The sequence below is a fragment of the Mixophyes fleayi genome, chromosome 8 (assembly GCF_038048845.1).
Source record: "Mixophyes fleayi isolate aMixFle1 chromosome 8, aMixFle1.hap1, whole genome shotgun sequence".
Taxonomy (NCBI): Eukaryota; Metazoa; Chordata; class Amphibia; order Anura; family Limnodynastidae; genus Mixophyes; species Mixophyes fleayi.
In genome coordinates this window covers 55804370-55876458 of record NC_134409.1, presented here as the reverse complement: position 1 = coordinate 55876458, position 72089 = coordinate 55804370, and the positions used below count along the sequence as shown (strand labels likewise).

The following is a 72089-nucleotide window of genomic DNA, read 5'->3' as shown; positions in this document are numbered from 1 at the left end:
TTGTTTTCTCAGATTCTCTTTCACTAAACCTCATGTCTACACGATGACAAAGAGAAATCAAATCTTCTAATGACGTAGGAAGCTCTTGGGTAGTCAGTGCATCTTTAATTTTATCGGAGAGCCCCTGCCAGAAGGCTGCAATTAATGCTTCAGTATTCCACTGAAGTTCAGAGGCTAATATCCTAAATTGAATGACGTACTGGCCTACTGTACGAGAACCCTGACGTAAACGGAGAATGCTGGAAGCAGCGGAGGTCACACGACCTGGTTCATCGAATACACTTCGGAACATAGAAATGAATTTAGCACTATCTTGTAATACAGGATCGTTTCTCTCCCACAGAGGGGAAGCCCAAGCCAGAGCTTGTCCGGAAAACAATGAAATAAGATAGGCCACTCTGGAACGATGGGTAGAAAAATTTTGAGGTTGGAGCTCAAAATGAACTGAGCATTGATTGAGAAAACCCCTACAAGTTTTGGGGTCTCCATCGTATTTTGACGGACTAGGCAGGTGAAGCGTGGAAGCCGTAGACACCTGGGATGGCACTGGGGAAATGGAGGAAAGCTCAGGAGCTTCAACATTAGCTGTAACAGTCTGTCCAGATGTCCCTTGGGAGGTTAACGACTTGTAACATTGAAGTAACAGCTGTTGGCGAGCATCCTGTTGCTCCACACGGGTGACCAAATGCAGCAGCATCTCTTTGGCTGTAGGTTCTGTATCTGGGTCTGTCATGGCCTGATCTTACTGTCACGGGCACTAGGAGTCTTTACCCAGGGATCACCAGATGATGAGCTTACCAGAGCAGTATAGATGGTAATATGGTACTCTGGTAGCGGGGTGATCACGGAACAGGAGACAGCAGATGATAGGGATGCTCGTGAAAGTCTATGACTAGCAGCACTGGTAATATATATGTAGAAGTACACGAGGAACTGAATGGACAAAGGAACGTGAGGGTAGTCAGTGGTCTGCGGTAGCAAGTTGTACCACTGCTATAGTGAGGAGGAATGTCCAACAGCAACGAGGAGATGATGAGAGTCAGCGGTCTGCGTTTAGCAAGTTGTACCGCTGTCTGGGTGAAGGAATGGAATCCAAGTGGAGGTATCCGGGGAGTCAGTGGTCTGCGTTAGCAAGTTGTACCACTGCTATGTGAGAGGATACTGGAACAGGTGACACAGGAAACAGGGATCAGTGGTCTGCCTCTAGCAAGTTGTACCACTGAATATATATGTGAGGAGGAGCACGGGGAGAGGCTGCAATACAGAGGATACACGGACACCTTGAACTTGATCCACAATGACATGCACAATATAGTAATGACTGAACAGCACTGCAATAATACAAAGTCACAGAAACTATCTGGGCAAAAGATAACACAGTCAATGATGGCAATAGTCTCAGCGGATAGTAAACTCCAGAGGAGAACAACTCAGTCCAGCAAGATATGCAATACACCAACACAGTCAATGAGAAGTATGCATACCGTGGTTCAGGAGCAGGCTGTCAGACAGAAGTGCAGAGATACCTGAACGGTTGGAGACCGGCAGGATGCGAAGTCCCTGGAGGGTGAAGCGGTAATCAAGTAGGTGCAGCGCACAGGTAGGTAGACCAGCAGGGAAAGCAACAAATACTCAGGAAGCAGTAGTATGAGTAGCGATGGTCTAGCCGAGATGAAAGCAGCGAGGCGTAGATCCGATGCAGACTGGCGAGTAGACACCAGCAGGAACACTGAGAAGCACGGAGAGCGGATCAGCTGCTGCAGACAAGTAGAACTGAGGAATAGCAGCCAGCAGGACTCTGCAGGTACACGGAGGCAGCGGGTAGAAACCAGCAGGTGCAGTCACGATGAAACATGGGAGAGTAGAGCTGAGCTGGAACAGTTGAGCACGGAGAGCAGCGGATAGGAATCAGCTGTTGCAGTCTCGAGGAAACACGGGAGAGTTGAGGTGAGTTGAAGACTGTAGTGCACGGAGGCAGCGGATAGGAATCAGCTAAACAGTCACGATGAAACACAGGCGGTTTGAAGTGATCTGAGGACTGTAGTGCACGGAGGCAGCGGATAGGAATCAGCTAAACAGTCACGATGAAACACAGGAGGGTTGAAGTGGTCTGAAGACTGTAGTGCACGGAGGCAGCGGATAGGAATCAGCTAAACAGTCACGATGAAACACAGGAGGGTTGAAGTGGTTTGGAAACCACAGGAATCAGCAGCGCTGAATACACGAGGAAACACAGGAACACCTTCAGAGGCTCATGGGGGAATGAGACTCCAAGATCAGGCAACGAGGTATGGAACTCAGGTGCTTTAAATAGGGAGTGTTGCCTGATCAGCCAATTAACTAAAAGGAACAGGTACTGAAGGTTTGAAAGGGCTGCGCATGCGCAGACCCTCAGGATGGTGGACGGCCACGGTTCCTAAACACACGGGAAGAAGCACTCACAGTCTGGTGAGTGACAAGTCCAAGTAGCCAATCAGGGAAGAGCCCTTACAAGTATTCACAGGAGTAGCCTAATAGATAGTAGTGCTGGTGGCCAATAGTAATGCAGTGTTCAGCTGCATAATAATAATAAATGACCCACACACAAACTGCCTCCTAGACACCTGGATAGCCCTGATTGGCTATCAACTAACTAGCCCTGTGCGCGCGCGCCCGCCTATTAACCAGCTGACCGGGCGTGGCGACAGGGAGCCTGGAGCATCCCGGTTGTTGCCCAGGCAACCGGGTCGCAGAAACTGGAAGTGATGTCCCGGTCGCCATAGCGACGGCCGGGACGCCAGCATGGGAGCCCAGAGAGTCGCGACTGCTAACAATAAGGACAGGACACAGTCTACTTACTACAGGCAAACTAGCAGACAAAAACATGGTTCATAAGGGTCTCATGCACTTTGCTGCTCGCCAATGCTTTTTTTGCAAGAAAATACGTGTAGTGACATGAAGACATGTAAACTAAGCCAAAGTTGGACAAACCCAAACCAGACAAAAACAGAGTCCTGTCTCTGTGTGCCTTTGCTCAGCCTGTTTCTCCTGACATAAATGGTGGCTTCTGGCTTTGAGTGAGATGACTCACAGGTGAAAATGACAGATGCATCATGCAGATGGGGTAGCATATCTTCAACTGGTTCAGATCAGATGCCTGCAAACACGAGCACATCTGTCAGAAGCTTTGAGAAATGGGAAGGCTGCTGTTACACGCTAGAAATGCTACCCCTTTGGAGAAAATGGAAGATGTTACCATTCTATCAGACTTCCTGTATGTAGTAGCATTGAACCTGGTAGCTGACTATGATGTTGAAACCAGTACAGTCAAGACAACCTCGCTGGCATTGAAAGTCGGACATGGCTTGCAAAAGATATTTTATAAATGTTATTGAATGCTGAGCAATGATGAAGGGCTGCACTGCAGTGGTGGAAAATGCATGCAACTTCAGGAAGATCTTAACTCTGAAGGAGTTGAAGTGGAATATGCCTCAACCAGGGTTGCCAAGAGATATTTGGGGCCCTGGTACAGCAACTTTCTGAACCCCCACCCCAAACATAGTAGGAGTAGGGATGTGGTGCCGTCAAAGGGGCGTGGCTACATAGCGATGGGAGCATGGTCAACATGGACTGTAGCTGCGCCTCTTTAGACATGACATAATATGTATTGAAATGGTTCTGTTCTATCCTACCTGTTATTGCAGCTTTCACAACCTGGTACTGGATTCTTGTATGGATTCTGGAATGCTGGGACCTGTTTGGAAAATTTATAGGTACATTATATATGGAAAATATTAAATGAACACAACACAGATCACATAGTAAATAATTATATAACAAGCAACATATGTGTGATAAAAAATAATCACATATATCTATATGTTTGGAAATGGTCTGATAATGAAACATAATTGTAATTGTTTAAGAGAAATGGCTGCATCTAGGGGCTCTGCAATCACATACAAAAATATATTTACAATAAAAATTAAGAGGCGCGCAAAAACCCTTAAACATAAGTTCAATAATAAGAGAAAATTGCATAAAATTTTAAACTCCAAACTAATTTATTCATAAAGTAACAATATGGGGTAGATTCAATTGCCTGCGATGTGGCGCGCGAACATTGTGCAGCGCACATTGCTGGCAATTGCGGCAGTAATCTCCCCAGCAAGATGTCTCAGAACCGTTCCTGAGACACCTTGTGTCTAAATGAATCTCCCCTATGTCTTACAATAATTTTTTTTTATAAAATATGTATGTATATCTATCTCTATCATGTGTACACCATCAATAATAATATATATGTTTAAGGGTTTTTGAGCACCTCTTAATTTTTAGCACGCAGTATATTACATTTATCACGTCATCCTCCAGAGACACATTACGCCACCCCACAACCACATCATGCTACCCCCACGGACATATTACAAGCCCCCCATACACATCATAACCTCCCCCCCCCCCCAGGTACATCATAACATCCCCAGACAAATCACAACCCTCCCAGACACATCATGACCTCCCCAGCCCAGCATACTTAGCTGTGCTGGTACTCGGTGTGTCATTACTGCAGGCAGAGCTGGTACTCCTCCTCCTTGCTCTTCTTTTAAAACAATAGTCAGGCCCATGCCTCAGTAATTTGTATCTGTTTTCCCCACTTCTTGGTGCCCCTGGCCTCAACTCTTACTTTTCACTGATATGTTTAAGGGTTAATTTTTAGCACACATATTACATTTATCACACCATCCCACAGTCACATAAGCCACCAACCCCTAGAAACATCACGCCCCCATCCAGAAACATCACGCTATCCCCCCCACGACATATCCTGATCCCCCCTCCCCCAGGCACATCCTGACTCCCCTCCCCCAGACACATCATAATTCACCCCTCTCCCAGCCCAGTATACTTAACTAAGCTGTGCTGGTACTTGATAACTGTCATTACTGCAGGCTGAGCTGTAACTCCTCCTACTTGCTGGGATGTCAAACACTGTCTGGGGACTGGGAGCTGCTTAACACACCCCCCCCATTCGCAGGTGTGTGCGCGCTCAGCCTTGGACTGGCCTGCCGGTGAGCCGGACTAACCACCGGTAGGCCCTGCCGCATATAGCTCCGCCCCCTCCGTTGTTAGGGCTGAGCTTCCATGCAGCTGACTTCCGACGGCGACACTTGTGTTAAACACACTACCGCGCGGTAGTGTGTTTATTAGTTTCAGCAGGGGAATAAAGAGACAGCGCTGAGGATGTCCTGTTATACAGCTGCCCAGAGGACCAAGAATGTAGCACGTCAGAGCTTTGCACAGGTAAGTGCACGCCCAAGGCAGCAGGCATGTAGGAGGGAGAAGGGGGGCCAAGGCAGCAGACATGACAGGGAGAAGGGGGCCAAGGCAGCAGACATGTAGGAGGGAAAAGGGGGGCCAAGGCAGCAGACATGACAGAGGGAGAAGGGGGCAAAGGCAGCAGACATGTAGGAGGGAGAAGGGGGGCCAAGGCAGCAGACATGACAGTGGGAGAAGGGGGGTCAAGGCAGCAGACATGACAGCGGGAGAAGGGAGGCCAAGGCAGCAGACATGACAGGGAGAAGGGGGGCCAAGGCAGCAGACAGGACAGGGAGAAGGGGGGTCAAGGCAGCAGACATGACAGGGAGAATGGTCGCCAAGGCAGCAGACATGACAGGGAGAAGGGGGCAAAGGCAGCAGACATGACAGAGGGAGAAGGAGGGCCAAGGCAGCAGACATGACAGAGGGAGAAGGGGGGCCAAGGCAGCAGACATGACAGAGGGAGAAGGGGGGCCAAGGCAGCAGACATGACAGAGGGAGAAGGGGGGCCAAGGCAGCAGACATGACAGAGGGAGAAGGGGGGGCCAAGGCAGCAGACATGACAGAGGGAGAAGGGGGGCCAAGGCAGCAAACATGACAGAGGGAGAAGGGGGTCCAAGGCAGCATGGCATGAAAGAGGGAGAAGGGGGGCCAAGGCAGCAGACATGACAGAGGGAGAAGGGGGTCCAAGGCGGCAGACATGACAGAAGGAGAAGTGGGGGCCAAGCCAGCAGACATGACAGAGGGAGAAGGGGGGGCCAAGGCAGCAGAATGACAGAGGGAGAAGGGGGGTCAAAGCAGCATGGCATGAAAGAGGGAGATGGGGGGGTCAAAGCAGCATGGCATGAAAGAGGGAGAAGGGGGGGCCAAGGCAGCAGACATGACAGAGGGAGAAGGGGGGCCAAGGCAGGAGACATGACAGAGGGAGAAGGGGGGCCAAGGCAGGAGACATTACAGAGGGAGAAGGGGGGCCAAGGCAGCATGGCATGAAAGAGGGAGAAGGGGGGCCAAGGCAGGAGACATGACAGAGGGAGAAGGGGGGCCAAGGCAGGAGACATGACAGAGGGAGAAGGGGGGCCAAGGCAGCATGGCATGAAAGAGGGAGAAGGGGGGCCAAAGCAGCATGGCAGAGGGTGAAGGGGGCCAAAGCAGCATGGCAGAGTGTGATAAAGGGGGGCCAGGAGAAGGGGGGAGCAAAAGCAGCATGGAGGGCACAGTCTGTTCATAAGGAGGCACAGCATGATGATGAAGGGGCACAGTAATGTGTGTGTGTGTGTGTGTGTGTGTGATGGCACAGCGGACTTGTGGCAATGTAATGTATGTGAGGTGGGTGGTGGCTAACTAATGGGTTATTTGTTTGTGGGATGATATTGGGGCCATTTAATTTTATAGTGGGGACTATTCATTTTAGATGAGGTGGTTTGGGGACTATTAATTGAATGTGGGGCTGAGTTTGAGGAGCATGAGGTCTATTTATTAAATGTGAATATAAATTATTTAATGGCAGTGACGGTAGCGGGAAATAGGTATATTTATTATACGTAAATGCTATTAATTTAATGCTGGGCTTGTTTGGAGGAGGGAGATAGGTTTATTTATTAAATGTGAATACTATTATTTTAATGTTTGGGCTGGAGGAAGGCCTAAGTATTAATCGTGGCAAGCCTCAACTAAAGAAACTAGCAGCCACAGGTGGTGACAAGAACAGGTAGGACAGTCTGTCAAATGTTCTGATTCTAGTGGGACAATCCTGATTTTTGGTGACTGTTCTGCCCAATCTAAAGGGCAGGTCAAGACTGTGTACTCTTTATATACACAATGCATTCATTATATACTACACTATGGTGCTAGCTGTCCTTTGAGTGCTGGCCACTCCCCCTCTAGTGTCTGGTCTCGCCTCTATGATGGCAGGCCACACCCCCTCTGGTGGGCCCCTAGCATTGCAGTCTCCCGGTGGACCCTTCATGCCCCAGTCTGACACTGTGCGCGCTACCTGCAGGGGAAAGAGGAATTAAAAAAATGTATTTAATAAAATAGGCAGGCCCAGGCCCCAGTAATTTGTACCTGCTTTCCCCCCCTCTTGGCGCCCCCGGCCTCAACTCTTACTTTTCACTGAAGATTTGAACAAGAAGCACCTGTATCTCGATGAGAAACAGCAGGGGCACCAAGGCAATTTATCCATGAGCTATCACTTAAAAACTGGATAGTGCTTGTAAAGGTGACAGTGACACACGTGAGCTTATACAATTGATGAAGGGAAGTTTCTAAGATGCTGTTGTCTACCTTCTCTTTGAGAGATACTTCGGATCTCCATGAAGATGTTGCCTTAGCTGTTTTCGAGCTTGAGAAGAAGCCCTGCCGGCACTTTACACAGGTTGAAATCTGAGGAAAATGAGGGAGAAAAGTTCCAGTCCTGTTGACACTAGCAATGCAAAGCACAATGGAACTTGCAGAGAAGTGTGAGGAATGTGGAGTTGCCGCTGAAAATGTCTATATTTAGTGTAAAAACTTGATGTATTGTACCATATGTGCTATACTGTTTATATTATTTGTATGATTATTAATAAAGATTGTATTGTTAACAAGAATGTATATACCATCTTAAAAGAAAATACATCTGTGTACTCTTTCCTGATATAAATATATAATTGTGCCTATGATGTGCTTTGTATCTAAGTGTTAGGGCCCATGACCACCTAGATGAGCTTTTAGAACAATAGGTATAGATCTTCACCTTTAGCAGCCGCCTTTCCTGTAAAGCTTAATGTGCTCACAGGACTTAAGCTCAGAGTAGCAGAAGCTCATCAAAGATGACAATAGCGCAGATGAAAATGGGGGCGCTAGCCCAGACTGGAGCAGGTGGTCAGAGGCAGGCCGAGGTCAGGGGTCCGAAGCAAACAGGCAAATCGGTATCCAAGCAGAGGTCAGGGTCACAGGCGGAACAGCGAAGTCCGTAAAACAAGCCAAAAGATCAGGGAAACAGGCAAAGGTCCAAAGTGCAGGCGAGGGTCACAACAGTAGATCAGGCAAACAGGAATCCAACAGCAGTTCAGCACAGCACAAGACTGGAAAAGCTATAACCGGCAGGGAGGTTCAGTCCTCCCTGCCTTAAATACTCAGAGCAGCTAATGGAAACAAAGCAGCCCAGCCTAAACTAATCAGCCACAGGCTGATAATAAAGTCCCCATAATACGCTCTCGAACGCTTAATTTCCCTGCCGGGAGGCAGCGTTTGACAGCTCGGGGTCTAGCCATTGCCTTGACAACAGTCGGCCGAAAACCGGTCGTCAAGGAGACGAGCGGGACGCCAGGCACAGAGTAAAGCAAGTAACAGTACCCCCCTTGAGGAGGGGTTAAGAAACCCCGACACCCTGGCTTCCTGGGGAATTGTTTGAGAAAGTCTTTAATACTTCTATCTGCATGAAGATGCTTCCGTGGGACCCAGGCACGCTCCAGACCACGGCCCTTCCATTGGACCAAATAGTGAGTCTGCCCCTGGTCTCTCTTAGAATCAAGTATTTTTTCTATCAAATATTCCCGATGTCCTTCCACATTAACTGAATGTGGCCTCCAAAACTGAACACGTTTAAATTTACTAGAAAAAATGACAGGCTTGAGCAAAGAGCAATGAAAAGTGTTGGGAATTTTCAGAGAGTGAGAAAGCTTTAACCTAAAGGTTACAGGATTAACTTGCTTGATGATGGAAAAGGGGCCAATGAATCTAGGTCCAAGTTTTTTACAGGGTTGTTTGAGCCTGATATTACGGGTGGAGAGCCAAACCTTCTGACCCACTTTGAAGAGCAGCTTCTACGGTGTTGATCCACAAATTTTTTGGACTGAAACGAGGCTCGCTTTAAGGCAGAGTGGACTTTTTTCCAGATATTCTTAAGACTAGAAGCCGTGGAGCGTATGCCAGGGAGACCAGAAGGGTTAAGCGAAGCCAATGAGTTAGATCTAGGGTGGTAACCAATATTTCGATAGAATGGAGAGATACACGTGGAGAAATGGCAGAAGTTGTTGTATGCGCACCCTGCCCATGGTAACAGTGATGACCAGTTGTTGTGGAATTCAGAAGTGTATAAGCATAGAAATTGCTCCAGGGATTGATTAACCCTTTCAGTTTGTCCATTGGATTGAGGATGGTATGCTGAAGAGAGGCTAAAGTTTGTTCCAAGGAGTGCACAAAAAGACTTCCAGAAATGGGCAATAAATTGAGAGCCACGATCAGAAACAATATCTAAAGGTAGACCATGGAGTCGAAAAATGTGTTGGACAAAAAATGACGCTAAGGTCTGTGCTCTAGGAAGTCTGCTTAAAGGTATGAAGTGGGACATTTTACTGAAGCTGTCAACCACTACCCAAATAGGATTGTGGCCTGCCTGAAGGAGGGAGCTCCACAATAAATTCCATAGACAAATGTGTCCACGGTCTAGTAGAAACAGATAATGCGGTGGTAGTTAGCATATTGATGCTGACTACACCATGTACAATGTACAAAGTACATTGTACATGGCCCCATACTTACATTACCCCTTAAAAGCAGCAGAAACAGCGTCGGCGAGGTCAGTGACGTAATCCACTGCAGCCAGCGTCTTCATTGTTCTCGACTGTTTGAAGTCGTTAGGATACAACAGATACCGGGATGCTCAGCGGTTTTATTTTCGTGAGCTTCAATGAGGACAGCCATTCAAAGGTGAACTGGCAAAAATAAGCAGTTTGCGGGTATCTCAGAGGGAGACAATTTTTTAAATCTGAGAAGGGTTATACCCAAGTCATGGGCTAATCCTGCGTGAATAATTGAAGGTGGTATTATTGGCAGTGGTTTTGGAACTGATGCATGATGAGAGACAAAGCTTCTGGATAAAGCACCAGCCTTGGTGTTCTTCGATCCTGGTCTATAACTGATAACAAAACAGAAGCAGGTAAAGAACAATGACCAATGGACTTGTTTCTGCCGTTTTGCAGATTCAATGTATTGGAGGTTCTTATGGTCAGTGATGACTGAGATGACATGGATGGCTCCTTCCAGTAAATGACACCATTCCTCAAAAGCCCATTTGATGGCTAAGAATTCCCGATTACTAACAGCATAGTTGGCTTCTGCAGCAGAGAACTTACGGAGAAAAAGGCGCAAGGAAACAGTCTGTGATTACAGGATCCTTCTGAGAGAGAACAGCGCCAGCACCAATGTCAGAGACATCAACGTCCAGAATGAAAGGCAACTCAGGATTAAGATGTCTCAAGACAGGAGCGGAGATAAATGCTTATTCAGAGCCTCAAAGGAATTGATAGCTTCTGAGGACCAATTACCAGGATCTGCATCCTTTCGGGTAAAGGCAACAATGGGAGCCACAAAATCGAAAAAGTCTTGTAGAGATCTGCGGTAATAATTAGCGAACCCAGAAACCTTTGAACAGCTTTCAGATTAACGGGCTGCACCCAATTCACAATAGCTTGAACTTTACTTGGGTCCATGGAGAAACCGGTAGAGGATATTATATATCCTATGAACGACACACTCCGAACTTCAAACTCTCAGTTTTCAAGCTTGGCAAAAAGATGATGGTCCTGTAATTTATGGAGAATTTGCTGAACATGGAGCCGGTGCTGAGGCAAAGAGTGAGAGAATATTAATATGTCATCCAAGTACGCAACCATGAACTGAACAAGGAACTGCCGGAGCACATCATTAATGAGATCTTGGAAGACAGCTGGTGCATTACAGAGACCGAATGGCATAACCAAATACTCGTAGTGGCCGGAATAGGTATTGAAAGCAGTAATTCGGAAGCAGGCTGCAGAATCCGAAAAGGCAAGCTCAAACAAATCTGAGAACACAAGGAACTCCACTGGGTAATCTCCCCTTGTGCCCAATCAATTACAGGGTTGAAAAGGCGCAGCCACGGATGCCCCACTATTAACGGTACAGACGGACAATTGATAAGGTAGAAGGACAGTGTTTCTGAGTGAAGGGTTCCCACTGCCAAGTGTAACGGGAATGTTTCATACTGGACCTTGCCACCTGGGAGTGATCATCCATCTAGACCACATACAGTAATAACAGTACTTATATACTTGAAAGGTATTCCAGAAGATTTGGCGAATCCAGTGTCCAGAAAGTTTCCAGTGTCACCACCATCAATAAAGGCTGAGATATCAACAGAATGATGTGATGTTGCGGGAACCAAAACTGCATTATTAGAGGAGATAATCTGTAGACCTAGGTGAACCTTCTCCTTATGTCCTAGGAAAACTCTTTTCCCGAATTGTTAGGGCAGGAACGAGAAAAATGTCCTTTGATGCCTCAGTAAAAACACAGACCTTGGGTCCGTCTTCTTTTTTTTTTTTCTTCTGCAGAACGACAGTAGGCTTTTAATTGCATAGGCTCTTCAATGTCCATTGAAGCAGAAACAAACGCAGATGATGAACAGTAAAGTGCCTCTTTTTCCACCTTCCTCTCTTTGATCCGTCTGCCAATTTTGATGGCGAGCTGCATAAGATTCTCCAGCGATGTTGGAGAGGGGTACTGTACCAAAGCGTCTTTGATCTGCTCCGACAAACCTAAGCGAAATTGACTGCGCAATGCAGTACCGTTCCATTCGCTGTCAGTAGACCACTGCCTAAACTCAACACAGTATTCCTCAGCAAAGTGTCAACCTTCCTTTATGGCCTTAAGGTGATCCTCGGCTGAGGCCACCCGATCTGGGTCGTCATAAAGCAGGCCTAAAGCATTAAAGAATGCATCAACGGACTGTAATGAAGGACTTGCAGGAGCCAGTCTGAACTCCCAGGACTGAGGGTCACCTTGAAGAAAGGATATAATAATACCAACCCTTTGCTGCTCTGCATCTGAAGAATGGGGTCTTAGCCGGAAATAAAGCTTACAACTTTCTTTAATAAAGCTTACAACTTTCTTTAAAATTGCGGAATAAAGCTCTCTCCCCAGAGAAACGGTGGGGCAGATTCAATTTAGGTTCTACAGCAGGTGCCAGGAAAACTTGCTGGACTTGAGGCCTCCTCTTGTACACGATAAATGGTGTGATAGTTCTTGGACCAGCTGGGACAGGGTTTGGATCTGCCCTGCTAAGAGGGGTTCTTCCCGTTTTCATCCATGAACAATCCTCTCCAGTAATTTCACTGGCCGGTTATAATGTTAGCGCCCACGACCACCTAGATGAGCTTTTAGAACAATAGGTATAGATCTTAACCTTTAGCAGCCGCCTTTCCCGTAGAGCTTAATGTGCTCACAGGTAAGGTAAGCTCAGAGTAGTAGAAGCTCATCAAAGATGGCCGTAGCGCAGATGGAACCAGGGGCACTAGCCCAGACTGGAGCAGGTGGTCAGAGGCAGGCCGAGGTCAGGGGTCCGAAGCAAACAGCCAAATCTGTATCCAAGCAGAGGTCAGTTTCACAGGCAAAACAGCGAAGTCCAGAAAACAAGCCAAAAGGTCAGGGAAACAGGCAAACAGGCAAGGTCCTAGGTGCAGGCAAGGGTCACAACAGTAAATCAAGCATACAGTTATCCAATAGCAGGTCAGCACAGCACAAGACTGGAAGTGCTATAACCGGCAGGGAGGTTCAATCCTCCCTGCCTTAAATACACAGAGCAGCCAATGGAAACAAAATAGCCCAGCCTAAACTAATTAGCCACAGGAGGCTGATAGTAAATTCCCCTCTAATACGCACGTGTCCGGCTCATTTCCCCACCGGGATGCAGCGTTTGACAGCTAGGCATCTAGCCATTGCCTTGGCATTGGTCGGCCGGACGTCTTAAGTCAGTGGCGCATGCAGGGGGGGTTTCTGAGCCTCCAGAAGGGGGACACAGAGAGGCTGAAGGGGACAGAGAGATGCTGAAGGGGGGTACTGAGAGACACTGAAGGGGACAGAGAGAGACACTGAAGGGGACAGAGAGACACTGAAGGGAGACACAGAGGCTGAAGGGGACAGAGAGACGCTGAAGGGGGGCACTGAGAAACACTGAAGGGGACAGAGAGACACTGAAGGGGAGACAGAGAGGCTGAAGGGGGGCACTGAGAGACACTGAAGGGAGACACAGAGAGGCTGAAGGGGACAGAGAGACACTGAAGGGGGACACAGAGAGGCTGAAGGGGACAGAGAGACGCTGAAGGGGACAGAGAGACACTGAAGGGAGACACAGGGAGGCTGAAGGGGACAGAGAGACACTGAAGGGGGACACAGAGAGACTGAAGGGGACAGAGAGACACTGAAGTGGGACACAGAGAGGCTGAAGGGGGACACAGAGAGGCTGAAGGGGGACAGAGAGACGCTGAAGGGGGACACAGAGAGGCTGAAGGGGACAGAGAGACACTGAAGGGGGACACAGAGAGGCTGAAGGGGGACACAGAGAGGCTGAAGGGGGACAGAGAGACGCTGAAGGGGGACACAGAGAGGCTGAAGTGGGACACAGAGAGGGTGAAGGGGGACACAGAGAGGCTGAAGGGGACAGAGATACACTGAAGGGGGACACAGAGAGGCTGATGGGTGACAGAGAGACACTGAAGTGGGACACAGAGAGGCTGAAGGGGGACACAGAGAGGCTGAAGGGGGACACAGAGAGGCTGAAGGGGACAGAGATACACTGAAGGGGGACACAGAGAGGCTGAAGGGGGACAGAGAGACACTGAAGTGGGACACAGAGAGGCTGAGGGGGGACACAGAGATGCTGAAGGGGACAGAGAGATGCTGAAGGGGGACACAGAGAGGCTGAAGGGGGACACAGAGAGGCTGAAGGGGGACAGAGAGACACTGAAGGGGGACACAGAGAGGCTGAAGGGGGACAGAGAGACACTGAAGTGGGACACAGAGAGGCTGAAGGGGGACACAGAGAGGCTGAAGGGGACAGAGATACACTGAAGGGGGACACAGACAGGCTGAAAGGGGACAGAGAGACACTGAAGTGGGACACAGAGAGGCTGAGTGGGGACACAGAGATGCTGAAGGGGACAGAGAGATGCTGAAGGGGGACATAGAGAGGCTGAAGGGGGACACAGAGAGGCTGAAGGGGGACAGAGAGACACTGAAGGGGGACACCGAGAGGCTGAAGGGGACAGAGAGACACTGAAGGGGGACACAGAGAGGCTGAAGGGGAGTCAGAGTGTGAGCTGATGAAGAGGGACACAGAGTGTGAGATGGCGAAAAGGGGGACACAGGGTGTGAGATGGCAAAGAGGGGGACACAGGGTGTAAGATGGCAAAGAGGGGGACACAGGGTGTGAGATGGCGAAGAGGGGGACACAGGTTGTGAGATGGCGAAGAGGGGGACACAGAGTGTGAGATGACGAAGAGGGGGACACAGGGTGTAAGATGGCGAAGAGGGGGACACAGGGTGTGAGATGATGAAGAGGGGGACACAGGGTGTGAGATGGCAAAGGGGATACAGAGGGATATGATAAAGGGGCACAATGTGATGGTGAAGGGGTCTAAATACATTTTACGTCATTTTGACCCAACTACTTAAAAAACGGGACTACCTGGTAATTATTTTTGCTTAGGGGTGCCTTGGAAAAATTATGGTGACCCTAAGGGTGCCTCGAGCTGAGAAAGTTTGGGAACCACTGATGTACGGTGTATATGATTGTAAGTCCCATGTCTAGGATATGTGTTATGGTATGTGTCTGAATGACATATAGCGATACATATGTCTATGTCAGTTTAGAGGATTATAGTATTTTTGGATTAAACTGTAAACTACCTTTATGAGTGGCTAATTGATGAGTTTAGTTATTCAATGGTCATTGGTGTATTTGCCTCTTTATTATCCCCTCTGTGCTATCAGAATGTTCATTTACAATCACAAAATCATTAACCAAAAAGTTCATAGTGTGTATGTCGTTTGTTGCTTTACAACTTGTGCTTGTGTCATTGTATACTCACTTGGGTCATTTATGGCTGTCTAGCACTACACAAAAGCCAAGATGACATGTTCGCATGGCTTTGTATATCATTATTGCATACATAGACAAAAAAACAGCAATTTGTTTAAGTTCAGTATTCATCTAGGCAACAAGAGATAAGGATGGACAATGGGTCATGCACCTAGTAGAATGCTAAAGTGAAAAATCAAGGTACCCATGAGTCTGAATTTTATCAAATGTATTACAGGGCAAATTGGGGGTGTACCCTTCCTTTGAGTTGAGTCCCTAAGCATTTCAAAGATGCAATTTATGAGATGTCAATGTTGCTGTAAGTAATGTATTTATTTACAAATCTGACCATACACATTGAGCCTGCCTCATAATTATGTGAAATGAAGACAAATGCAATTAAAATGAGGTTAAACAAGTAATTAAAGACGTGTACTATTATCATATTTTGAGAAGAGAATAGGGACAACACAGTGTCTTAGTGGTTAGCACTTCTGCCTCACAGTACTGAGGTCATGAGTTTGATTCCTAACCATGGCCTTATCCGTGTGAAGTTTGTATGTTCCTCCTGTGTTTGCATGGGTTTCCTTTGGGTGCAACGGTTTTCTCCCACACTCCAAAAAACATACCACTAGGTTAATTGACTGCTATCAAATTGACCTTAGTCTCTGTGTGTGTGTGTGTGTGTGTGTGTTAGGGAGTTTAGACTGTAAGCTCCAATGGGGCAGGGACTGATGTGAGAGAGTACAGCGCTGCGGAATTAGTAACGCTATATATAAATAGCTGATGATGATGACACAAATAGGTAGTGATCAGACATGACAAAGGGACTATAATCCCCTCTCACTTCCAGATTCTCCTACTGAACTGTAGTGTCCCTGGCAATTAAAATGTATGTATACGTCTCTAATACCTTAATTATTTGATGCCCTGTGATGTTCCAGTCTGTACAGAAACATATTGCTCTATAAAATACTATAAGATATAAACAGATGAAACAGACTTTTTTGGAGCATTACTCTCATTTGGATCACCGACTATATTGGTGAGTATCCCACGTTTTCCGTTGAAATGAATAGTTAAAGCTGTGGCATGCTTTAAGTCTGCTGCATAATGCTCGCTAAAGCCTGCTTCAATGTATGTATACATTTATATATATATATATTTTTAGAGAGATTGAAGGAGTCAAGATTAACTGTGTAATTTTCAGACTTGATCTGTATGTTCAGACAAATAAAAGACTACTTTTATTACAAGGCACACAATAGGAGTGTCCCATATTAAAAAGTCTTTTTTTGTCTGTATTTGATTATGCTACTATGGGAGCAACCAGGTATATAACTATGAAATCTAATATATTTATTAACAATTAAATACATATATTTTAGTGTTGTTATAACAGTACGGATCTGTAGTGCAGAGGGTTTATCTATATTCTCTGAATCTGTATGTTTTTCTTGAACAATCCTACAATCCTACATTGCCATCTTGTGGATGTTGGAAGACAACACCATACATGACCTAATAAGCATCAAGATTAAATAGACGAAACTATCTGCATAAACCCAGTCATGTACTGAATAGGGGTCATTTGCAAACCAAAAAACAATGCAGACCACATTGTTTTTTATTATGTGTAAATGTGTCTATTTGTCCTGCCTACTTGCACTTTTTTGACCCCCCTTCTTCTATAATTGCAACTTTTACATTTTAATCCTAAACTATTCAATGAAGACTCATTTGTGTCTTAAATAAACCCTGAGGGTGAGTGACATTTAAACTTTTTTTTACATTGGTAGTATTGCACATATAAATGCATCATCATCATCATCATCACCATTTATTTATATAGCGCCACTGATTCCGTAGCGCTGTGCAGAGAACTCACTCACATCAGTCCCTGCCCCATTGGAGCTTACAGTCTAAATTCCCTAAAATACAGACATACAAACAGACTAGGGTCAATTTTGATAGCAGCCAATTAACCTACTAGTATGTTTTTGGAGTGTGGGAGGAAACCGGAGCACCCGGAGGAAACCCACGCAAACACGAGGAGAACATACAAACTCCACACAGATAAGACCATGGTTGGAAATTGAACTCGTGTTTATATGCTCGTGTTTATAGCTGTTTACTGAAACGTTCTTGTGTTTATAGCTGTTCTACTGAACCGCTCTTGTGTTTATAGCTGTTCTACTGAAACGCTCTTGTGTTTATAGCTGTTTACTGAAACGTTCTTGTGTTTATAGCTGTTCTACTGAAACGCTCTTGTGTTTATAGCTGTCTACTGAAACACTCTTGTGTTTATAGCTGTTCTACTGAAACGCTCTTGTGTTTATAGCTGTTCTACTGAAACATTCTCGTGTTTATAGCTGTTCTACTGAAACGCTCTTGTGTTTATAGCTGTTCTACTGAAACACTCTTGTGTTTATAGCTGTTCTACTGAAACGTTCTTGTGTTTATAGCTGTTCTACTGAAACGTTCTTGTGTTTATAGCTGTTCTACTGAAACGCTCTTGTGTTTATAGCTGTCTACTGAAACACTCTTGTGTTTATAGCTGTCTACTGAAACACTCTTGTGTTTATAGCTGTTCTACTGAACCGCTCTTGTGTTTATAGCTGTTCTACTGAAACGCTCTTGTGTTTATAGCTGTTTACTGAAACGTTCTTGTGTTTATAGCTGTTCTACTGAAACGCTCTTGTGTTTATAGCTGTCTACTGAAACACTCTTGTGTTTATAGCTGTTCTACTGAAACGCTCTTGTGTTTATAGCTGTTCTACTGAAACATTCTCGTGTTTATAGCTGTTCTACTGAAACGCTCTTGTGTTTATAGCTGTTCTACTGAAACACTCTTGTGTTTATAGCTGTTCTACTGAAACGTTCTTGTGTTTATAGCTGTTCTACTGAAACGCTCTTGTGTTTATAGCTGTCTACTGAAACACTCTTGTGTTTATAGCTGTCTACTGAAACACTCTTGTGTTTATAGCTGTTTACTGAAACGCTCTTGTGTTTATAGCTGTCTACTGAAACGCTCTTGTGTTTATAGCTGTTTACTGAAACACTCTACTTGTGTTTATAGCTGCCCTTCCATCCAAAGAGAAATTCATAACTTACATTATGTCTGCCTTTCATTTCAACCATGACATTGTGTTTCCAAACTTGCAACCCAATCCTCAAAACTCAGATAAGGTGTTATGGCATAAGCATGACATAATCTCCTGGTTATTGTTAAAAGAAGAGAACAAAGTATACTTCACTTCCAAAAGAGCAATATTTTGCACCATCACACAGTACATAAAACAATCTTCTACTTAGTCTCAAAGCTCATTCCACAAGGATTCTTTATGCCTAATGGGTTTACCAGACCTATGATACACCCTAGTACAGGCCTGGCCAATCAGTGGCTCTCCAGGTGTTGTGATACTACAAGCCCCAGCATGCTTTCTGCTTTGTGCTGGGCATCCTGGGACTTATAGTATCACATCACCTGAAAAGCCACAGGCCTGCCCTAGAAGTTATGTAATATGATAGTATGTTCCTCCTTTAACAGCTTTATTGATCATTTTAATGTCATTATGAGGTATAAAAGGATGGATTCCTTATAACTGCTGGATACTTTGCTGTCGAAACACATGGTAGGGCAGGGCTACCCAATTACTGTCCACTGCTTCAGTGCAGATAAAGAGAAGTATGATGTTTACGTTTTCCATACGATTATTTAGTGATGGCTACTGTTGCTTAAGTATTTTATTCTGTTTTACATTTGCTCAAATGTATCTATCATCTATAATTTAATTGACTTATTGCAGCAGTATCCACCAAGCATTACTTGTGCTGTTCTACTAGCGGAGATGCCTCTGGCTGGTTTGCTAGCAGCTCTGTGTTCTACTAAAGCTCAGATTCTACTGATGTCTTTTTGAGTGAGCCTATACTAATTGCTTTACACGTTTGGTTGTGTGTAATGACGTTTGTGTTTTTCTATTATCCATAAAACCTTTACAGTTTGTCCCTAGTCTCCACTGATATATGAACCTCTGCCTCTAATGACTAAAATAAATCATGCTGTTTTTAAATGTTTCCTACTATTGTCTTAGCTGTTGTGGTGTGCAACATGCTAGATTTTGGGAATCTCACAGGCCTGACCCTGAATCTTCCAAAGGGCTACATTTTTAAATATTTTCTGAATTCTTCATTAAAAATAAATAAATATGAACATCAAGAAAATATTTCAGATTTTATTCATATTTCACAAGGAATTCATTGGGGATTTCCACCATGAGTCCTCAGCGCTGACAATCTTCCCTAGGGCACATGTGAAGTAACAGACACTGCACTGTCAACAATAGCTGTAATACCCTGTAATATGTCAGCAATAGGCTTTTCTTGCACTTTCCAACTGGCACTTATCCTGGTCAGCATAAAGATAATAAGGCGTTTAAACACAACTAAACGGGTTGTATAAATAAGGATGGGATCATCTTGAATTTTTCGAAGAATCATAGAACACAACATATTGGCTGACAAAACACATGTATCACAGTGACTGAGGCTGGACATTAGGCAGCAGCAATACATTCATTGCCTTGATATGTCCCTGTGAGTAACTCATCAGTGAACCCACCTTTTCATTCTCATGATCATTCAGCTATTCAATAGGTGAAGCTTTCATCAATGTGGAAGTGAGGTGTATGGGGGTAGCCACTTCTTGTTAATCAGAAGGAAGAGTGACCATTATGACTATCTACTGTAATGTCAGCTGCAGCAATCGCTTATCTTTTCTGTCTACTTCCATCATCATCATCATCCTCCCCATTTATTTATATAGCACCACTAATTCCGCAGCGCTGTACAGAGAACTCGCTCACATCAGTCTAAATTCCCTAACACACACAAACACAGACAGACTAGGGTCAATTTGTTAGCAGCCAATTAACCTACAAGTATGTTTTTGGAGTGTAGGAGGAAACCGGAGCACCCGGAGGAAACCCACGCAAACACAGGGAGAACATACAAACTCTCACAGATAAGGCCATGGTCGGGAATTGAACTCATGACCCCAGTGCTGTAAGGCAGAAGTGGTAAACACTATGCCACTGTGCTGTCCATTTGAGTTTGATCATGGGCTACAGTAATTTTAACAAGTACGCCTTTATTTCTGACCAACTCAACAGTAGTATAAGCAATGTGAACTGTGCAGTGTTAAAATCCTGTGGTGGGATCCACTGTAGAGCTGGATAAACAACTGTGACCGAATCCCCACAGGCTAATGTCCGGCGCTGCACTGCCGAATGGATTAATTTGTGGAAAAGTGTGTCAAGTGTAAAACTGTATAAGTATGTTTTATAGTATATATGGTAATTAAAAGTTTGAACTTATTGTGTGATGCATCCGGCACCAGGCTTAGAAATAAATTAATGCATTTTAAATGTATTGATTTATAAGGTTTTGCCAATTTCGAGGCAACATATTGCTGTGTGACACAGACACGGGAATATTAAATAAGCATTTGTCTGCGGCCAGTGTTACCTTTGTTAGCAAGAGATCATCCTCATTTGAATTCTTTGGACCCTGACTCTGTGAATATAGAGATAGGAAATTGTCACAATATAGGTAACTGGTGTCAAGAAGGAACCCCAAGGCAAGTGGTAAATCCAAGAATAAAGGGTGTACAGAGAAAATACTGGTGGCAGAGAAAGTCCATCCAGTCACAGCATATACAGGGTGTTGAGCAGTGGGATAAAAAACAGGGTGACAGAGTAAGGCCATAATGTCAGAACCACCAACAACTTCTTTATCAAGAGTGTATAGATCCTCTGGGCTCCTGTAAGTTGTTTGAACTGGAAGTCTACTGGTATTGCTGGCCTTTAACCTCATTAGCCTGCCACAAGCTCTAGAAAATCACATTGAACATTTCCATAATGTCCAGTTGCAACAGAGGTTTCCTTTTTGGTCTTAGAGTGCTGAGTCCCTATGTAGTTTGAATCACTTTTGCCTCATATTTGCCCTGGGACCAGACCAAGCTATAGCCATAAATTTCCCCTCTGAATCAGGCTGCTCCAGTTTGTCCTTGTTCAGACTATTTTCTACTCTCCATGTAAGCAATCAGTTTAGGGATGACTTCTTTCACTTTGTGATCATGATGTCATCAAGATAATGGAACATCTAATACTGTTGATCAAACACACCATGATAACACAATGCACCCAATATTATTCTATGGAGATTTGCATATAAAAAAAACCAGTTGAGGCTTCATGTGGAAAGTATAACCCTATGTTATCACCCAACCTCATCCACCCTTCACTCCACAAATGCGTTTGGAAACTCCAAATCCCTGAAAGTCTTTTGATCTTAACTTATCTTTAGTTACAGTAATTACAGAAGGCATGCAAGGGATTATACGAAAGACATTTTTTGTGCATTTGGATAAACCAATTACAATGTTGAGTTGGGTATAGTAGTAAATAAAATTATAGGCACTCACTTTAGAGTAAACAATATTGTATATTATGTAGAACATCCCAGGATAATGCTCAATGGTGTAGTGTCAAGCTAAGTCCAAATCTAACAATACATTAGCAGATCTAGGGGGTAAATGTATCAAGCTGAGAGTTTTCCGGCTGGTTTGAAAAGTGGAAATGTTGCCTATAGCAACCAATCAGATTCTAGCTATCATTTTGTAGAATGCACTAAATAAATGATAGCTAGAATCTGATTGGTTTATCAAACCCGCCGGAAAACTCTCAGCTTGATACATTTACCCCCCAATGTCAGTCCACCTTTGCATGATAGTAGATTTGTGAAAAAGGACTAATTTCAGAGAAAATTCAAATACTGAAAAACAATACAAAATTAAATTTATTCAAAATCTCTCATCCATCATGAAAACTTTATATAACCCATCTTAAATAATTACAAATCTGTTACTATTACTCCATATTAAAGTATATATTCTTATTTCTGTTCTTCAGTAAAAATATTTAATTATACTTTTTTATTTATACTGTAGATCAAACACAGCATGATAGCACAATGCACCCAAAAAGTCCTATATTATTCAATGAATATTTGTATAAAAAAGGCCCATTTACAGATTGCAAAAATGCAGACAATGCTTCTTTATTTTTTGCCTATTTTTCTATTTTTTTTTTTTTTAAGTGTACACCCACTTTCAGGTCCTTGGAACTGCTCCAAAAAATTAATCTGCAGCTATCTTTGTGGATCCACTTGAAAATGTTCATGTTGGAAACAGTGAAACAACCTATTAACCATGTGCTTACCTGTAAAAATCAACATGAACAAAGTAGTAATTTAAGTATTTACTCTAAAAATTTGCAAAGTCATAAGTGAGCTTTAGCATGTTGTACTGCTTAAGTATTTACAAAGAAATTAATCAGCCTCTTGCTTCTTGCTACTCTCATGTTCCCTGCTTCAGGTCAAGATCATATGCAATCACTTATACCTTAGTATAGCAGAATAAACAGAGGTCAACATATTATTGTAAAAAAAGGTAGCTTTTAGTTTTAGCATGTTTTTAAGCATAAGCATACTCTGAATATGTTAATATGGGTGTCCACATGTATTCTTCAACGGTAGGGGCAAGTATATTTCCATGACATTTAGTGCTAATGCATACACCACATCTGAATAGGATATTAAATACCCCACTACTCCCAAATCTCCTCTGGTTTGGTTAACAAAAACAGAGCTAGAATGATTTAGCTAATGAGCACTTCAAGGTGATGAATAGCCAAACCAACCGTGCATTCGTAGAGGTGTGGACAAAACCCCCCCTTGTTATGTTCTTGGACACCCATAAGCATGACAGAATAGGTGCACAGTGTATCTCCCCCAATATATAATGTAGCTAATTCATATAGAAATGTTGTAGAACTTTGTGTATTATAGTGCAACCTTTGTTATATACCTCTCAAGGTGAGGAACTGAGATCTACGATACCTGTACCATACACTAATTTTTACATCAGGAAAAGTAACTAGTACATATGCCGCTACATGACAAAGGTTTCCCCCATTTTTCGAAATCTATTACCTCTATCTTTGCTTTGGAGTGAAATTCTCTAAAATAAAAACATTATTAAATATTTATAGTAAAAAAATTACTTTAGCTCTTGCTAGTGCTTGTTTTGTTCACTCAAAAGGTGTGACAAGATACTGAGAACAAATCTGGTAAATTTCAACAACTGAACCCAAATCACTTCATTAATATTAAGACTTTGAATTGGTAAGAGTCACCACATGCAATAACTGTTGTACATTATTCTGTAAGAATGCATGCTGGCCTTATCTGTGATTCTTTATTAAACTCACTAAGTCAGCTTTACATCTTACACATGAACATGAAACTAATACATCTGGGGCAGAAACATAAGCTCACAAGCAATATGACCAGTAACTGCACCTTGTATATAGTTTAAGCTTTTTGCTGCTTAGAAGCAAGTGTAGTTTTACCATAATATCTGATGACCTAAACATTTATTGGAATTGAAAACAAATAATTATGCTATATGGCAAATGGGGACAAACTATGACAGGTGCATAACTTAGCAGCTAGAGAACAGCAGACTGTCAATACCTGACATAGAGTGTGCACAAGATGCCATGATGTCTTGTTAAATGTGTGCAGCTCTACATATGCCGATCATTTGCTTCAAATAATGTGCACAAAATATACACCGCACAAAGGCCTATTCATATAAGATAAAGTACTGGTTTTGCTCATGAGATAGTTTCTCATTTGACCAAAAAGGCTCAAAGGATTAAACATGCCCCTAATTCTCTGTACTGTAGCTATTTTGGTTGTCATTCATCTATTCTCAGGGTCACTTCAGCACTGGGTCCATTAGAGATTGTTTCATCCTCCTTAGGCTTAGGTGAGTTATCCTCTTCAGAACTTGGTATGCTGGCTGCACCCTCTTTTACTTCTGGAATATTGTTTTCCAATTCATTCTGGATCTCTAGTTTGTCCTGCTGATGCATGGATGACTTGATCTGACCATTCTGAGCAGGCACAGTGCTGGCTAGGGTGTCATAAAGGAATTGATACTGTTCCTAAAAAAGAAAGAAATATATTTGCATAAAGCATTTAAATTGACCTCACTTACGTATACCACCAGGAAGAGTCAAATAAAGTTTGCAATATTACTTTGGCCAAATCTTGAATATTATAAAAAATATATATATTTTAACAGATGGAAATTTTAATCTAACTTTGGTATTTTATTAACCATGACATAACCGTACAACCTACATATGTAGAATAAAGTTCTATGGACTGTGGTGTGAGGGATCCATTGATAGCTGTAATTGTATGGGCCCATTTAAATTAGTATACACAAGCCTAGGTTAAATGATTAGTAAGGTGTCAAAAAGACACAGGTTAATCAAGTTTAACTTTTCATGAATTATATTTATGTGAATCCATAGGAAGGTAAATCATAACCCCCAGTGTGACTGTTGTGACTTTACCATCTTTGTGGTTAAGGATTTGTAAGGTTAAACAGAGAAGTTCCTATAATGTTTTCTAGCAATTGTAGCCACAGATGCCATTTCTTGTAAAGAAGGCATCCGATTCATTTTTAAATCTGTAAGTGCTGAGGTCTATGCTGGACCTATACATAACTAGATTTTATACTTATGTTAAATCCTTTTCTCTTACTTCATTGGGAAACCCCGGACATTGGTGTATTCAGAGTAGTATAGGAGCGAGGGCACTTTAAATTTCAAACTTTTTAGGTGTAGCTCCTCCCTTGTCTCCACTGCCAGAGCACTAATCAGTTATTTCCTAACTTAGCCCCGCAGAACAGAGTAGGAAAACACAAACCTAAAGAGAGGAGAACCAAAGTGTAACAGGGGGAGGGCATCCGGTGTCCTCAATGTAGTAAGAGAAAAGGATTTAGTGTAACTATAAAATCTAGTTTTCTCTGTCCTCCTATTGGGTGACCCCTGACATCCCCAAGCTACCTTTACTGGAGGGTTTTACGCTCCGAATAGCCAGTGTGCAGCACCTTCCTCCCGAAACTGGCATCCATAGATGCAAACACATTAAACCTATAAAATCTGGTGAATGTGTGAATTGAAGACCAGGTGGAAGCCCGACACAGCTGCTCAGCCGAGGCCCCATGCCGTGCCAACCAAGAGGCCCCCACCAACTAGGTAGAGTGCGCCCTGACTCCCTTGTAAGCCTGATGAATTACTGCCTTAATCCTTCTCGCAATAGATACTTTTGATGCTGGCCAACCCCTTCTATAGGCCTCATATAGGACCAAAAGACTTTCTGTCTTGTGAATATCGCGGACATAGGTCTTCAAAACTCTGATTACATCCAAATATTGAAGAGAGCCCCCTTCCTCTGGAGATCTACTGTGGACAAAAGCCAGAATAACTATGTCCTGATTAACAGGGAATTTAGAAATCACCTTAGGTTGGAATGAGGGTCTGGTCCGTAGGACTGCCCTGTCCTTATCGAAAATCAGAAAAGGAAATATGCAGGACAAAGCTGCCAATTCTGACAGTCTTTTCGCTGTTGCTATCGCTAGAAGAAACACAGTCTTCTAAGTAAGAAATCTTAACTCCACCTTATTCAATGGTTCAAATGGTAAATGCTGTAAAGCATCTAACACTAGATTTAGATCCCATGGAGCCACCGGAAAAACGTAAGAGGGATGCATGTGCAAGACCCCCCTGCAAGAACATCTTGATATCTGGGAAAAAGGCCAGTCTTCTCTGAAAAAGACAGACAGAGCATAAACCTGAACCTTTAGGAAACTAAGGCTTAGCCCTGCATCCAGCCCATCCTGTTAAAACATAAGGAGCCTGGGTGCCTTAAAGGTGGTAGTAGAAAACCCCTTCATCTCACACAAGGCAATATAAAGTTTACACACTTTGTGGTAATTCCTGACAGAAGTTGACTTCCTTGTCTTTAGCATGGTCTGGATTACCTTATCTGAGAACCCCTTTTTTCTCAAAATCAGGGCTTCGGCAGCCATGAGAGAGCTCACTTATCTTTAGCCGCTCTCCAGTGCATGGTGGTCCAGTAACTACTCCACAGTTACTGCACAGGACTCCTACTCACTACCTGCGGCGGCAGTAAAAGGATCTTTTCCCCCAGAAGCATCCCACATTGGGAGAAGGAATGCGGCATCGGAGGCACGACCCTGCACCTCCACTCCCCGCTCCATTGCACAGTCGTCCGTGCTCAACGATGCCTTCTACTTCCTCCCCCTGCAGCTTCTTACCACCCAGTCGGCTCTTTCTATGCCGGGCAGTGTTACAAACGGCTCTATGTGGCTAACAACCACGATTGTGGAGGGGGGGGATTTAATAATTTTTTTTAAAAAAGCAGAGCTGCTGTAGCAGCTTCAGAAAGTCCCCCACTCTAAGGGCACTTTGAAAACACTGATCAGTGCTCTGGCAGGCAGGGGTATAAAGGAGGAAGGGGAGCAGCTACACCTAAAAAGTTTGACATTTAAAGTGCCCTTTCTCTTATACTACTCTTAATACCCCAATATTTGGGGGTCACCCAATAGGAGGACAGAGAAATACATGTTAATAAATACATATATGGTTAAACTGTCTTTTTTCCATACACAACTGATATAGTATCTTCTCCATTCTTTAAATTACTATTTTGTACATATCATATACTTACAAAAGAAAACACCATTCCTGAGCGCTGTCTTCGTAGATTTTTCACAGTTTGGAAGACATCAACAACTTCTTCAACATGGGCACTTTCTACAAGATTCCACAGAGCACAGAATGTCCCCGTCAGCTGAGATCCATCACTACGGAAAACAGAAAAATAAAGAGATGGTTGATTTACTGCACAAAGTTCTTATATATAGCATTTATCTGGTGGATGAACTTAGAGGGATGGTTATGATGTGTGGATATTAAAAAAAAAAGAGTGTGAACATTTAAAACTTGTGTACTGATCTCTTCTGCATTAACTGAATTGGACAAATTTGTTCAATCTGTGATCATAGGTGATCTGTATTACAATTAATGGTTATAGATACCTCTAATTGATTTACAGCACTTGGCATCCAATAAAAAGGAAGTTGGTAGTGTTAAGAGCTGCGCTAATTTCATATAACATGTTTTCTTTGTTTCAAAATTATTTGCAATTATACTGTTTTGACAGGGAGTGAATGGATTTGTAGATTCCCTTTGGGATTGCAGGTGGAGACATCATGTATGTGCCTATTTATAAACCCATATAGAAAATCCGAATGTTGTATTACCTGCAGTGAACAAGAAGAGGGATTGATTTTTCGTGCCTGCTTTGTTCCTCCATTTCCTTGGGTGGAATGTTCTTCCTCATCTTCTCAACCATCTCCAGCAGCTCTTTGGTGTCTTTTGGAAGATTATTCTCCCACTGTTCATAATGGTACTGAGAGAACTTCCTTACGTCTTTCCTCTAAAAGCACAAAATAAATGTCGAGTCTTTATTAACTTTTACACAGTTCAGGTTAATGTAAAAATCCTATTTCCTGTAGCCTTACAATATACAACATCATATCCAATAAGCATTTGTTATTTACTCAACAGAATCTTTAAAACATGGGTTACTGGGGTTACTTGAAGAAAAAGTTGAGAAAAATGATAAATATTTTTACTGTGTAGTTAACAGGAGTTAATATGTTTTAAAATGCCTTGTTTGATACATTTATGATGTGACTATATTGTAGGAGTCACTCTGACAAACAAAAACATAGATATTAGCAGTTAGGAAATGAAGTCACAATCTAGACTGTCTTACCTTGCTACGTCTGATCTCAAAACAGCGTTCAGTATAGCTACCACATGCTTTCTCACTGGTTAGCTCTACTTCAAGATCATCATATGTCTGGTTTTTCTCTTTCCAGTATGGAGCACAGGCATCTTCCTGCAGAAATACAAGTATGGTTGCGCTACAGTCATACATTTGTGTCTCATCACAGTTTCAACAGGGCAAGATACCCACGACTGCTAGATAGCGCTTCTATTATATGACATTGATTGCATGGGCATTCTATTGTAATCATTGCTTATTTGTAAAGTGCCACAGTCATGTACAGTGTTGGACAGTAGGTAAACAGAATTCTACATTCTACTAGCATGTACTATGCTCTGCAATAACACTTCAAAAAGAGACCTATGGGGTTATTTTCCTGTGTGGCAAAAAGGAAATTTGACATTAAATGTCAAAATATGAAAAATCCACAGGAACCTTGAATTTAATTCCTGTAGAAGTGGTTAGATAAAATTGTCAATTACATGGCACAAAACTTGTAACAAGGTAAAAAAAAATCCTTTTTATGCCCTTCAAGCAATTTTTAATAATAAGGAAACCTACAAATGTGTTATGTTTTTGCTGCTTTGTTGTCTACAGAATCCATTCCAGATTTTGCTGAACGTCAGAGTTGATGTGTTTATGTGTACTGGAGGTATCTAAGCAACCATACTCACCCTGCTTCCTTAGCTGCTAACAGGGATTCCATGTTGTAGCTGATTTAACAGATCGTGTAGGACTTATCACTACTCACTACCTAGCAGCTGATCAGTCAGCACTTTTTGCTCACATGATTTCTACCCAGCAGCTGATTGGCCAGAGCCTACATAAATACACTCATTGCCATATTTGTTGTGCTGGTTTTAGGTTTACCGAGGCTAGTTCCTGCATCTTTGTCCTATAGAGATTGGTCTTCATCTGCTGCTGACTTCAGTGTGTTTGACCTTGGCCATGTTAACTGGACCTTGCTGTTGAATGTCTGCCTGCCCTTGAACTCTGTCTGTTTTTACCCCGAGTACCTATCCTGCCCTCTGACCTTGCTTTCCAGGTGCCAATCCTCTTTTGTGTCCTGTCTGTCTTGTTTTGTTACATGTCGCTACGTAGCTGCGAGATTCCCCTGACTCTACATCACTCATGACTGTTAACAACTGTACAGTCCAGGGGGCATCCCAGTACCAGTGAACAGTGTGGTGTTGGGAAAGATGATTGCTAATGGTGAAAAACATCCCGTGTCATAGGTTCTGTATAGGGTTATCAGTCCCTGATGGTGGGTCCATAACACAAATAAATGCTCACATCGTTCTCCATGTTAGTTGTAGCCAGCATAACAACTGCCTTTATTTTCCTCTGAAAGATCATTTTCCAGAATTCAGACAGTGTGTTCTTTAGAGGTGATTGGGTTGCAATGATTTCTGCTTTACCCCAGTATCCCTGAAAAGAGAAAGAGTAACAAATAAATTAAATGTTACTTACATTTAGGGCCTACTTCTTATATAATGGCTGAATTTCTGGGAAATTAGATTAGTTCTTCTAATACAGTTCTTTTTACATAGCCAATTGAAATGAAGGGAAGTGTTTTGCAAACATTTGCTTTCCATTCTATTGTGTTATTAAAAAACAAGCATTGTTTTTACAGTGGTAATTCTGAGTACTTTTATTATTGTTAATTATTATTATTATTATTGTACTGTAAATATTTTGAAAACATAGTGGCTCTATTTTTACAATGAGTGAATGAATGAGTGCTGTAGATTTATTTGGCATAATGTACTATGGGTCTGTGGTCTACAGATTAGCACCAGTCTTACCTGTTAATACTAATTTGCTAAGTAATAGTATCTAGCATCTGGGTTTATTTTCTGGAACCTTTTGATCTATTTTGTTTTAGGTTGCTGTAGGATTACTTATTTTGGCACACTTTGACAAGGCTGGGCAGTGACATACATATGAATGCTTGGGCCCTGATGTTGGCTGAATCCGTTCTTAGTTTCTTTCGTTCTAAGAACCAAAGAAAATAAGATAAAATATAGCAAAAGAGGTTTGCAATTACGTCACTGCACATCAAACAGTTACATCTTTATAATATAAAACCCCTATTCCTAACATGGCGCTGGGCCCTATATATTCATAATCACAGTATGAATGCTGTGTGCACAAATTACAAGGCCTAACAAAAATTCCCTTTTCCAGTGATGTGATGACAGGTCAGTGATCACCATACACACTATGGAGTACAGCAACCATCCATTGGGTGTAGGACACCTCGGGTCACATGCAGATAATCTTTTTCACCATGATAGATAAGACACAGGGTGTGGGGTCAGGGAGGGACAGCAAATGCAGTCTGGGGGGCTGTGAGCAAAAATGTAATTTGTTTGATGAGGCATGTTATATACATCATTCTTCAACACATTGTGCCCATAAGTGAAGATAACATACTATTATATATGAGGCGTTAATGTACATAGTATCTTCATAGTCGCTATCCTCATCTGACGACTGCTCAGAATCCTCCACATGTTCTTTTTCTGGTTCATCGTCCACTTTAATGTGAACTCGGTTAAATTCATCTGGATTAATTAAAAAGAGAAATGTACTTACATTATGTGGTATCAACATTATACGTTTTAATAATTACTGTTTTCTTCTGGGGAAATAAACTCAACGTGCTGGAGTTTCCTATGTCTCTTCAGTCACAAGAATGTTTTGTGTCACAGTATATTACTTTGGGGGTCATTTAATACCACTGGGAGCTCTTCAAAGACCACAGCCATAATGCAAGATGGCTTCTCTGCTCAAGAAGATGGTGGATTTTATAAATATGCAACATCTACAAGTATGGCCACAAGCAGAGTTTAACAGATAAGAATTAATAGCCAGACCTAACTGTGTCCTATAAGATTCTCAAAGCACTTTCTCATCTCATTCATGTAACCCTTACAAGACTCCTCAAACACAAACTGCCCACAGTTCTTTGCTAAATATTTGGAATTGGTACATTTACCCCTCAATCGTATTCCAAAATGTTTTACTTCTGCTTTTGTATATTTCTTTGTTATTCCTTCTTTGATAATCATAGACAAAAGGGTGTCAGCTATCCGTTCATCTATAGCATCTGCTTTACTTAAATTTTTGATTGGCCTATGACCCATACCCTATCACTTATTAACAAGTCCAGTAATGGTTATTTGGGTCCACCTATTATAACATGAACAAGCAGAACTTAACAGAGGTCAATAGGGAAACAAAAAGAACATTACACCTCTTGTATCCACATAGGAAGTCGGATTTAGAGGATTGTGTCCTATTATATGCAACATCATTTAGATTTTACCATAAACAGATTTACGTTTGGAATATTCATTATCAGATTTTATTGAATGTTTTCTTTTTCCCTACAGTTTATGGTTTTAATTTCTCTTTATCCTCTCCATTTTACTTTACACCCCATTATTAAACCTCCTGCATTATACATGTTTGCCTCATTATTAGCTCTGCTCCTGCTGTTTGGAGACAATTCTCGTGTTTCTGGGGAACTTTTGCTTGTTTCTAATTTTACTCTTCATACTTTATGTCTCATATGATCTCCTATTCTTTAGCTTGTAATCTCTATCGGTCAGAGAAATCTATACCTCTTATTTTGGTCTATGCTATTGTCATCTGTTTGTATTGCAACAGGTCAATATTTCACAGTGCTGTAGAGTATGTTGGCACTTTATAAATACAAAATGACATATGTACATCCTTGATCATCAAATGAACCAAGATGCATTTCCTTCTTTTGGGAGAGATCACAGAGTTTTTCAGACATCCAAAAGACCTGTTTTATTACATATGTCACTAAAAGCAGATATAACCTGGGATTTCAATAAGAAGCTATTGTGCACACCTAGATGCACATATTACATGTCACTCATCACTCAAACACTATAACTGAAATAACAAATACATTTACTTTATCTCCTTACATTCCCAAGCTACTTAATATAAATATCAGGTTCCTGTGAACAAGTTTAGAGTGGCAAATTGGGAATTTGCCTGTTGAACCAAGCAAAAGGGAAGATTGTTAAGCATAATTTGGAATACTTAGAATAATTTAGTAAGTACATATACATGACTGTAGATATGGCTCTGCATATTAGATGGCCAGCGGTTAAAACTCTTCATATTAAGATGAGCATCAACTATGGGTCTGCATATTAAACTGGGCACCAGATATGGGTCTATATATTAAATTTGGCACCAGTTTTGGCATTGAGTATTAGGCTGCACCATATTTGGTGCCAAATCTATTAGACTCTGCATTAGATATGGTCTAGCTTATTAGACTTGCCATTAAATATGGCTTTGCATATTACATTTGGCATTAGATATGCCTCTGCGTATTAAACTGGGCAAGAGGTATGGTTCTGATTATTATATTTAGATATTTGGCTCTTGTAATTTGGCAGCATGTATGGCTCAGCTTTGTTTATTTGGCACCAGACATAGCTCAGTACATTATACTAGGTAAGAGATATAGTTTAGCTTTGTAAACTTGACACAAGAAATAGCTCAACGTATTGTACCCGACACCCAGGGTCATTGCTGAGCTCTTCAGCACCACTGCCCTTCACTGTGAATGTGTCAGGGAAGCCCTTCACTGCCCATGCATTGATACTATACTGTTTCTGATACCCGTTCCATTTAGAGCGGGGACGTCACCTGTGGATGAAAAGAGGGGGCGCCTGGTAAGCATGGTGCCCTCCTGTCATGCTTACCAAGCTCACCATGTTCTGCCGACCCTGCTGACACCCAACATGGATGACTACAGAGTAGCTTCTAACTTTTGGAGCTGGCTCACAGAGTCTAGATTTTGGACATACTTTTATGACTCGTTAATACTGTATGATCTGCACCAAAAGCTGCTGATTATTGTTCGGAATGTACTTATTATTTCTTTCCAATTGCAGTGGAAGATGGGATGAAGACACAGAAAGAATTTACAGAGACAATTGCACACTAAGCATAAAATGGGTAAACTAGAGCAAAAGAAGACACTTATATTAACTAATTTATGTTAAAAACACAGGAGGTTATTTATGGTGAGGTTTAAGTCCAAACATAAAATGTTCATAAATGTGCAGAATCTAGTCCACAGGTAAGCAACCTGTGATCGAAAGTAGGGTATCAGATTTGTTAATATCAGATATGCAATACAATCTATTGCAGTGATGCAGAAACGTATAAGTTGTGGTATGGTTATTTAAATATGGCTGTATGGAAATTTTGAAGTGGCGGTATGGAAAATGTAATAAGCATGCAAGTGTATGGAAGTTCTACAATGAAGGCAGTAGGAGAAGTGACGGTATGGCATACCACCATATACAACCCCAGTTTGACCACTTTTCTATTGTGAATGACCTCTTGTTGGATCCCAGAAAAATTGCACACTAACACCTGGGATCCCAGATATGAAAACATTGAGCACCATTGAGCTTAACATTTTTATAGAGTGATGGTACAAAAATATTTTTACAACATAAATGTTTAATGGGTTAAATGTTAATGTTACCAACGTCTGATAGACCTAAAATTAGAGCTTCTTATGTTTCAGTGAATATGCATAACCTGCTCAGTGCAGAAGGAAACATATTTTAAAAATGCTATGTCCTATATATCAATTTATACAGATATCCCACAGTATTATTGTATAACTTACATGGAACAACTGAGGATCTGCGGTTCTTATCTTTGTTATCTTGATGGTTCCCTTTGGCTTGCGGTCTCCAGTTTTTGTACGATGGTAATCGCTGAAAATGTCACATTTTTTATGATAATATTAATTAACAATAGACTATGCAAAGCATTATTGATCAATACACATCTCATTACATTACAGAAATGTATTATTGAAGGAATAAGCTGGTTAGAATCAGAGGTCAAGAAATAACTCTGGTTGGGGCACTGTTTTCTCCATAGAATGTGTTCTGGAAATGATAGTATTAAAAGGGGAACTTGCAAGGAAAGGCATTATCCTGAACAGTGAGCAACCGTAGTTCTCCAGGGTGGAGTTATCATTACATTAACCATTTAGCTCTTTCTGTTTCAGAGTACACAACTTAGGGAAACAGTTGTTGGCAGTACTACTTGCTCTTAGCGGAGCACTCTGGAAATTACAAAAAAATTAAAATGGACATAAATTAAATTATTAATGAAATAATTAATTCTGCAAAGTCGTGTTGATCAGCACACTTACGATGGAAGTTCTCATTAAATATTTTTTCTTACTCTTTAATTTTCAGATCATTCAAGCTTACAGAGAGCATTGATTGAGTGCTAGTAAAATCCAGCAAGATCTGACTCTAATTCACAGTATAAAAGTATAATTTTCCAATTAAATACTCAGGGCTAGATTTACTAAGCTGCGGGTTTGAAAAAGTGGGGATGTTGCCTATAGCAACCAATCAGATTCTAGCTGTCATTTTGTAGAAGGTACTAAATAAATGAAAGCTAGAATCTGATTGGTTGCTATAGGCAACATCCCCACTTTTTCAAACCCGCAGCTTAGTAAATCTAGCCCTCAGTCTCTATTGGACACATTCTTGGAATACAGAAATTTCTGGACAAACAGGAAGCAATTAACATGTATGATTATTTATGAAAATTGGTGGACAGAAAACTGGAAAGGATGCTGTAACCCATAAAAACCATACTGTAATTCAGTTTACTTGCTATAGTTTACAGAACATTTTGTTCATGTGCACTAATTTTCTTAAATGCCCCCAGCCGTATGCAATACATTCTTTAATGAAACACTAATGGTTTCTAAGTGCATGTAAAGGAAAGATGCAACTGCTGAGTAAAAATAATACAACCAAAAATTTACTTATTCCAAAGATACCACACACAAGTATGCATAAATGAATAAATGCTGAGGGGGCACTAAAGATTTGGTTCATCTTACCTGGAACTCACACTTCAGCTGAGAAGATTCGGAGGGGGTCTCTATCTTCTTAAGGTTTTTGAGCAAAAGTGGTAACTCAGCCATACTGACTTCTGTCTCCCCAAACTGATTGTATTCCACCAAAGACTTGTGTATGAAGATGTACTGAGACTGTGAACCAAGGAGAGGCAAAGTAAATGGCAAATAATTATACACCTGCATATAATAACCAGTTATAACTACACATCAGCATTTTAACAGCTGGATGTTAAGCACTTTATACTGTGGTAAATTATGTGTAAAGTTGGGCACGTACCAATGCAATTATCATTCAGATCACATAATTCACAACTGTTTTGTCAGATATCACAACAGTGTGTATGCTCCCACCGATCATGTTTTATCGTAGCAAAGCGCATTGTATCATTTGACTTGGTTTTATAAACTTCCTAAAAATCACAATCAATGATAGAACGATGTCGGGCAATTGTGGAAGTGTGTATGCACTCACGACCAGCAGTATAGGCAGATATCTGTAGCGTGTAGAGTCACAATCTTTTCAGCAGATGGCTGTGAGAGATGGAGATCACAGATCTGAAGGTAAATTGTGTAGGTGTGTATGCATGAATCGGCATGCTTATCAGGACTTTAAGCCGTTGGTAAAATTACAGAAATTGCAATTGGAGTAAGATTGCATAGGTGTGTACTCAGCTTAAGAGAAGTACTGTTTTTATTCCGAATTGTTTCTATACTTACCTCTACTTGAACCATTAGACAGCGCTGGCGTCTCAACTGTACCACATATCCATAAACATCCACCCTTCCTTCTGCCTCCAGACCCTCCAGCATGGCATCAATGCTTATATAAGTTCCTGTGCGCCCGACACCAGCACTGGCAACAAAATGTATAAAAAGGATATCAGTAAAATCACCATGCTTTGTTAAAATCACATTGGGGACATTTATAAAAATGATTGCACAGGTAGCTGCGGATAGAAGGTGCTTTAACCTACTTTTGAGTGTAAACAAAACTTTGCGGGAATAAGTTGCATTTCTGGTAAGTGACCACTACAGGGATTTTGCACTCAAAAGGGTATGTGTTTATAGTAGGGGTGTGCACCGGGCACTTTTAGTGTTTTGGGTTCTGATTAGCTTAAGGTTTTGGGTTCTGATTTGTTTTGCCAAAACACCTGACGAAAGGTTTTGGTTCTGATTTAGGGTTTTGGGTTCTGATTTATTTTTAAAAAAGCATAAAAAGCGCTAAAATCCATTTTTTGTTTTTTTTTACACTCCTACACTATTATTAACCTCAATAACATTCAATAACAATCATTTCCACTAATTTCCAGTCTATTCTGAACACCTCACACCTCACAATATTCTTTTTAGTCCAAAACGTTGCACCGAGGTAGCTTTCTGGACTGCGTAGTGGAGTGGGCCCGGTACCCAATTTGGTACCGGGGCCACAATATATCACCCTCAACGGGTCTGAATTCCGCTGCACAGCTGCCTGCTCCTACATCCTCTGCAGCATATACAGGGTGTAGTTCGAGTGCGTCAATACTTCTTGTTTTTGACGATGACAGGTCATTTTCATTAATTTTGGATTTGCCCCCAACACTGAATGTAGTTGATACATATCTATCTGGACTCCGTAGTGGAGTGGCCCCGGTACCCAATTTGGTACCGGGGCCACAATATATCATCAAAGCGTACGAAGGGCTTTATCCACAAGAGCTACATGCTTGGTGGAATCGCAATGGTTTACCAGCTCCTCCCTCACTTTCTCTTGTAATATAGATTGCAGTACCTATTCTCTTGCACTGCTTAAAAATTGAACTTATTAAATGTAATATAGATTGCAGTACCTATTCTCTGGAACTGCTTAAAGAATGAACATAGTGAATGTAATATAGATTGCAGTACATATTCTCTTGCACTGCTTAAAAATTTAACGTATTAAATGTAATATAGATTGCAGTACCTATTCTCTGGAACTGCTTAAAGAATGAACGTAGTAAATGTAATATAGATTGCAGTACCTATTCTCTGGAACTGCTTAAAAATTGAACGTAATAAATGTAATATAGATTGCAGTACCTATTCTCTGGAACTGCTTAAAGAATGAACGAAGTAAATGTAATATAGATTGCAGTACCTATTCTCTTGCACTGCTTAAAAATTGAATGTATTAAATGTAATATAGATTGCAGTACCTATTCTCTGGAACTGCTTAAAGAATGAAAGTAGTAAATGTAATATAGATTGCAGTACCTATTCTCTTGCAATGCTTAAAAATTGAACGTATTAAATGTAATATAGATTGCAGTACCTATTCTCTGGAACTGCTTAAAGAATGAAAGTAGTAAATGTAATATAGATTGCAGTACCTATTCTCTGGAACTGCTTAAAGAATGAACGTAGTAAATGTAATATAGATTGCAGTACCTATTCTCTGGAACTACTTAAAGAATGAACGTAGTAAATGTAATATAGATTGCAGTACTTATACTCTTGCACTGCTTAAAAATTGAATGTATTAAATGTAATATAGATTGCAGTACCTATTCTCTTGCACTGCTTAAAAATTGAACGTATTAAATGTAATATAGATTGCAGTACCTATTCTTTAGAACTGCTTAAATATTTTTTGTATCATTTTTAAAATAAATAGTTTTTTGTAATTTTGAAGAGATTTTAATAATTATAAAATTTTTATGGACTTAGCACAACTAAGCACAGGACTAAAGCACCACTGGACTCAGCAGAACAGACACTGGCCAAAGCACCACTGGACTCAGCAGGACAGAGCACAGGACAAAAGCACCACTGGACCCAACAAGGACAGAGCACTGGACACAGGCATAAAGCACCACTGGACTCAGCAAGGACAGAGCACTGATCACGCAGGAGCACCACTACCCTACACACCCTCCCTCTTCCCTGATGTCAGGCGAAATGAAGATGGCGGCCGCAAGGTGAGTATTTATGACATCCGAATCTCGCGAGATCCGACGCGAGACTTGGATGTCATAGCCTCGGTTTGGCTTCGTTTGGCGCCCGGAAGTTCCCGAACAGTGCTCGGATCCCGTCGGATCCGCACTGTTCAGGTGGGCTCGGATTAGCGGAATCCGAGCCCGCTCATCCTTAGTTTATAGATATACACATTTCATGCACACCTTCCATAGGGTAAATTATGTAAACAGTTCCCTGGTGTCACGGGCACTAGGAGTTCTGCCCAGGATTCACCAGTTGATAATGCTTACCAGAGGGGCGGGGTTTACACAGCGGACCTCTGGGCAGTAGGGTGAATAGTAGGAACGTATATAACAGCAGATGGAGAGAGAATGCCAATGGAATAGAGGAGAGTCAGTGACTTGCAGCTATACTGGTAGGAGAGTCAGCGACTTGCAGCTGTACTGGTAGGAGAGTAGAGTGGACGTGAACAGGTGAAAGAAGGTAACGGGAGAGTCAGTGGTCTTTGGATAGCAAGTTTTACCACTGCTGTGATGAGAAGACTTGTCCAGGTGCAGGTAGGTAACGGGACAGTAGGTGGTCTGCGTATAGCAAGTTGTACCACTGCTGTGATGAGAAGACTTGTCCAGGTGCAGGAAGGTAGCGGGAGAGTCAGTGGTCTGCGTATAGCAAGTTGTACCACTGCTGTGATGAGGTGAGGACTTGTCCAGGTGCGGATAAGTGGAGAAGTGATAAGAGTCTATAACTGTATAAATACAATTGGAGAGCAGAGGAGCTAGTCCCAAACAGATATGCAGCATCACAGCTAATAGTCTATAGCGGGTATGTATACCGCTGCTGAGTAGAGAGGCTTGTCCAAAGCGGATATGCAGGATAACAACTGATAGTCAATAGCAAGTATGCATAATGCTGCTGAGTAGAGAAGCTTGTTCAAACAGATATGCAGCGTAATGGCTAATAGTCTATAGCGGGTATGGATACCGCTGCTGAGTAGAGAAGCTTGTCCAAAGCGGATATGTAGGATAACAGCTGATAGTCAATAACAAGTATGCATACCGCTGCTAAGTAGAGAAGCTTGTCCAACGAGGATATGCAGGCACAGCAGGAGAGCTGAGAGACTGTAGCGGGTATGGGAACCGCAGGTGAGCAAAGCAGGTAATCCAGCAGACAGCTGAAGACACGAGCAGGACACAGGAGTCAGTAGCAGGTATAGGAACCGTCGATGAGCAGAGCAGGTAATCCAGCAGACAGCTGAAGACACAAGCAGAACACATGAGTCAGTAGCGGGTATGGGAACCGCCGATGAGCAGAGCAGGTAATCCAGCAGGAAACTGAAGATACGAGCAGGACACGGGAGACACCTTCAGAGACTCACAGGGAATGAGACTCAAGATCAGGCAACGATACCATGGCCACAGGTGCCTTAAATAGGGAGAGGTGATTGATCCACCAATTAGGTTAAAAGCAAAGTCATAAGAATTCATGGATGCTGCGCATGCACAGTCCATCAAGATGGCGGACGGCCACGGCTCAGGACAGGCGCCGGCAGGAAGGATAGAGAACCATGCACCAGCGCAGAGGCACTCACGGTCCGGTGAGTGACAGTACCCCCCCTTTTAAAGGTGGACACAGAACACTTGGAGCCGGGTTTGCCCGGAAACTTGGAGTAAATTTTTTTTAGAAGAGCTGGAGCGTTGAGATCATCTGCGCGGATTCAAGATTGCTCCTCTGGACCAAAGCCCTTCCAATGCACTAGGAAGCGAAGAACTCCTCGCAAAATTTTGGCATCCAGAATATGAGTAATTTCAAACTCCTCCTCTTGATGAACTTGTACTGGCCGAGGTGCTGAAGGAGGAACAAAGAAACGGTTGATGATAAGAGGCTTGAGTAATGACACATGGAAGGCATTGGAGATACGAAGGTTCTTAGGTAATAGTAGTTTGAAGCACACCGGATTTATCACCTGAGTGATTTTATATGGACCAATGAAACGGGGAGCGAACTTCATGGACGGAACCTTCAGGCGAATATTTTTGGTAGAAAGCCATATGCGGTCTCCAACTTTAAGTGGTGGAATAGCTTGCCTCTTTTTATCAGCAAAACCCTTGTATCTGGCAGATGTCTTCTTCAGGGAGGATTTAACCTGAGACCAGATAGTTTTGAAACTCTGACATAAACTCTCCACTGCAGGAACTTGGGTGGGAGGGAGGGCAGGAAATTCTGGGAGAGACGGATGGTGACCGTATACCACAAAGAATGGAGTTTTTGAAGATGACTCGTGATACATATTGTTATGGGCGAATTCAGCCCATGGAAACAAATCTACCCAATTGTCTTGGTTGGCTGAGGAGAACATCCTTATGAAAGTCTCAAGATCTTGGTTGACTCTCTCGGTCTGTCCATTTGATTGAGGATGGTAGGAGGATGATAGTGACAATCGGATACCCAAGGTCTTGCAAAGGGCTCGCCAGAATCTGGAGACGAACTGCACTCCTCTATCCGAAACAATCTCAGATGGACATCCATGAATCCGAAAGATCTCCTTGATAAAATGGTCAGCCAGAGTAGATGAGGAAGGTAATCCGGTCAAAGGAACAAAATGTGCCATTTTCAAAAATCTATCCACCACTACCCAGATGGTATTGCAACTTTTGCTAGGATGAAGATCGGTGACAAAGTCCATACTAATATGGGTCCATGGTTTGGAAGGAATGGGTAGTGGTTGAAGTAATCCCGCCGGTGTTCTGCGGGGGGTTTTAAACTGGGAACAAACCTCACACGCGGCCACAAATTATTTGACATCTCTCCTCATAGAGGGCCACCAGTAGCTTCGAGAAAGGATTTCTAATGTCTTGCGTTCTCCCGAATGTCCAGAAAAACGGGAAGAATGATACCACAATAATATTTTTTTACGTAGAGATGGAGGCACAAGGGTTCTCCCAAATGGTAGCACCTTGGTGGAAGAAGTGGCCAGAGTCACACATTTGGGATCTAATATGGGATGATTAGGACTATCCTCAGTGTCAGAGGACGCCACAAACGCCCGAGATAAAGCGTCTGCTTTTCTATTCTTGGAAGCTGGTTTGAAGGTTATGATAAGTTCAAAACGAGAAAAGAAAAGTGACCATCTTGCTTGACGAGGATTCAAACACTGAGCTGACTGCAGATATAACAGGTTTTTGTGGTCAGTAAAAATAGTTACAGGATGACGAGCCCCCTCCAGCAGATATCTCCACTCCTCTAAAGCTGCTTTTATGGCCAACAACTCCTTGTCCCCGATGGTATAGTTTCTCTCCGCAGGTAGAAGACCTCGAGAGTAGAAGGCACAAGGATGGAATTTTTGTTGCTCCGATCTTTAAGATAGAATGGCCCCTAGACCAACATTAGAGACGTCTACTTCCAGAAAGAAAGGAAGGGTCACGTCAGGCTGTCAAAGAACAGGAGCGGTAGAGAATGCCTTCTTGAGGAAGTGAAAGGCTTGAAGGGCCTCGGAGGACCATTGTTTAGTATTAGCGCCCTTACGGGTCAGAGCCACTATTGGAGAAGCAATGGAGGAAGAACCTTGAATGAAGCGTCTGTAGTAGTTTGCAAACCCTAAAAAGCGTTGGATTGCTCTGAGGGTAGTTGGCTGGGGCCAGCGTAGTGCAGCGTTCACCTTCTCCGGATCCATCTTTAGACCCACTCCGGACAAAATATATCCCAAGAATGGAATCTGGAATAACTCAAAGGAACATTTCTCTAACTTGCAGAATAATGAGTTTCTCCGGAGTCTGGAAAGGACCTCTGCCACATGTTGATGATGAGTGGGCAGATCCTGGGAGAAAATTAATATGTCGTCCAGGTAGACGACGACACAAACATACAACAAGTCCCGGAAGATCTCATTAACGAATCCCTGGAAGACAGCTGGGGCGTTACACAACCCGAAGGGCATAACTAGATATTCATAGTGTCCATCCCTGGTGTTAAAAGCTGTCTTCCATTCATCTCCGGACTTGATGCGGATTAAGTTATAAGCGCCTCAGAGATCAAGTTTGGTGAATATGCGGGCTCCCTTAATGCGGTCAAAGAGCTCGGTAATTAGCGGAATAGGGTACCGATTTTTAATGGTAATGGCATTAAGTCCACGATAATCTATACAGGGTCGTAATGACCCATCTTTCTTCTTAACAAAAAAGAACCCTGCTCCAGTGGGAGAAGTGGAAGGTCGAATAAAACCACAATGGAGATTCTCCTTGATATAATCAGATGTTGCTTGGGTCTCTGGTAGCGAGAGAGGATACACACGACCCCTAGGAGGGTTCTTGCCAGGTTGTAAATCAATCAGACAATCCCACGCCCGATGGGGCGGAAGGCGTTCAGACTGGATTTTATCGAACACATCCGCAAAGGAAGCATACTGTGGAGGAAGACCCAGTGGACAGGGTGTAATAGAAGATTGATTTATTTTGAGTGGAACAACTTGAGACAGAAATCTATGACGACAATCCGGACCCCAGGAAGTGACTTGAGGAGTGTTCCAGTCAATCTGAGGAGTATGAAGTTGAAGCCATGGAAGGCCAAGTACAATGGGACTGGTGGTAACAGGAAGGACCAGCAAAGAAATTTTCTCCTCGTGTAAGGCTCCGATTTGAAGGGACAATGGAGTCGTACATTGAGTGATGAGTCCATTAATTATGCGAGAACCATCGATAGTGGTGACAGCGATAGCTGCTTTTAAAGGAATCACTGGTAGGGACCATTGATTCACTAGAGAACTAGAGATAAAGTTTCCAGCAGCTCCAGAGTCTAGAAGCGCTTGAGACATAAATGACTTGGTAGCAAAGGAAACGGTAACATCAAAAGCACAGATTTTAGAATCCATAGAACATGGAGAAGACTCCAGGGACCCTAACCTTACCTCTCCAGAACTGGTTAGGGCCTGGCATTTCCCGACCTTCTAGGGCATGAGTTCAGCATGTGAGTAGAGTCGGTGCAATAGATGCAGAGTCTATTTTTCACTCAGCGCTCCCTCTCTTCAGATGTTAGTTTAGAACAGGGGTGTCCAACCTTTTAGCTTCCCTTAGCCACATTGGAAGACGACGAGTTGGTTTGGGCCGCACATAAGATACACTAACAATAACAATAGCTGATCATCCAAAAAACCATTGAAAACATAGTTAACGCTATGAGAAAAAAAGATATATATATATATATATATCACTTTTTTTCAAATCCCCTATACTTACCTTTCAATCGCCCTGTTCAAAAAATCCTTTCTAGTTATTATACTATAATCACTTTTTGTATTGTTTCGATGTAATATCAATAAAGTGCATTTAAGCCAGGCATTGTATATCAGGGTGCCCTGACCAGGCCTACGGTACCTGACATATACACCACTGTGACCCCAAATTGTCACCTGTTTTGATAATTACACCACTATGTTAGTTAAGGGATAACAACTTATAATGGGCCAAAGAGAATAATATATAATGCCCCATTAGTAATACAAGTAGAAGTATGTAGCAGGGAGATAAGGTCCATGATGCTCTAGGACCAGGTGACTTTTATTCACTTGTCAGCGTCTCTTGAAATAATAAAAAAAAATCCCCCTTAACTTACCTTTTAATCGGCTTGTTCTCCTGTCCTCTTCTCTTCTTTTCTCCAATTCTGTGCTGCTGATTGTTCTTCTCGCGCGGGTGTCTCCTCTGTGCTGCACTCCGCAATGGATGTTGGGCGTGATAACATCACGCCTGACATTGACTGCGAGTACCGCACGGAGGAGGAGACAAGGGAGGGAGCCGAGGTACCAGCTGACGTGACCGCGTGACCGCAGGGTAAATATTTTCCTTTCTTTTTTTTTTGCAAGATTTTTTTCCCCATTAACAGCGCTGCCCCCTTGCCACAACAAAAACTCCTTCTGGGCCACATTTACAGGCGTGCCGGGCCGCGGGTTGGACAACCCTGGTGTAGAACGTCCTACCTCCATGGGTTCTACTGGAGGTGGAAGATGACGAACTTGAGATGCTGAGCGAACAGGCGCTTTGGAAGAAGTTCCTCTTTCGGAATCTCTCTCACGAAACCTCATGTCTACATGGTGGCATAGAGAAATCAAGTCGTCCAAGGAGGAGGGTAACTCTTGTGAGGTCAGTGCATCTTTGATCTTGTCGGCAAGGCCCTGCCAGAAGGCAGCTATCAGTGCCTCAGTGTTTCATTGGAGCTCGGAGGCAAGAATCCGAAATTGGATGACGTACTGGACTACTGACCGGGATCCTTGGCGTAGTCGGAGAATACTGGAAGCCGCAGAGATAACCCGACCAGGTTTGTCAAAAATTCTTCGAAACGTAGAAATAAACATGGCACTATCTTCCAATAAAGGGTCATTTCTTTCCCACAGAGGGGAGGCCCATGCGAGAGCCTGTCCAGAAAACAAAGAGATGAGATAGGCCACTTTAGAACGATGAGTAGAAAAGTTGTGAGGTTGAAGTTCGAAATGAATGGAACATTGGTTAAGAAAACTCCTACAGGTTTTCGGGTCTCCATCATACTTAGAGGGAGTAGGCAGGTGTAGCGTGGAAACGGTAGACACCTGGGATGGCACTGGGGAAGAAGAAGAAGGTACTGGAGGATCAACAGTAGCTGCTACATTTTGCTCAGGGATTCCTCGGGAGGCTAGAGCCTGACAACATTGGAATAACTGTTGCTGTCAAACATCTTGTTGTTCAATCCGAGTAACCAGGTACTGCAGCATCTCTTTAGCTGTTGGTTCCGATCCTGGGTCTGTCATGGCCTGATCTTACTGTCACGGGCACTAGGAGTTCTGCCCAGGATTCACCAGTTGACAATGCTTACCAGAGGGGCGGGGTTTACACAGCGGACCTCTGGGCAGTAGGGTGAATAGTAGGAACGTATATAACAGCAGATGGAGAGAGAATGCCAATGGAATAGATGAGAGTCAGTGACTTGCAGCTATACTGGTAGGAGAGTCAGCGACTTGCAGCTGTACTGGTAGGAGAGTAGAGTGGACGTGAACAGGTGAAGGAAGGTAATGGGAGAGTCAGTGGTCTGCGGATAGCAAGTTGTACCACTGCTGTGATGAGAAGACTTGTCCAGGTGCAGGTAGGTAACGGGAGAGACAGTGGTCTGCGGATAGCAAGTTGTACCACTGCTGGGATGAGAAGACTTGTCCAGGTGCAGGTAGGTAGCGGGAGAGTCAGTGGTCTGCGTATAGCAAGTTGTACCACTGCTGTGAAGGGAAGACTTGTCCTGGTGTAGGTAGGTAGCGGGAGAGTCAGTGGTCTGCGTATAGCAAGTTGTACCACTGCTGTGATGAGGTGAGGACTTGTCCAGGTGCGGATAAGTGGAGGAGTGATAAGAGTCTATAACTGTATAAATACAATTGGAGAGCAGAGGAGCTAGTCGCAAACAGATATGCAGCGTCACAGCTAATAGTCTATAGCGGGTATGTATACCGCTGCAGAGTAGAGAGGCTTGTCCAAAGCGGATATGCAGGATAACAACTGATAGTCAATAGCAAGTATGCATATCGCTGCTGAGTAGAGAAGCTTGTTCAAACAGATATGCAGCGTAACGGCTAATAGTCTATAGCGGGTATGGATACCGCTGCTGAGAAGAGAAGCTTGTCCAAAGCGGATATGTAGGATAACAGCTGATAGTCAATAACAAGTATGCATACCGCTGCTAAGTAGAGAAGCTTGTCCAACGAGTATATCAGGCACAGCAGGAGAGCTGAGAGACTGTAGTGGGTATGGGAACCGCAGGTGAGCAGAGCAGGTAATCCAGCAGACAGCTGAAGACACGAGCAGAACACAGGAGTCAGTAGCGGGTATGGGAACCGCCGATGAGCAGAGCAGGTAATCCAGCAGGAAACTGAAGATACGAGCAGGACACAGGAGACACCTTCAGAGACTCACAGGGAATGAGACTCAAGATCAGGCAACGATACCATGGCCACAGGTGCCTTAAATAGGGAGAGGTGATTGATCCACCAATTAGGTTAAAAGCAAAGTCATAAGAGTTCAGGGATGCTGCGCATGCGCAGTCCATCAAGATGGCAGCCGGCCGCGGCTCAGGACAGGCGCCGGCAGGAAGGATAGAGAACCACGCACCAGCGCAGAGGCACTCACGGTCCGGTGAGTGACACCTGGGAAAGTAGCTACCACCCAGTTACTGCAGAGCAGTAACTTAGAATTCTAGCGCCTGGAGCGAGAAAGACAAATGCCGCCCCTCTAGACCTCAATTTTAACCAAATTAACCTAAAATATTCCTAAATTGCGCCCCCCCCCATCACCGTTGCACCCTGGGCGGTCACCCCTGTCGCACAGCCCTAGTCGATGAAGTTAGCGAACCACACACTTCATCGACAAGCTGACTGCAGACCTACATCGACATACAGCAGGACCAGGCAGCAGATCACGTTGCAGGGCTTCCACACACGCGCGCTTACTAGCGCTGCAAGGTAATTGCACAGTCACTTTGTTTACTTCATTGTACCATCCAAAGTCGCACCACTGCCACAGAACTAGATACTGCAGTGTTCTTCTGTGTCACGTAGGAAGACTGTCACAGATCGATTGTCTTTTCCATCAGAGACTACTGTGTATCTTATGTTCTCTGATATATCATTATTATCATACTATATCACACCATATTGTATTTCTCCCTCTACTACTATTATTAAGTCTTATTTCATTTGCCATAGTGCCACACCGCACCTCCATACTGATATCAGTATTTGAGCATGTCTGGATCTTTCAGACTTTACTACTTTAGGGGATCGGTTACCCCCATTCTGGCTGCAGCTCATACTACATTACCATTTGTCCAGTGCATCCTCCAACCCCCTGTTCAATACTGTTACAAGAATTACTTTATTAAAAAAAAGCTTACTGTTTGTTATAAGGATATTTAAAATCACCTGTGCCTGCATACTTCTATGCTTCTCATCGAATATCGCATGTATTATTAATGCCCTTATAATCAGTAAGGTTTACATGTCGCAATTACATGCTAATCTTGTTAGGTTAATTTGTGGATTGAAAAGGCAGCCAAGACTGGAATTACCTGCAATGAACAATTATTGGACCACTGAAGAAATTGCTTAAAGCATTAACCCTTCGACGCAATTTGAGCAACAGGTTAGGGTCATCGGGTACACCATGATCCGGCCAAACGGTGAACTGGATGTGTGTGATTTCTCGCTCTGATTTCTCACGTTTCTGCACAAAGGATGAAAACAAAAACACATTTGTAATGATATCAACATACGCATCTTGTATAATGGTACAAGTATATATTTAAATGAAGACACTAAAAGAAAAAGTACTAGAATGTTAAAATAAATGTAATCTTTCCATGACATGTTTATATCTGCCAACATTTCCAATGGCCAAACAGTCTATAAAAGTGGATCTGCAGATATAGATATACGCAATAAAATGTAAATAAAGATTATTTTATATCTTCTATCTGTTAAATAAATAAATAAATAAATAAATAAGGACATGCCCCCCCCCCCCCCCTCTAATGGGACGTCCCATGTAATAACTAGGTCCTCACAGATAGGCAGGGGGACGGACGATCAGGAGGATCTGCAGCCTGGCCGGGACCCGCTTCTCCACGCTGGACATGTAAGTTTTATTTTCTTCCTTCCTTTCTGGCATGCAGTATTCGCTCCATAAGACGCACACACTTTTCCCCCCACTTTTTTTGTGGGAAAAAGTGCGTCTTATGGAGCGAAAAATACGGTAAATGGAAAAACACATACATACTAGTTGCTGTATCAGTTTATGTGAAATAAATACTTACGCGGTTCTTGACGTAATAGAACAACAATTGACATGCTGTAAATGAATGAAGAGGTCAATACGCAAACAGCCAACAGATCAACTTGGCGTTGATTGGCTGGATAATGTGAAAACTGCTTTGATTGGCTGTTCGCATATTGACTCTCCCAAGATCAATTAAGTTCAGTCATTTAAATTGGGACTCCGCTAATAGCATCCTCGTCTTTCTACAAGGGTTTCTGTTTATTTGTCATTTTTTAGTAATGGGTCACTTTAGGACAAAGTAAAGATAATTCTTTATGCATTTAGGAAAAAAAGTGGCAAATGACGGATTTCAGTGAGTATTAATTTCAAATAAACTAATACAACAATCAGTGTGTGTCATTTTTTTTCACTATTAGGTACATTTGTAGAACTACGTATTCCAAGCGCACACTAGTGCTTTTATTTCTGCAAGCACAAACATGCCCAAGCAACCGATGGCTGCCAGGGCTTGCTAGGACTTGTAGTTTCACAAATGTATTAGTAGTTTTCTCATTTTATTCTATTATATTGGCACCCACCACACAAGGGATGGCAGGATGAGCCTCAACACAAGGGGGATTACATGTTTTTATGGGCCCAATTCCCCTAGGGAATTCCGCCGTGTGCTTACCAAGTTTGGGTTGGTATCATATTACAACAGAGGGACCAGGTGTTAGTGTGACCAGCGCGGTATAGCCTGGTGTTGGTTGCCACTACTCTTGTAATTTAGGGGGGAGCATATAATGTTTTACTTATTTTTTAATTACTGTCATCATCATTAAGATGATGTTGACGACTTCAGTATCTTGACTTTCAGGTATTTTGATGCAACCGCATATTTACAGTCAGGGGCGCACGCAGGATTTCCCCCCCCCCCCCAAAAAAAAAATGCGCAGAAGCTCAGTTTCAGCAGCACTGTACTATATAGCAGCCACGGCGCTGTCAAAGTAGCGTCCGCGGTGGTGCTGTATACAATACAGCACCGCCGCGGATGCTTCTTAGACAGCGCCGCGGCTGCTATATAGTACAGTGCCGCTATGTAGGGGCACTTCTTTAGCGGAGGAGAGGGGTTTCTGGAGACCCAGAATCCCCCCCTGTGTGCGCTCCTGACAGTGAATCTCAAGATACATGCAACTCAAAATACACACATTAGGCTGCAATTCTGTGGCTGTAATTTTACGCTTACACTAAGTGCCTGATTCATTAAGGTACTTAAATTAAGAAGTTTCTTATTTAAGTCTCCTGGACAAAACCATGTGACAATGCAAGGGGTGAAAATTAGTTTTCTGTTTTGCACATAAGGTAAATACTGACTGTTTTTTCATGTAGCACACAAATATCAACTTTAAATTTCAGTGTACAAATAAGATATCAAGTATTTGTGTATTACATGAAAAAACAGTCAGTATTTACCTTATTGGCAAAACAGAAAACTAATTTTCACCCCTTGCATTGTAACATGGTTTTGTCCAGGAGACTTAAATAAGAAACTTCTTGATTTAAATACCTTAATGAATCAGGCCCTAAGCCTGCAGAAGAGTCTTCAAATAAAGCCCAATTCATCAATCTTTTATCAGCCTGTTGCCTGGTTGCCTTTCAGTTTTGTTTGTAAAGCTATTGCAATAGAAGGAAAATTAGCCGACCCTAGATCACAGGTTTTAGCATGTTTAGTTCTTTGTTTGTAACTACAGTACTGTTGAAAACTTCCAAAAAAAGTATAGTTATAAATCAAAGATTTTTGGTCCTCTGTCTTGAAAAATCATGTGGAATACACTAACATTTTACAATGCAGTTCGTTAGCTTATGCAGAGTGGTTCAAATTAGAAATGCAATGGAGGAAGTTTGCGCAGCAACTGAATAAAGCAAATGTAAGGCAAAGGGAAAGACCAGAAGGATGAGGATAAGATACCCAGGGCCGGCGCTGGCATCTCCAGCTAGAGTTTGTGCATGCCCAGATCACTGTTCATGCCCCACTGCAGGAGTTGGTACAGCTCCCCCATTTCCCGGCACCTATTCCAATCCCTGAATATGTCCTGACCACAAGTTAAGAATCTCTGCACTATGGTGTATCTTTCACAACACAAACAATGTGCATAACACATACTGCAAAAAAACCTTAATGACAAATGAACCTAAAAAACATTCTATAAAGATAAAAAAAACAAATAAAAATGCACATCACAGAAAGAAAGTGTCTTTATTCAGGAACAGTGGAAATAACTTACATTAGTGATGTGTAACTTTCGAGTTATGTAATCAGGAAAGAATTTCTCCTCAGTGATTTTCACAACAATATCTCCAAATACCTCAGTTTCTTCTTCCACTGATGGCCAGTATTGAGCACACTTGTTCTGCAATATAGAATATAAATCATATGAATTCTTAGTTTTCTTACTGCGCACATTTACCAATTAGGACACTATGAGCAGCATGGTGGGTAAGAGGTTAGTACTTCTGCCTTACAGCACTGGTGTCATGAGTTCAATTCAATTACGTTCTCACCATGTATGCGTGGGTTTCCTCTGGGTGCTTCGGTTTCCTCCCACACTCCAAAAACATACTGGTAGGTTAATTGGCTGCTAACAAATTGACCCTAGTCTGTGTGCCTGTCTGTGTGTGTTTGTCTCTCTGTGTTAGGGAATATAGACTGTAAGCTCCAATGGGGCAGGGACTGATGTGAGTGAGTTCTCTGTACATCGCTGCGGAATTAGTGGCGCTGTATAAATAAATGGTAATAATAATAATAATTTAAGACATTTTTATGTGCAATTCTGCCTATTTTCACACATCAAGCATAGCCAGGAGGACACCTCTAAGATAATATCATAGTCCATCTGTGCAGAAGCTTAACATACTTATTGCAGATTCTTTTTACCCCGACTTGCATATGTGTGCATAAGGGTAACATTTGAATAAATGCACTGCATGCTATCATGTTGGACTACACCTCATTAATTTGACATTTTATCCACTCCCAATATACTTCTTGTCTGAGATTCACTTAGCTATTACATAACATAGGAAGATACGGGGGCATTGGGATTTCCTTTATAAAGTAGAGTGAATTTGTATCTTTTATATGGCTAAAGATATTTGCATGGGTCCTAAATTTCAGGTATCTGCAACACAGTTACTATTTATGAAAGGATGAACTCAATGGACTAGTGTTTCTTTTTTACTATGCATGCTCAACATTCAAGCCTATTAGTGCATCTTTACCACAAAGAAAAATCTAATTTTAGCAGTCCCGACATAAAAACTGCCTTATAATTTTGATTTTTCTCTATACACAAAAAAGTGCACTCTGGTCCGCATGATGCACTCATCAGATTCAGCATATGTAAATTTATACATAAGAACACACAGACATACATACACAATATCTAGTTATATCTATGCATACATGTTATATATTTACACAATTATACATGGGCATAAACATGTAAAATATAGTAATATATGTAATAAGTCATAGTCAGACATATGTGATAGTTTTAGTCATTTTTCTCCAGGTTTTACAAAACTTTTGCTGTAAAAATATTCAAAAATACTATTTTAATTCCCTGTTTCCACATACCCGATTCCCCTCCTCGCAACGAGTCACCATTACAATAATTGTTGACTTTTGTTCCCAGATCATTCTCCAGAAATCATTCATTGTTTCCTCCTTAGGGCCTGTAAAATATTTCACATTTTAACAGGTTGAAGAGGTAATTTTATATAACTTACAGGAATTAAAACACTTTAACTGGGCAATTTACCTTGGGCAGCAATGTATTTCCTTGGTTCTTTAAATCCCTGATTAAAAATAAAAGCCACAATGAATAAACAGACAATATTTAGGTTTTGAGTTTTAAGTGAGCTGAACAAAGCTATCAAAAAGGATATACATTTTAAGGAAAAATGTACACAAAAGTGTGTCCTTTACATGACCAACTGGAACAACATGCTAATGTGTTACTATGTCTGATGAATAAGTAACAGTATGAGATCACTGAAATCTCACATCAGCAAACACCAGTACAAGGCCAGAGTAAGTGACAGCTTTATTAAATACAGCCTTTATCCTAATATCCTTTATCCTTACATTAATGTAGCTGGCATTGATATAGTCTGATCCAGGCTCTCCATGTATCTCAGATAAGACCACTCGATTATCATCATCTGCAAAATGAATAAGTATTAGTAAATCACTATTCTCACTATTCTCATGAGTTAACACAGCAATAAATCCAAACTATTATATACTATGGAGCTGATCCATCTACTTACAAGGCAAAATATCAATATAGCGGTTTTTAGGCTGGTTGTACTGTATTCTGGCTTCTTTGATGGCAAATTTGCTGAACACTCGTGGAATGCTCTATAAGTAAAAACAATATAGCTTAATACATATTATAATATATGTATGTAATGTTGGTTCACAATATACCCTAAAGACATGAAAGATTTTTTCTTTTAAAAGAAATAGTCAGGAAAATACCTATTAATTATGCATCTGATAGTCATTATTATTGGCTGTCCATCTATAAATCATGATCTAATTTTAAAACAAAATCTGGATTGAGGTTCAGTAGGGCAGCCTGTTGCACAAACACAGAGATATACATCTCTGAGCATGGTATGTGAAGGCAGAGGGGGAAGGAGTAAAGGAAGGATTTTACATTCCAGAGGGGCATTCCAGAGCCTCTCTGCTAACTACATTGTGTGCCATGTGACTGTGGTTGCCTTGGTAGTCCATGACACTGTGCAGAATTATAAATCATTAAGAGCAGCCTGAAGAAACCAACAAAGGAAAAATGTAAATACCAACATTGTCCAACTAGCCTGCCACAGTGATGTATGTTAAAAAAAAACACCTCGTATTTTAATGGGAATGCTGTTTTAATACAGGCATTTAATATGGATTTCACTGTCATATATGTCCTAGAAACATGTAAAAGTATCCTTGCAGTTTGTCTATTGAACTGTTTTTAACATTGTACCTCTTGGTCACTGCTGCTGTAGGCAGAGCTGAGAAGTAAATATGTCCTTAGCATAACATTTTCAGATAAGTGTGAGCTATTTCTAGTTAGGAGCAGTCAGCACTAGTAAACCGACAGCAAGGACCTAGGTAAGCTGCGTTGTCTAATGTTACAACACTAATAGCTAGTTACTTCATGTACTTGCAAGATCTGATAATAATGGTTCCAGGCATTTTCTATCAAGTAGTTCATTTAACAGCAATCAATTATATATAGTAACAACTGATAAAAGGTAAACACAATACATTTAGTTCAATAAAAGAATACATTTTTCAATTTGATCATTTATTAATATCACAAATGGAAAATTGATGTATATCAGACTTTGTGATGTACTCTTATCCTCACAAAATACCTTGCTTCAGAGTTCTGACTAGTCACTGGCAGTAACTGGTATCAGTTTTTTGTTGTTTGGGGAGGCACCTGTAGGAGGTCTACAAGTGCCTTGGGGTAAGTCTGGGACTCCCATGGGATGTATTAACTGTCTGGAGGACTGGGGTACCTCAGGGTAAGCCCTGCATTCAATGTACCATGACCCAATATTGCTACTCTCATAGATTAGTGTTAGGAACATCCTATCATCAGAAGCACCTGGTAACTGGTGGATGGCTCAGACAAAGTCATACAAATATGTTTGCATTATTAATATTTTAAAGACAGGCTTGTGGTATTTTTGCTTCCTGGCAGATGAGTGCAGGGGAATCAGGCTTTATTTGCAGTTACCTTATTTCCAACTATTGCTACTTATGAACTGTTTTTACTCAGAATATTAAAGCTATTTGCATATAAATGATGTATGACCAGAGTACAGGAGATCATTGCAAAGTCTGATTTATATGCGTATTGATGAATAAGTCACATGGTATGTGGTGCCAAATCAAAAAATACTGTTAAGCATTGTGAAAAAATATTTTATTTAAATAAACTGTCACGCTTAAATGCAGAAATCACAGTGAAGGAGCCCTGAATAGGGTGAAAACACACAATGTTTATTACAGTATGGAACACGGCTGATGCAGGTGAACAGGTAGTATGATGAAATCCCAGGGAACAGGTGAACCAGGAGAACAGCAGGGCACAGCACAGCAACAGCAACAACAACAATGACCAGCAAGGTATACTGGGAGTGGCAGGTATAAACAGAGAGACAATCAGGTTCTGGTGATTAATAGGGCAGCAAGGCAACTCCTAGTAGTAAAAATAAAACAGGCACAATAGCAGCCCCTCTGATGGATAAGAGGTATGTGGGAGAAAGATTCATTGAACACAAATATACAGTACAATAAATCCCAGAGGCAGAAGCTTCTGAGATGAAGCAGCATCCTGATGATGCTGCAGAGGAAGTGAAGCAGATCCTGACTTAAACGCTCCCTCTGACCCTCTATTATCAATTCATTAATCAAGAACAAGCATAGGTTTTGGGAAAATATCTAGTGCTTCAAGAATGGGATTATTTTGTTTCCTACAGGGGGCCTGGGAAAAAATCATTACTGCGCTGGACAGGCTGTCACTTTGTCACATTATAACAGGGGGAACCCACCTGTTCCCACCTGTTAAGGTTTGACCAACCAAGCCTGTCATAGCCTGGTGCTGGTTGCAGCTTTTTCCGGGGGGATCCCCAATCCATATGTCCCCCTTCAACTGACGCAACCAGCCCAGCAAAAGTCCTTTCTAATGATGCTCATCACCAGCACGGATCTTAGCTCCAGGGTTAGAGATCCACCCAAGAGCACTAAGAGAACTAAAAATAGTATTTGCAGGAATATTAATACATTTTTTAAACCATTTGCTGGTGGCAGATATAGTTCCAGGTAATTGGAAAATGGCAAATATAGTTCTTTCTACCTACACAAAAAGGCAGGAGTTTTGCATCAATAGTTGGGAATATAATGAAATCACTCAAACAAATTTTAGATTAATTCAGATTATTTGAAATCCCTGAATTTCACTCCAATATAGTGGAATGAAAAATAGTTTGGTTAAAGGACAGTAAACAGAATGTTGTAGTCAATGATGTAAGCTCATATGAAGAGCTGGTGACCAGTTTAGTAGATCTTAGACAAGTCCTGGATCCTGTTTTATTTATTGTGTTAATTAGTGACATTAATTCTAGTATACAGAGATGATATAACTTTTGCAGATGGCACAAAGATAAACAGAAGTGGCAAAACAAATGAGAAGCGATTTAGAAAAAAATCGAGGATGTGGACTAAAACGTGGAATCTTAAATTTAATACATCACAATACAAAATAATGTGGGACTCAAAATCTGCTTTACCTGCATACAAACCAATATGGTTATTCTCAGCACTCTAATGTGGTTATAGAATAATCATGGTGTGCAAGATATGTGTATTTCTTGGCTATCAAATCCCTTCCATGAATGTATACCTGGAATTCATCAAGGAACAGCCGCCCTTCATCTGCGTTTTTCCTTTTATAGGTTTCAAGGAGTTGCTCCACTTGGATGGGCTCGATGTTCAGTAGTTGCTTCTCATCATCTTCACAAGACAAAGGTTCAAAAGTGACAATCTCTACTCGCATGACATAGCTATTCAATTACAAAGATTTATAGAACTTGACTCTTCTGCAAAAGTCAAAATAATTAATATTGTTTTAAAAGCATCTGGGTTATTAGATTTAAACTTATAATCACGTAAAAGCATTTTAAATGATCGATTTTTAGATTGCGTCATTACTTTATTCACTATTCTCGCCTTTGGTGATTTAATTTAAACTGCTGTAGCCCTTTTTTTATTAGTGAACCTTGGCTGAGTACTGTGAGGATGTCATCTAGCACACTAGTCATTAATACAATACCTTCTGAATGCACTAGCATTCCAAGAAACAGAAAAACATATAAATTGTACAGCAAATAATAGTTTTGGGCACAAAGTTTAGTTTTAAATTACTATTGCTGGAAATAACTTATAAGAAGTGGCATTACCATTTTTACAAAATTATTACTATTTAGGTACATCTCTGCCAATTTTATCAACAAACGTTTTAAAATGTAAAAAATGGCAATAATAAAATGATAAACTCACCTTGGCAGGTGAGTGGAATGCGGTCTTCATAATTGCTGAGATAAAAAAAAAACAGCATTTGATCCCAGTTTCAAGTAAAAACATAAATGCATATATAGAATATAGAATTAAAAGGCTGATATTGTAAATGGTTCACTGCTACCAACATGTAATAGGAACTGCTGGCATATTACTGGGTGCATCTACGACTGACTGTTACTACTGCTGTATGTATTACTGGGCATAGCTAAATCTGATTTATTACTGGGCATTGCAACTGGGGGCATATTACTGGTTATATATTTCTGGCATATTACTATAAACATCTACTGCTGTATTTCTATCGACTGCTGACATGTCACTGAACATCACTAGTGCTCGTATGTTAGTGGATAATGCTACTGCAGTGTTTATAACTTGCATACATAGGACAGAACAGTGGCACAATGATCAGCATTGCTGCCTCACAGCTATGGGGTCATGAATCTGATGAAATTAACCCTACTTTGTGTGTGTCTGTGTAGTAGGGATATAGATTGTGAAGCTGTTAATGAACAGAATAAATAACATATCTATATCTAAAATAAAGAAAACTCCTATCACGGGCCAGTTGTCCAGTACAGGGCTGAGTTCCCTATTATATGGCATTTACAGGTCATATTACTGGGCATCAATACTGCAGTGCTTATTACTGGAACTATACACATCTGGCATTTATAGTACTTAAATATTTATGTGTTTTACTACTGCTGTGTATAACATTGTGCATTTTACTGGACATTAATACTGCTGGCATGTTACTAGGTCTAACTAAGCATTACCACTATGTGCATATTACTATGCATATTCTTGGTTATTACTATGCATATTATTGGTTATTGTTATTTTTATTATGCCTATTATAGGGTATATTACAGAGTATTACTACTGCTAGGCACAGGACTGGACATATAAATACTACTGCTCGTTATGTTACTAGTGCTGCCACCAGAATATTTAAAAGGTGGTGATGATGCAAGAGTGTGTATAAATGTGTGTGTGGGGGGGGGGATGTTAATTTACACATCCTCTTCTTCATTGCAATGCCATTTTCAAACACAATTACCATGACAATTACATTAACCAAAACAATAACTTTTATAGACAGTGCATTATTTTTTTTAGACAAAGATATGTCTTGATTTTTCCATGGGCACCATGAATGGCTCAGGCAGGCTTCCACAGTAGCTTCATTAAAGAGTAATTAAGTAATTCCATCCTGATATTTAAGTGCAAAAGAAAGGCAAAAAAACATCAATGGGTATGAGGCCTAAACTCTAGAAATATTGTGTACACTCTCAGCAACCATGGATTACGTTAAGCAGCTGAGGACATGAAAAGTTGTCAATTTTCTGTTAGAAAGTAGGGGAAATCTATAAAAATATATTTAAATGCTTACAGCTTGGAATTTCTACTGTTAATTAGGGATGTGCACCGGCGACTTTTGGTGTCTCGTGTTTTGTGTTTTGGATTCGGATTTCCGTGATGTTTTGGGTTCGGATTTGTTTTGCAAAACACCTGCCGAAAGGTTTTGGTTCGGATTTAAGGTTTTGGATTCGGATTTTTTTTTAAAAAAGCATAAACAGTTCAAAAATCAAGTTTTTGGGCTTATTTTCACTCCTACGCTATTATTAACCTAAATAACATTCAATAACAAGCATTTCCACTAATTTACAGTGTATTCTGAACACCTCACAATATAGTTATTAGTCCAAAACATTGCAACGAGGTATCTTTCTGGACTGCGTAGTGGAGTGGTCCCCATAATATAATAAGAAAACCATCAACTGGTCTTAATCGCACCAAAAAATGTACCTGGACTGCGTAGAGGAGTGGTCACCACAATATAATTTAAAAACCCTGAGTTTGTATGATTCGCACCAATAAATGTATCTGGACTGCGTAGAGGAGTGGTCACCACAATATATATGATAAGAAAACCATCAACTGGTCTGAATCGCACCAATAAATGTATCTGGACTGCGTAGAGGAGTGGTCACCACAATATAAATTAAAAACAATGAACTTGTATGAATCGCACCAATAAATGTATCTGGACTGCGTAGAGGAGTGGTCACCACAATATATATAATAAGAAAACCATCAACTGGTCTGAATCGCACCAAAAAATGTACCTGGACTGCGTAGAGGAGTGGTCACCACAATATAAATTAAAAACCCTGAACTTGTATGAATCGCACCAATAAATTTATCTAGACTGCGTAGAGGAGTGGTCCCTACAATATAATTAAAAAACCCTCCACGGGTCTGAATTCCAAAAAAAAAGGTTCTGGACTGCGTAGTGGGGTGGCCCCGGTACACAATTTTTTACCGGGGCCACAATATTATTGAAAAACCCTCCACGGGTCTGAATTCCACCCAAAAAGTTTATGGACTGCGTAGTGTAGTGTTCCCCACAATATTATTTAAAAATTTTGCAGCAACAGTCAACGTTGTTTAATATCTGATACACCTCTATCTGGACTGCATAATAGAGTGGCCCCGGTACCCAATTTGGTACCGGGGCCACAATACCTCCTCCAACCATGGTACAGAGCATTCATCATTGAGATCCCATCAAGTATGTTAAAGACAGACAGGGTCGAAGTGTTATTGGTTGACTTTGTAAACCAAAAAACTGTCCCTGTTGCACATAGTCGTGCAATGAAGACTGACTTTTTCATTTAAAGGCACCATCTTTGAAGTGTAGTGTTTGTAAGTCATATTATACTTTTGGTAAAATTTGTTTAATTTGCTCCTCTTTATGGTAACTACTAATAGAATTAAAGTATTAAATAGAAGCGGCAGTTCCTCTTTATGGGAATTAGTAATAGAATTAAAGTATTAAATAGAATTAAAGTATTAAATAGAGTGGTATAGAGTGGTAGTGTGGTATAGAGTGGTCCCCACAATATAATAATAAAACCCTCTGTCACAGACACTAGGAGTCTTTGCCCAGGATATCACCAGATGATGGACTTACCAGAGTAATATAGCTGGTACTATGGTTCTCTGGTAGCAGGGTGACAACGGAACAGGAGAATCAGCAGATGGTGAGAGAATGCTCAAGGAAAGTCTATGACTAGCAGCAACTGGTAATGAGTAGATGTATGTACACGAGGAACCAGATGGACAAGTAAATGTGAGGAAAGTCAGTGGTCTGCGTATAGCAAGTTGTACCACTGCTATAGTGAGGAGGAATGTCCCGGAGTAGCGAGGAGGTAGTGAGAGTCAGCGGTCTGCGTATAGCAAGTTGTACCGCTGTCTATAGTGAAGGAATGGAGTCCAGGTGAAAGTAGGTAACGGGGAAGTCAGTGGTCTGCGTATAGCAAGTTGTACCACTGCTTATGTGAGAGGATACTTGAAACTGGTGTCACAGGGAACAGGAGTCAGTGGTCTGCGTATAGCAAGTTGTACCACTGCTATATATATGTGAGGAGGGGCACGAGGAGATGAATGTAAAGCAGAGTATACACGGGGCACACAGAACTTGATCCCACGATGATATCCACAATACAACAATAACTGACAAGCGCTGCTTGAAGTATACAAAGTCACAATAGCTATCCAGGCAATAGGAAACAAAGTCAATGGTAACAATAGCTTCAGTGGATAGGAGGCTCCGGAGAAGAACACAACTCCAGATGGATATGCAATACAAAAGCAAAGTCAATGGAAAGTATGCATACCGCGGTTCAGGAGAACAGGCTGTCAGAGAGACGTGCAGGGATACCTGAACGGCTGAAGGCCGGCAGGAGGAGAGACCACTGGAGGGTGGAAGCGGTAATCAGGTTGGTGCAGCGCATGGCAGGTAATCCAGAATCAACGACGCAATACTCAGGAAGCAGTAGTAAGTGAAACTGGAAACATGATGAACACGGGAGAGTTGAGGCTGTCTGGTATCCAGTAGTAGTGGTGGAGGCAGCGGAGAGAAGGCACGCTGAACACGGGAGAGTAGAGGCGGTCTGGAACCCTGTAGTAGTAACGGAGGCAGCGGAGAGCAGACACGCTGAACACAGGAGAGTTGAGACGAACTGGAGTCCGGTAGTAGTAGCAGATAGGAATCAGCTGAGTGCAGGCACGATGAACACAGGAGAGTTGAAACGAACTGGAGTCCGGTAGTAGTAGCAGATAGGAATCAGCTGAGTGCAGGCACGATGAACACAGGAGAGTTGAAGTGAACTGGAGTCCGGTAGTAGTAGCAGATAGGAATCAGCTGAGTGCAGGCACGATGAACACAGGAGAGTTGAAGTGAACTGGAGTCCGGTAGTAGTGCCAGATAGGAATCAGCTGAGTGCAGGCATGATGAACACAGGAGAGTTGAGGTGAACTGGAGTCCGGTAGTAGTAGCAGATAGGAATCAGCTGAGTGCAGGCACGATGAACACAGGAGAGTTGAAGTGGTCTGGAAACCACAATAGCAGTAAACAGGAATCAGCAGGAGCTGAATACACGAGGAAACACAGGAACACCTTCAGAGGCTCATGGGGAATGAGACTCCAAGATCAGGCAACCAGGTAATGATCACAGGTGGTTTAAATAGGGAGGGTTGCCTGATCATCCAATCAATTAAAAGCAACAGGTACTGAAGGTTTGATAAGGGCTGCACATGCGCAGACCCGCAGGATGGCGGACGGCCACGGTTCCTGAACACACGGGAAATGGCACTCACAGTCCGGTGAGTGACACCCTCAACTGGTCAGAATTCCACCAAACAAGTATCTGGACTGCGTAGTGGGGTGGCCCCAGTACCCAATTTGATACTGGGGCCACAATACCTCCTCCAAGTTCCAAGTGTAGTGTTTATAACATCTTAACACTACACTAATTCTAGCACGTCAAAACCTCTTGTTTTAAATAATGACAGGGCATTAAACTTTTGATTTAATTTATTGAATTTGTTGGTATTTTCTTTTACTTTTTGAACATGGCAAACGACTGTTGAATGGTCACATAATGCCAAAAAAATAGTTGCAAGATGGAAATGTCCTTGGGCCCTCCCACCCACCCTTATGTTGTTGAAATAGGACATGCACACTTTAACAAACCAATCATTTCAGCGACAGGGCCTACCAAACAACTGTGGCTGAAATGATTGGTTTGTTTGGGCCCCCACACCAAAAAAACAATTCATCTCTCCCTGTACAAACTAAACAGGCTCTACTGAGGAAAGATGTCGTCCTCATCCTCAACCTCTGATTCCTCTCCCCCTACAGTGTGTACTTCCTCCTCCTCACACATTATCAATTCGTCCCCGCTGGACTCCACAACCACAGGTCCCTCTGTACTATCTGGAGGGCAGTGCTGTACTTCATTGAGGAATTGATTATTCATTTTTATAAACATCATTTTTTCAACATTGTGAGGAAGCAACCTCCTTCTCCGCTCACTGACCAGGTTCCCCGCTGCACTAAAAACTCTTTCCGAGTACACACTGGAGGGGGGACAACTCAGGTAAAATAGAGCCAGTTTGTACAGGGGCTTCCAAACTGCCTTTTGGAGTTCTACCACGTCACTACCTCTAGTTAATTTAGATTGCAAGGCTTGTAAATACTTTGAAGATAAAAAAAAGCAGGCTGCACAGACTGTGGAGCTAGAAAGTGAAATTAAATGGACCACGTTACTTTGGTGGCTATCTATGCCCCCCGCCCCACACTTGTAGTTGAATATAAAAAAAAGCAGCCTGCATAGACTGTAGAACTAGAAATTCAAATATACAAAGAAATGGACAAAGGCAGTTTGGTATCTGTCTGTATCAGATCCCCTCTCCACTAGGAGTAAAATAGAAAACTATTCAGCCGTTATATAATCTAGAATATAAATAGAAATTGAGAAAGGCAATTTGGTATCTGTCTGCATCATAATCATCAACATCCTCCTCAGCGCTAGCTACATCAATATCTTCCTCCCGGTGTACAACATTGACACCTTCATTAGCCAAATCTGTAACTGGACTGTGGGTGATCCTTCCAGCATATGTAGAGGGCGTGCTGCAAATGCTGGATGGAGTCACCTCTTCCCGTACAGTGATGGGAAGGTCAGGGTTCACAACCAACAACACCCTTGGACTCGCCTTGGGGATTTGTGATGTCATCTGTTTAGAAGGCAGAGTTCTTTGCTGTTTTGTTGTTGTTGCTGACAGCATAACTCTCTTAAATTTTTTGTATGGGGGGAGGAGGAGGGCTTAGATCCTGGGGTGAAGCTGGACCACTAGTCATGAACACGGGCCAGGGCCTAAGCCGTTCCTTGCCACTCTGTGTCGTAAATGGCATATTGGCAACTTTACGTTTCTCCGCTGATGATTTTAAGTTTCTCTTTTTGCTACTTTCACTTAACTTGGGCTTTTTGGATTTTACATGCCCTGTACTAGGAGATTGGGCATCGGGCTTGGAAGACGACGTTGATGGCATTTCATCGTCTATGTCATGACTAGTGGCAGTAGCTTCAGCATTAGGAGGAAGTGGGTCTGGATCTTTCCCTACTTTATCCTCCAAATTTTTGGTCTCCATTATATGTAGCACAAGATACTGCAGAATGTGTGAACTTGGTAATATTGCAGACAGTACCAATGGACTTATACTGCTGGATTGGTTTTGCAAATTTAGTTATAATTATTTATTTTTTAATTTATTTTTTTAGTGTGTTTTTATAACTTTTTTTTTATTTTTTAAAAACTTGGGAATAATGGGTAGATAACTATGCCCTTAGAAGCACAGAGCACAGGACAAAGCACCACTGTACTGAACAGGACACAGCACAGGACCCAGCAGCACCACTGAACTCAGCAGGACAGAGCACAGGACACAGCACCACTGGACTGGACTGATATACTGCAGAATGTGTGAACTTGGTAATATTGCAGTACCAATGGACTTATACTGCAGAATGAGTGAACTTTGTAATATTGCAGTACCACTGGACTTATACTGCAGAATGAGTGAACTTTGTAATATTGCAGTACCAATGGACTTATACTGCAGAATGAGTGAACTTTGTAATATTGCAGTACCACTGGGACTTTTACTGCTGAATGTGTGAACTTGGTAATATTGCAGTACCAATGGTCTTATACTGCAGGATTGGTTGTGCAAATTTTGTTGTAATTAATTTTTTTATTTTTTTTTTTTTGTATTTTTTTTTATAACTTTTTTTACATTTTTTAAACACTTGGGAATAATGGGGAAATAACTATGCCCTTAGAAGCACAGAGCACAGGACACAGGACCACTGGACCACTGGACTGAACAGGACACAGCACAGGACCCAGCAGCACCACTGAACTCAATATTGACAGAGCACAGCACACAGCACCACTGGACTTTTACTGTTGAATGTGTGAACTTGGTAATATTGCAGTACCAATTGGCCTATACTGCAGGATTGGTTTTGCAAATTTTGTTGTAATTAATTATTTTTTTAATTATTTTTTTGTATTTTTTTTTTATAACTTTTTTTTATTTTTTAAAACACTTGGGAATAATGGGGAAATAACTATGCCCTTAGAAGCACAGAGCACAGGACACAGCACCACTGGACTGAACAGGACACAGCACAGGACCCAGCAGCACCACTGAACTCAAAATTGACAGAGCACAGCACACAGCACCACTTGACTGATACTGCAGAACACAGCACAGCACAGCACAGCACAGCACAGAACTAAACAGCACAGCACAGAACTAAACAGCACAGCACGAGATCTACCAGGACAGAGGACCACCTAACACACCCTCCCTCTACCCTGATCAATGCCCGAGTGAAGATGGCGGCGACTAGCGGGGAATTTATAGGATCCGAGTATCGCGAGATCCGACAGCGGGATTATGACTCAGAGCCTCGGTTTCAAGTTTTCATTTGGCGCCAATACCCGGATCTGTCTCGGATCCGACTCGGATAGGAAAGGTTCGGGTGGGCTCGGATTCACAAAATCCGAGTGCGCTCATCTCTACTGTTAATGGAATCTATTGAAGTCAAAACAAGAGCCAGAAGAATCTCTGATAAAAACTGTATGTAAAGTGCTCAGAAATGTAGAAACCACATATCACTGCAAAGGATATGAAGAGGTTTAGTCAACACCAGAATAGTGGTCCACAGGTCCACAGTACAGCATTGCTTACACACAAAGGATCTACAAGTGTTTTCAAATAGAAACAATTTCTATGAACTCAACATAAAAGTCCAGGGCAGGAAACCTGAAAGAATGCCCAAGCAATTAATGGCTATCAGGGCTTTTTCGGACTAGTACTGTCACATACTAAAGTGCAGTTTGTTACCATTTTATTTATTACATCAACCTTCAATTTGCATCAGGGAGGTTGAGATGTGTCCCAGTTTCTATGACGTCATCATAAAAGTCAGCATATGACACATGAACAACTATGCTTAGATAAGCCAGAAACTTCTTGGGACAAAGTGATGTACACTTTTTGGTCACAACCATAAAAAAAATATTTTACAGAAAAGCAGGTGAAGCATTTGAAGATAAGAACACCTTGCCAACTGTTAAGCATGGGGGTGGGTATATTAGGCTTTGGGGTTGTGTTGCAGCTATTGGTAAAGGAAATAAGTACTTGGAGGAATGAAAGATTAAGGTTTTGGAATGGCTTTGGCAATCCCCTGATTTGAATATTGTTAAAACAAATTTGTGGGGAGATCTCAAACATGCAGCTAATGCAAGAAGGCCTAAGAATATTTCCGAGCTAAAAGAGTTCTCAGGGGAAGAGGGGGGAAATTGTTTAAAGCAAGAATAGAAAGACTCAGTTGGCGGAGAAAAGTTTGGAAGCTGTGATTTCTGCCAAAGTAAATATTAGTAAGAATTGACTAATGGGGTGTCCAAACTATTTCTCATGCTACTTTCACTGTTTTATTTATTTCATTCTGTTGAATTCAAAATAAAAAAATAATTTGTGCATTAGAATGTGTTGAAATACACACACACACACACACACACACACACACACACACACACACACACACACACACACACACACACACACTCTAGGGTTAATTTAAACAGATGCCAAATAACAGAATGTCTTAGGTGTGTGGTAGGAAACTGGGACACATGGGGAGAACCTACAAACTGCACACAGATAGGAACCTGGTTGGAACTGAACCCTTGACCCCAGCACTGTAAGACAGCAATGCTAAAGACTGTGCCTCCTTGTTGTCCATATAAATGCATATATTTAGTTTTATGACAGAACATAACCACATATTACCATGAGGATTTCTTTTGCAATTTATAGATTTTAAACAGGACAATGATTAGAGCCAGAGATGTGATCGTTATCAGGAAAGCCAGGAATCCAATGAGGGCCTTATCATTATCTGCAAAATATAAAACAGTGGGTTAATTGCAGTAAGCTCTAACAATAGTGACACTGAAGAAGTCAGGTTACATTTACTACTGTTAACTTATTATCATCAGCAGCTATTTATATAGCGCCACTAATTCCGCAGCGCTGTAAAGAGAACACACTCACATCAGTCCCTGCCCCATTGTAGCATACAGTCTAAATTCCCTAACATACACACACATACACAGAAGAGTGACTAAGATCAATTTGATAGCAGCCAATTAACATACTAGTATGTTTTTTTTGGAGTGGAGGAGGAAACCAGAGCAAACATACAAACTCAACACAGATAAGGCCATGGTCAGGAATTGAACTCATGACCCCAGTGGTGTGCGGCAGAAGTGCTAATGACGAAGTCACCATGCTGCCCCAACTTATGCATTCTTTCCTTTTAACTTATGTACCTTCCATATATTTTAATAGCAAGATAAATTTGTAAACAGACATACATTTATAATGCAATTTATTGGATTGAACGTACTTACATCTTGTTTTTTTGTAGCCTGTTTTTATTTCCCCGTCATACTTTCCATTTGTGTAGTAGATCTGATGGGCCCAATGTAAAAATAAATTAATGTTAGTTAGAAAATATTATTTATTTAGCTGTTTAATTCTTTTCAGCCATACAATATATGCAAACCAAAAATGATAAAAATAAAGATATTAAAACAATGCAATGTGATGGCTACCTCCAGTATCTATAGGTGAAGTGTCCAAATTACCCATCAGCAAAGCAGAAACCCCAAATGTAAATATCAGCAGTAAGAACCTTTTTTATTTTTTTAATTAATTCTCGTCATTGTGCTGCTCCCAATTACTTCTACCTTAGTTATAGACACACCCAAAAAGGACATAGTGACATTATCCATTCAATCAAGTCTATTCAGTTAGATGTAATCCAACAAATTGAAAATTTCCTACGTACTAGCATTTTAATATTTGAACTATGCGTTTTAGGAACTGAGACTATCCAAAGATGCAGTTGAACAGTAACCGTTTTGCTATCCATAGAGAGCATTGGAGGCCTAGTTTTGCAGACTTCAATTTATGCAGTTTGATTATTAAAATGATGGGTGAAAAGTGCTCATCTTTAGGGCCCGTCTTTGTTTTGCAAAAGAGTTCACAGCCAATTCCACTCCGCAATTGCACTAGAATGTTTCCATCAGATCTGGTCTCATTCTACATTTTTAATTGGATGTTATAAAGTGGTAGGAGGAGATGTGAAATTGCACAATACACATTTTCAGATATTTCTGACTTGCTGGATAACTGGGTTGCACATCTAGTTTGCGGAGGCATCTCTAAAGACCGGAATGTAAATATGCCCTTGTAAAGTTGCTTGGTGGTCCAGATAAGCATGCTTACAAAACCAAAAACTATGTATACTCTGACCAGCACTATGTGCGCTTCATAACTGCGGTCCATCATAGTCAAATCTGTCTCTCATCTGGGTGAGAGCAGCAACCCAAACAGTGCTGTCCATATTGCTCCCACATATCCATCAAGTGCATTATTTGAAGCTTAGTTACAGTTTTCAACTTTACTACAACTTGATTGAAGAACCTTGTTGCATTGGAAGCCCTGTAGAAATGTCATACTGATAGGGACAATAGAATATGGCATATACCTAAGTTTAAACCAAGGTTAAAAAAAATTCCACTTATGTGGTATGGAAGTCAAATAATTGGTTGAAGTCAGCTAAATGAATTAATATTGATTTAACGTGAGATTGCGGATTATGGATTAATAACACACACACACTTACATTCATACTAACACCTGTAAATAGTACACATTTATTAAAGTTCCAATTCAAATCAGTTTATTAGTAAAACTTAAAGTTTATTTATGCAAAGATAAATTTACATTAAAGGTAACTATGGTTCAGGTCCACAGAAATGTGTGGAGTTTGGTCTCATATTAATATATATTTTACTAGCTGAAATCTGGTGTCAATAGGGAAACGACTGCATATTGCGATCGCAAGTTTGAATGCTATGAGATTAATACTCATAAGCACTTAGATTTTAGGTTGGTTTAAACTGGATTAGGTTGGTTCCCTCAAACACAACATGTGCTCAGCTGTTGAAGTGAGCTGCCCCCACCTTATCAGAGGAATCCTTTGAACTGACCTATTATCTGCATTGTACTTGACTGACCTGACCCCTGGACCAATGAAGAAAGACTTTAGTTTATCGTTGTGTACATGATCAGTTTTTTGCTAACTCAAGCTGTATATAAGCAAGTCCCTAGGCCAGTGTAAAATCTCTTTCTTCCAGACTGTAGACTACAAGACTGAATATAGACCTGGGCCCAGGGAATGCACTTGTGTAATGTATTCGGGTTTATAGTTTCCTGTTTATTGTTATACCTTTTATGCATCATCATGGTTTGCTGTTATCTCGCTATCTTTTGCTATTAAATCTCTTTGTGCGTTGGAACCACAATAATCGCATTGGACAATATTTATTAGTAGCGACAAAATGAACATTACAGTGGCCTTCCACAGAATGATATTTATTCGTCCAGATTAGTATGACATTCTTATTTAGGTTATCTTTGTGTTCATAATGATATAAAACAACAGTTCTGACTGGATAGTGAAATCTAATCATTCACTGATAACAATGAGTTAGTGATTACAAATTAACTAGTTGCTGGAGCTGTGTGAACTTGAACAGTGTACACACACTTTATATTGTCACGAGTAACTCACCTAGCCATTGCTCAATCCCTCCAATTGTTTTACCTATTACTAATTTGAACATGGAAGTAATAACTTCAATGCACGTGCACATCAACATGTTTCACGGATATACCTTCCTCGGCTATACATCAAAATTTACATTTCTGTATGCAGTTTTGCCCAGTGAGAAACCATTTTAATGGCCCTCAATTGAAGTCGAACTCTCAGAAGCACAACGCTTTGTTTTACTACTCATGTGCACTAAAACAATGTGGAACTTAGACTGCCATGCCCCCTACACCGGGAGAGGTGGATCAGGATCATGCCAGTGCAACTCAAGTACAGGAAGGGCGCACACACCTATAAATAGACGACCAGAAGATGGAGATTCCTGTGGATTTAAGTATGAAAATATAGAAATGATGACATTATAAAATATTTTAATATAAATATTCAATCTGTTTTCTACGGTGACTGTAATATGTGGCACTACTGGTGTCAGCAGGCACTGGCTTCCAGAGCTGCACCTGTAACTGCTAGTATGCCCAAGCAATTAATGGCTGTCAGACTTAGCTGGGACTAGTAGTGTCATATCACTAAAGTGCTATCTTTTACTATTTTATTTATTACATCAACCTTCAATTGGCATCAGGTAGGTTGGGATGTGTCGTAGTGCTATCAACACAGGACTGGATTTAGCTAGAAGGAGTAACCCACATTTTTTGTGTGTCCCATCTTCCTCTTGGTGGAGCCGCATTGTTAAACAGTATTTTGATATCTTAAGTGTGAGCATGGCATCTCCTGGGTACCAAAAGTTTCTGATCATTGAGGTTTTTATTTAGGTGGGAATTCACAGTGCATGCCTTGCTGAAGTGAAAACATCACTATAAAACATGCCATACTATTACATCAATTTAACCCGTATGTTTTATTCCAAAATACTACTTGTTTGGCCCAGGGTCTCCCTTTATTTAATTTTCCAAACATTTACATTTATTTTTTTCATCTACATTGTATTACATGTACAATTTTATGTATATTTTATATGGAGTGTGCCTATTTGCTGCATTTTTGTCCCCAGTTTGAACAAAGGACTTGGTTGAAAGTTTTGAAAAGTACAGAGGTGGTACATGTTTCAGATCTACCAAGATCAAGTATACCTTAAAATACATTCAATCTTTACCATTTCCTTAGAATTTAAAAATGAAAACCAAAATTTCATTTTTTCAGATTGGGCACATAGTAGGGATGTGCAGCGGCTACTTTTCACGTTTTGGGTTCTGGGTTCTGATTACCTTCAGGTTTTGGGTTCTAATGGGTTTTGCCAAAACACCCCCCTCAAGGTTTCGGGTTCTGATTTTTTTTTAAAAAGCATAAAAACTGCTAAAATCCAGATTTATTAATTTTTTTCACTCCTACGCTATTATTAACCTCAATAACATTCATTTTCACTCATTGCCCGCGCTGCCCCCCTCCACTGGAACAAGCTCCCTCCCTCCATCAGGACTTCCCCTAACCTGTCCAGTTTCAAACGGGCTTTAAAAACCCACCTTTTTCTTAAAGACTTCCAGTCTCCCACTTAACTACCTACCTTATCCTCTGCCTCTCCCCCTTCTTTCCCCTTCCCTGCCTCCGTCCCTCTACTCTCCCTCTCTCCCCTGCGTTTCTCCGTCTGTCCATCCCTCCCCTTAGATTGTACGCTCCTCTGAGCAGGGCCATCTCTCCCCCTGTTTCCACCACTTCTAACTCTGCTCTCCAGCTACTTTGCCCTCCTCCTCGAGGGTCCTCCTCCCCCCTCTGGAGGTCTCCCTGTCTTCTGCGCCCTCCTTTTGGGCCCCGTCATTTGCGGATACTCCCCCCGCCCTCACTAGCTGTGCATTGAGTTTACTGAGTTACTGTGCTTTATGTTTACTGTACTGTGCTGTCTCACCTTGTATTGTAATTCGTTTTTGTCCCTGTACGGTGCCACAGACACCTTGTGGCGCCCTATAAATAAAAATTAATAATAATAATAATAATAATAATAATAATTTCCAGTCTATTCTGAACACCTCACACCTCCCAATAATGTTTTTAGGCCAAAAGGTTGCACCGAGGTAGCTGGATGACTAAGCTAAGCGACACAAGTGGGTGGCACAAACACGTGGACCATCTAGGAGTGGCACTGCAGTGGCAGACAGGATGGCAGTTTGAAAAACTAGGCCACAAAGAGCACATAATGCCAAAAAAAAGAGGTGCAAGATGGAATTGTCCTTGGGCCCTCCCACCCACCCTTATGTTTCTTATGTTGGGGAAATAGGACATGCACACTTTAACAAACCAATCATTTCAGCGACAGGGCCTACAAAACCGGGCCTACAATACTATGGCTGAAATGATTGGTTCGTTTTGACCCCCACAAAACGAGCTGGCAAAGAAAAAAAAAGAGGTGCAAGATGTATTTGTCCTTGGGCCCTCCCACCCACCCTTATGTTGCGGAAAAAGGACATGCACACTTTAACAAACCAATCATTTCAGCGACAGGGCCTACCAAACTACTGTGGCTGAAATGATTGGTTTGTTTGGGCCCCCACACATAAAAAGCAATTCATCTCTCCCTGTACAAAGTACACTGGCTCTACTGAGGCAAGATGTCGTCCTCATCCTCATCCTCTGATTCCTCGACCCCTTCAGTGTGTACTTCCTCATCCTCACACATTATCAATTCGTCCCCGCTGGACTCCACAATCACAGGTCCCTCTGTAGTCTCTGGAAGCCATTGCTGAATAATTGGCCATTCATTGAAGAATTGATAATTCATTTTGATGAACATCATCTTCTCCACATTTTGCGGAAGCAACCTCCTTCGCCGCTCACTGACCAGGTTCCCCGCTGCACTAAAAACTCTTTCGGAGTACACATTGGAGGGGGGGACAACTCAGGTAAAATAGAGCCAGTTTGTACAGGGGCTTCCAAACTGCCTTTTTTTCCTGCCACTACAAGTAAGGACTATCTGACATGTCTACTTGGATGCTGTCACCAAAGTAATCCTCCACCATTTTTTCAATGGTGACAGCATCCAATGGAGCGACAGTAGACATGTCAGCAATCATTGGCAGGTCCTTCAGTCCTGACCAGATGTTCAAATTCGCTCCTGCCTGCTCTGCATCCCCGCCAGCGGGTCGTTTAGGAAATCTCAGCTGTTTCCTCGCAGCCACAGGTGTGGAAGAAAATGAAGGAGGAGCTGTTGCCTTGTCACGGTCCTCTTCAGAGGACAATCTCCTGATTAGCAGGTCTTTGCACCGCTGTAGACTTGTGTCTGCCGGAAACAGAGACACAACATACGCTTTAAACCGAGGATCGAGCACGGTGGCCAGAATGTATTCCTCTGACTTTAAAAGACTGACCACCCTCGGATCCTGGCAAAGCGTACGAAGGGCTTCATCCACAAGAGCTACATGATTTGTGGAATCGCAATGCTTTACCAGCTCCTCCCTCACTTTCTCCAGCTGCTTCTGCAACAGCCTGATCAGGGGAATCACCTGACTCAAGCTGGCAGTGTCGGAACTGACTTCTCGTGTGGCAAGTTCAAATGGCTGGAGAACCTTGCACAACACGGAAATCAGTCTCCACTGCGCTTGACTCAGGCGCATCCCCACTCCTTTGCCTATGTCGTAGGTGGCTGTGTAGGCTTGAATGGCCTTTTGCTGCTCCTCCATCCTCTGCAGCATATAGAAGGTGGAATTCCAGCGCGTCACAACCTCTTGTTTGAGGTGATGGCAGGGCAGGTTCAGACATTTTTGATGGTGCTCCAGTCTTCGGTAGGCAGTGGCAGAATGGCGAAAGTGTCCCGCAATTTTGCGGGCCACCGCAAGCATATCCTGCACACCCCTGTCACTTTTAAGATAATGCTGCACCACCAAATTTATTGTGTGGGCAAAACATGGCACATGCTGGAAATTTCCCATATGTAATGCCCGCACAATGTTACTGGCATTGTCCGACACCACAAATCCCCAGGAGAGTCTAAGTGGGGTAAGCCACTGCGAGATGATTTCCCTAAGTTTCTCTAAGAGGTTGTCGGCGTTGTGCCTCTTACTGAAACCGGTAATACACAACGTTGCCTGCCTTGGAACGAGCAGGCGTTTCGGAGATGCTGCTACTGATGCTGCTGCTGTTGCTGCGGAAGGCGATGCATCTACCCAGTGGGCTGTCACAGTCATATAGTCCTTAGTTTGCCCTGGACCACTTGTCCACATGTCCGTGGTTAAGTGGAAAGTGGGTACAACCG

General features: G+C 41.9%; 1 protein-coding gene across 1 annotated transcript; it reads right to left on the bottom strand.

The window, feature by feature from the left end:
- Positions 1-23476: 23476 nt before the first annotated feature.
- On the bottom strand, positions 23477-65697 carry PTPRC (protein tyrosine phosphatase receptor type C; the record flags this gene model as incomplete). Its single annotated transcript, XM_075184171.1, has 19 exons — positions 23477-24249; positions 26849-26984; positions 27444-27619; positions 27962-28087; positions 29270-29404; positions 30413-30543; positions 33675-33765; positions 34920-35069; positions 35655-35790; positions 46941-47095; positions 49912-50037; positions 51264-51361; positions 51448-51484; positions 51774-51850; positions 51959-52049; positions 55102-55211; positions 55758-55792; positions 64996-65104; positions 65619-65697. Coding segments are annotated over 19 exons (2247 nt in total), but the record flags the coding sequence as incomplete, so codon positions are not given.
- Positions 65698-72089: the final 6392 nt, after the last annotated feature.